The sequence below is a fragment of the Aethalodelphis obliquidens genome, unplaced genomic scaffold (genome assembly GCF_003676395.1).
Source record: "Aethalodelphis obliquidens isolate GAN/ISIS:26980383/991018 unplaced genomic scaffold, ASM367639v1 scaffold97, whole genome shotgun sequence".
Taxonomy (NCBI): Eukaryota; Metazoa; Chordata; class Mammalia; order Artiodactyla; family Delphinidae; genus Aethalodelphis; species Aethalodelphis obliquidens.
The window spans coordinates 2,485,240-2,545,791 of record NW_020838041.1 but is presented as its reverse complement, the minus strand read 5'-3'; the positions used below and the strand labels follow the sequence as shown (position 1 = coordinate 2,545,791).

The window sequence follows — 60,552 nt, the reverse complement described above, 5'->3', positions numbered from 1 at the left end:
ACGGGTTCGTGCCCCGGTCCGGGAAGATCCCACATGCCGCGGAGCGGCTGGGCCCGTGAGCCATGGCCGCTGAGCCTGCGCGTCCGGAGCCTGTGCTCCGCAACAGGAGAGGCCATAACAGTGAGAGGCCCGCGTACCGCAAAAAAAAAAATATTGACGGGGAGGGCAAATAAGGCAAAACTGTCCCATTATAGCTGTCCTGGCTTGTACAGTCCAAGCACTGAATCAACCCCAAACAACTGAAGCTAGAAAAAGGACAACTTTGGTCTTGAAAGGTCGCGATGTGCGCCTCACTCACGTGACATCCACGTGAGCGCCGGGTCTGACTGATGACCGGTCTTTCTACCGTGAGGCTGATCCGTCCTTCCGTGAATCCAACACACGTGCAGCGAGCACAGAGCCCAGCGCAGGTAGTGACTGTTGTCAGGGTCATAACTGGCCACAGGGCAGGAGCTCCAGGTCTTCACAGACCAGGGAGAGAGAAAGTAAACACATTAGGCCCATGAATAGATAGATGCTGATATGCAGATAGAGGTACGCACATGTACACACTTAGACACACACATGTGGAATGTGGGAGCCGTGGCTGGGTTGGCGCCCAGAGTGAGCGCCAACTCTGAGGGGTCCACAGAGGAGGAGAGCGGAGCTGTCGGGGGGCAGAGGGAATGCAGGGCAGGGAGGTTGGTGTGATCCGGGGCCTGAAAGAGTCAGGCAAGAGGAGGTGGGAGAGGAGTCAGGGAGGCCGGCAGGGTCCTGGGGGCTGGGGAAGGGGGTCGATCTTCCTCGGTGTGATGGGAAGTTGCCGAGGGTTTCAGGCAGGAGGACACATTTTGGTTTACGTTTCAAAAAAGATCACTTTGGCTGTGATGCTGCCAGAAGGCATGTGGGGAGACCAGGTGGGAGGCTGTTACCGTGGCGATGGTGGGGCAGCAGGTGGGGCAGCTGAGGTCCTGGATGGGGGTGGAGGAGGTGAAGCGATGGGGTTCTGAGATCATTGGTGTAGAATCTTGTGGCGTGAGTGCCCTGCGGGTTGCGCAGGTTCTGATCCGCTCCCCAGGCCCGCCTCACCTGGTCCCTCCAGCATCACCCCAGACCCGGGAGGGCCTGGTGGGAAGAGCCGTCTGCCGCCCGAGGGACGTGCCCCCAGACCCAGCTGCTCCGAACCAGAGCTGCTCAGAGACGCACCGCAGCGAGATGGGCATTTGCCCCAGAAGTTGAGCCTGTGCGGGTTCCTTCACCAGGACAGTCTTGCTACAGGAGAAACACACACACAGTTGGGCTCAGCCGTGGGCTTTGGGATGCAGCCATCCTGCGTTCTGCCATGAGGGCTCCTGTGGTCCAGGACTGGAAAGAGTGCCCGCACTCCCACCACTGCTGCTCTAGCCACAGGCTTCCTGCCATGATCCAGGGCCCGCGAGGCCTCTACCCTGGGCGCGGCCTCCGTGGGGCAGACCACACCACCTGTGTGTGCCCCGGACACCCCCAGACCCGGGAGGGGGCCCAGGGGTGACTGCGTGTGGCTGGTGGGGCTTGTGGGAGCTTGGACGGGGGGCTGTGATGGGGCTCAAGGTCCTCCCAGAGTCAGAAGAGACGGGGTGGACGAAACAGGTTGGGCCGCTGGCCAGGGCCTCGGCTACCACGGCTGGGGAGGCCTGGCCTTTCCAGGGTTTCTCCCATCCACGGAGGCCGAGGTGCGTGTAGGGCACTGTGGGACCAGCTGCAGGGGACAGGATGGGGACGGGTCACCGTAAGCTCTAGAAAGGCTCAAAGTAGCTACCCCTCCCCCAGGGCAAGAGAAGGCGGTTTGGGGGGCTTGACTGTGGAAAGCTGGGGGGCTGGGAGCGTGGGGTCCCAGGGCGTGGTTTAGTGTCCCTGAAGAGAAGTGGGCGCATCACAGTGTGGCCCAGAGCTGCAGTCCGGTGAGTCTGCTGCTTGGACTGTCCCCTCCACGACCCACCTCTCGGGCGCCCTCCGGCCCCTCTGAGCCTGCGGACGATGAAGCAGAGGACCCGATGGAGCCTTTACGTGGAGGGGAGGGGAATGGCCTGACACCCATGGGACCAGGTAAGAGCCGCTGCCTCCTTCCCCTGGCCCACCCCCACGAGTGGGGTCCGCGTGGAAAGAGGCATGGGGGGTGGCGGAGCGCAGGCCCTGTCCCCCCAGGTCTATGCGTGCTGGCGGCGGGGAAGGCGGGGAGCTGTGAGTTGAATATGAAGCAGGCGTTTGAGGTGGGTTAGGGTGGAGTCTTCATGACTAAGACGTGACGGTTGAAAGAACTGAAACGGCTAAGTCCGGCACCTCGACCCACCACCCTGCAGGGCAGGGGCTTCCCTGGGGCTCGGTTGTGGCCGTTACTGAGATAAAAATGAGACTTTCATAAGGAAACCTCGCCTCTTGGAGTTGGGCATCCCTGGCACAAAGGCTAACCCTGCTGTGCCCTCCCCTCCCCGTGGTGCTTCCGGCCCCTTTCCTGTTTTATTATTCATTGTCTGCATACTGTGTGTTTTCACTGTTTATCTTGTTTTTCTTCTGTCTCTCTCTCCATTCACTGTAAGCTCTAAGAGACCCAGGATTTGTCTTTTTTGCTGAATTCCCATCTGAATCCCCAGCATCAAGACTGTGGCTGGGGCTTCCCTGGTGGCGCAGTGGTTGAGAGTCCGCCTGCCGATGCAGCGGACACGGGTTCGTGCCCTGGTCCGGGAAGATCCCACATGCCGCGGAGTGGCTGGGCCCGTGAGCCATGGCTGCTGGGCCTGCGCGTCTGGAGCCTGTGCTCCGTCCGCAACGGGAGAGGCCACAACAGTGAGAGGCCCGCGTACCGCTAAAAAAAAAAAAAAAAAAAGACTGTGGCTGGCGCACAAAGCGTGCAGTAACTGTTTGTTGAGTGAATGAATGAACGAACGACCATTTATCCCCAGGGAGTTGAGGCTTGGCGCTGGACGGGTCGCCCATCCCCAGTGCTCTAAAAAGGTCAGAGAGAATCTTGCTGCTGGGAAAGGAACAGAGAGATTCGTGGCCCTGGGGCCGGGGCAGTTGGATATTCGACACTCAGAAGAATTTATCACTGGAAGGGAATTCACAGAGTTTTCAGCTGCTGGCAATGGAGAGGCCAGGGCTACAGGGCCCTGAGTGAGTGGTTGGGGGGACCAGTAGGAAAGGCGTTTTTCCCAGGAAGGAGATTGGGCTGCCTTGCTGGCCGACAGTGGGACCGTTGTTCGGGCCATCAGACCCCATCCTGCACCTGCTGGGCCGGGGCTGGGCCGGGGTGGGGGGGCAGGTGGGGAGTGGGGAGCCCGTTGTTAAGTGCACAGCCTCTGAAGCCACCCGCCCTGGATTAGTCCCAGTTGTATCACAGACTTGCTCAGCGCCCTTCCTGTGCCTCCGTTTCTTCGTCTGTGAAACGGGGTGACGTGACCACTGGGTCATTGTGAGGAGGAAACAAGCGTATTTAGATCTGAGAGCTTGGAGCAGCAGCTGGGGGAGGCCTGGGAGTGTTTGCTGGCATCTCGGATACTGCGTGTGTCCCCTGTCCTTCTCCTTCCCGGGGGTGCCCAGCTCCCCTCTGCCTCCCCTCAGATTCCCGCAGCTTAGGCTCCCCTCACCCAGCCCAGGGCACAGGGCGGGCCTTGGCCGCCCCTCCTTCCTGCTCTCTCCCTCCTGAGTCAAGCCTGGGACCGCTGGTCATGGGAAGATGGGCCCACCCTGCCCTGCCCTGCAGCCCCCAGCCGCGGGGGGGAGCTGACGGCACACCCCTCTTCCAAGGAATTAGGGCTTACCTGGGTGGGGTCCCCAGGCCTTGCAAGTGAATTACTGTCACCCTCCCCGTGGGGTCCAGGGCAGACTTGGCCAGCTGCTCGGCCTTGGCGTCCACCTTCTGGGCCTCCCACCCCGTGCCTGCTTCAAGTCTGGGCCCCCAAAGGTCTCGCTGTCAGGCTCTCCCCACTTTCCTATAATTCTGCAGCCCCAGCTCTGCTTCCTGGTATCTTTTCCCTCCGGTCTCCCCTCTCTAGTAGGTCTGCTCTTCCAGGGAGCCCTCCTGGACTGGCTAGGACCTCGCTGCTAAGTGTGGCCCACAGCCGCGCGGCAGGAGCACCCCTCGGGGGCTGGCGGAAACGCAGAAGCTCAGAGCCTGCGTTTGAACCCGATTCCAAGGGGCCACATGCACGTTACAGCTTGAGAATTACTGAGCGAGGTCCCTCTTGCTGTTCCAACCCCGACAAGATGGAGATTCTGGGAATCTGGGTCAGCGGGTCAGGCTGACTGGGGACAGAGGAGGGGGCGTCTCAAATTCTGTAAATAATGACACAGGTCTGCTCGGGCCCCATCCTGAATCCTCCTTCGACCGCAGCCTGCCCACCAGCCTCTCCTGCTGGCTGAAACCTGGACACACCAACTCCCCTGGGAGGCTGTCCCCGTCATGGGACCCTCTCAGCTGAGGCAGAGGCCCCCTCAGGCCATGCCTGGCTGGTCTGCCACTAACGTGCTCCAGGGGGATGTCTGCCTCGGGTCCCAGAATCTCCCTTCACCTGGGCTGCGGCAGACGGGCCCAGACTGGCTCCCTGCAGGGAGACAAGGTTGGGGCGGGGGACTCACGTCACCTCCTCCCTCTTTCTTGCTCTCTCTGCTCCCACGTGTGCGAGCACTTAAAGCTTCTGGGGGTCCTGAGTGAAGGACGCTAAGTGCTTAACCTCATTTAGAGTCTCCAAAGCTTAGACCTCCTTTGTCACTTAGCACCTAAGAACGTCCTGTGGGAATAACTTAGGGAAACGCTAATCTGATTCCTTTCTATACACACGCACACATGCACACACAATGCACACATGCAACAATGCACACACACGCACACATGCACACACACGCACACACACACACATGCACACACATATAGGCACACACACGCACACACACATATGCACATACACCAGTTATGAAGGCTTTCATGTGAGGCTCTGGTGGGTGGGAGGCTGACACTGGGGGAGCTTCTCCCCACCGCCCTCTGGACAGCGGCCGTGGGGTCGAGGCGACGTCGCCTTGCCCAGGCTCTGTGGGGCAGGTTGTCCTCACCAGCCTTTGTTTTGAGTCCCAAATGCGATGGTTCTCTCAAATCCACCAGCCTGGCCTGGAGCTGGCACCCCGGCTGATTGTAAAAGGGCGGAGGGAAGCGCCCTGTCTTGCCCACCTGGAGGGCGGGTGGCACCCTGGGCTTCTGCTGACGCTGTGGTTGGACGGAGGTGGAGCTGGCAGGGCCAGTCCTCATGCCTGACTTGCCAGCTGCATCGGCTGGGCCTCCCGCCTCAGGCAGACACTGAGGCGGGAGGCTGTGGGGTCCGGGCACCAACCCTGGGTACCCCCGCTCCTGCCCGGCTGGGAGCTGGGGCAGGCGGGGGCCGAGGTTCGGGCTCACACAGTCCCCGGAGGGCAGGTGGGAGTTGGCCTGACTGTGGGCAACTGCTGCCTACATGCAGCTAAAGGGGGGAAGAGTGGGAACCTGGGCCTCAGACCACGTTCAAATTCCAAGTCTGTCACCTACTAGCTGTGTGACCTTGAACAAGTTACTCAGCCTCTCTGAACCGTAGTTTCTTTTTTTTAAAAAATAAATTTATTTTATTTAATTTTGGCTGTGTTGGGTGTTCGTTGCTGCACGCGGGCTTTCTCTAGTTGAGGTGAGCGAGGGCTACTCTTTGTTGCGGTGCAGAGGCTTCTCATCACAGTGGCTTCTCTTGTTGCGGAGCGTGGGCTCTAGGCACGCGGGCTTTAGTAGTTGTGGCATGCGAGCTCAGTAGTTGTGGCTCGCGGGCTCTAGAGCTCAGGCTCAGTAGTTGTGCATAGGCTTAGTTGCTCCGCGGCATGTGGGATCTTCCCGGACCAGGGCTCGAACCCGTGTCCCCTGCATTGGCAGGCGGATTCTCAACCACTGCGCCACCAGGGAAGCCCTGAACCGTAGTTTCTTTATCTGCGAACTGGGAGTGGTCATGCCTACCTTGTGGCATCGATATAAAGATTTAGGTGATTGTGTGGTCATTGCTCTGTACGTCTACCTGTCCCCACGGCCCAGCTGTCCTCCAGGACAACTTCAGGCCCCAGAATGCAGGGATGCGAGGCACTAGGCTCGACCAGAACGACACACTAGGCTCACCGGGGGTCCCCTTGGTCATGGAGACCCAGGTGAAGTTTTCTTTCTGACAGAGGTGCAGAGGGTGGGATTTTAATGGCCTTGTGTGGAAGGGGTGGCATTTGTGGCCCAGAGATTCAGAACCACTTGATAAATGCCAAAGTGTTTTTTATTAATTCACCAGTCATGAAACTTCCAACTGGTTGGCTGAAGGGCGTGAAGTCCTTTCTTACATGGGTCCCTGCTGATCCGCCGTCAGGCAGCTCATTGGCGTTGACATGCGTCCCCGAGAGGGCTGACATGCTGGCCAGTGACATCAGTCCTCTGCTGAGCCAGAGGATGACCAGTCAGGCTGGGGGACACTTGCTGGGGTCACTGAGGCATAGTTTGCCCCGTGGCCTCGCTCTCATTAGCCCCATAGTCTAACCAAGCCGGCCCCAGACGGGGTGACCCTCACAGTATTTCTGGGATCCGAGCTTCCATGGATCAGAACTTTCTCTTCATCAGCACGTCGGCCCAGCAGCCCTGGCACCAGACGTGAGATCCTAGGAGGCATCACTGAAGCTTGAATGACACAGCGGAGCCCCCGTGTCCGGCTGTTTACGGGGTCCTCAGCTCTGACACTGGGACGTCCCCGTGGGCTGGGCCCCAGGAGGCCGGGTCCCGCCCCGCTTGTGTCGCAGCCGTGCCGTGTGGCTCTGGGCCAGCGTCCCTGGGCCTGTTTCCTCTTCTATGAAGGGGACGTTAGTCCCCTGAGCTCTGCCTGCCTCACCAGGGGAAGCAAGCGAACACCCTAAGGCTTTGCAAGGTAACAGGGTTATTTTGTGGTCCTTCAGGTAAAAAGCCTGTTGTCAGGATGAGTAAGTTCCGTTCATTCTTTCTCTGGGTGCGCTGGGCGGCAGAACGCCCTGCGTGCTAAGAGGTGACGAGTGAGGCCTGCAGGGTCTCCAGGGCAGCCTGGACTCCAGGAAGAAACGGCAGCACAGCTCGGGGTGGACTGGCTGTGGGCACCCTGGACCTGGGGCCTGGGCGACTCAGGCTCAGGGCTCAGGAGACACCTCCGCACAGTCCAGGCTTGCAGCGGCTCCTGGCGCCCCCGCTCTGCGCTCCCTTTGCCCTGGGACCCCCGAGGCCTCCCACTCCCATCTGCAAATCCTGAGGGGCCAGAAGGGCCTGTGCCCCCTTGACCAGGGACGGCGACATCACGTCCCTTCAGCACCCGTACCCATTAAATGCACCACGACCACACAGATCGGAGTTCTTTACCGTCAGTTTTACTTTCTGTCATCACATCACCTGTGGGGACTCCTGGGCAGGGAGACAACGAATCCACACGTGGTTTCCACGTTTGTAAACGCTGGACATGAGGACGGTGGGGACGGAACGTTGTATTTTGCATCGTAGGGTCGTCGTGAAAGAGCTGCTTCACAGCAGTGACCGTGACCCGGAGCAGCAGCGGACGATCCCCGTGAACATGAGCTGCGGGGAGGGCCGAAGGGCGTGCCGACTCCGTTTATAAGAAGCACAGGTCGGTCAGGACAGGGGCTGCCCTGGGGAGCAGGACAGACACAAGCGAGGCCTGAGGGCCACCGGGAGCCGGTCACTTTCTGTTCCTGATCTGGGGGCTGGCGCTCTGCGCTCAGTTGGCAGAGATTCACAGAGCCGCCCGTACCGAAGCCGTGCGCTTTCCTGTGTGTACGCTTTGGTTAAGTGACAGCTCACCAGTTAAACGCTTATTGATCTTTTTTTCTAATTAAGCAGCCATTTTAAAAATAATTTATTTATTTTTGGCTGCATTGGGTCTTCGCTGCTGCGCGCGGGCTTTCTCTAGTTGCGGAGAGCCGGGGCTACCCTTCGTTGCGGTGCGCAGGCTTCTCATCACGGTGGCTTCTCTTGTTGCGGAGCTTGGGCTCTAGGTGCGCAGGCTCAGTAGTTGTGGCACGTGGGCTCAGTAGTTGTGGCTCACGGGCTTAGCTGCTCTGCAGCATGTGGGATCTTCCCGGACCAGGGCTTGAACCCATGTCCCGTGCGTTGGCAGGCGGATTCTTAACCACTGCGCCACCAGGGAAGTCCAAATGCTTATTGGTTTTGAAGCTGTAGTTTGATCTCACGTTTTGGAGGCCCCAGACCTGGTGTATCAACAATCTGGGCCCCAGACAGGCCGTCTTTCTCCCGCTAGGCTGAGGTAGAGCCCTCCTCCCTGGCCTTGCTGACCGTCACCAACTGAGGGATGACCCAGAGGTCAGGTCCATGGGCTCTACACAGAGGTCACTGCCCTCCCAGGCTGAGAAGAGTCCTCTCCAGCCTCCTCCATCCGGGAGCCCACAGCCATACGTCTGACCACCACTTGGAGCTTATGCCCCGTGACTTAGAAAGTTCCGTGCACCTGCCACGTCCCTTACGAGCCTCTTGAGGCAGGGGGCCCCAGCCCGTCCTGCAGGACCCAGGGAGAACGTGCTTTCAGTAAACGGGAGCTCCCTTTACAGCCCTGAAGCTCACGTCCCCCAGGGCCTGCCTGGACATGTTCCCCTGGGGGTGGCTTTCCCTTTACAGGCTGTGGGACACTGGGCTTGTCTATCCCCTCCCTGAGCCCCACGTGACTTATTTGTAAGGTTAGCGCAGCCACACCAGTGTCCTGGAGACGAGGACGCAATGTGGGACCCGGAGCGGGTGGTGCCCCCGCACGGTGACCCCAGTCCTTGCCTGGCGCAGGGTCAGTGAGAGGGGATCCCCTCGGCCCTCAGCAGCTCCCCCAATAATCCACTGCTCGGAAGTGTTCAAAGAAATGCCAGCAATTTATTGATTTCCTATATTTCCAAAAAAAGCAAACGCACAGTGTACCCCCCAGGGAAACGGGCCTGGCCAGCGCTAGGTTCCTCCGCAAACATGGAGCGGGGGCGGGGGCACGGGCTGCAGAGTGCCCCACCCTCCCTCCCTGCCCAGCCAGAGCCCCTTCCTCACTGTCCCAGCTGCCCCCGCCCCAGCCAGGCTCCAGGGTGGATGGGACCAGCTCTGCCTCTGCGTCCCGGGGGCGGCTGAGTCTGCGCTGCTAGGCCGGCCCCGCTGCACCGGCTGCCGGTGGCCAGTGACCAGGTCTGTCTTACGCGCAGGAGGCCCTGGGTCGGGGCAGCAACAGGGAGGACAGGGTCCTCCCCCACTCGGCGTTGGACCGTCCTGTTCTGGGTGTCGAGCCCGACAGCGCGCGGCTGACGTATGCTTCACATCCTGAGCTGTGCCTCAGCGGACCCCGTGCTCCTTCTGTAGGAAATTTATCCACAGGCCCCTCCGAGGTCTGCCTCTTCCAAAGCGACAGGCCCGGGTGGCTGGCCTCAGAAGTCATGAGAGAGGTGACCAAAGCCAGGCCTGGCCTGACGGTCCGCCTGGCCCACGGGGGTCTGGAAAGCTGCCCATCCCCAAGGCAGAAGCTGGGCCCCGGTCCCCAACCCTGCGGGGGAAGGAAAGCCGAGGGAAGGGGCACCCCCACAGGGTCATCGGCTAGTTCCCTCTCGCCCTGACTGGACTGCATGGTCCTCTCACACTGGGGATCCCTAACGCCAGGGACCCCAGGGCCCCTCCTTCCTCCAGGAGAACGTGAGACGGGGGTGTGGCCTCTCCATTCACTGACGTATCCAGAGTGCTTACAACACTGCCGGGCTCTGTACGTGTTTCTTTGAGAAACCAGTTCCTCTGGGCCCTGAGGGATGGCAGAGGGGACAGTCTACTGGCACCAGCTCCCCACGGGCCCTGAGAGAGAGGCAAGCCACCACCACGAGGGGCGGGGAGGACGCGGCACAGACCCAGCACCAGAGCACGCCTGGCTGCGTGGCCCGTCATCTCGGGTCTGTTCCCCACCCGCTCCCTAGTCCCGTCCTGCTGCCACATCTCTCATCAGGAGGGTCCTCAGTGCAGAGGCTCTGACTGCTGGGGTGAGCGGTGGGGCTGGACGGGGCGTGGGGGGAACTCCAGGCCGGGAGGAGGGAGGAGGGAGGACGAGGCAGCCAGTCCGCCTCTATCACCACCAGTGCCGCTTGGCGGGGACGCTGTGTCCTGCCCTGTCCTACAGTGCAGACCAAGGACCATTTCCACAGCCCTTCTCCGGAGGCCCCTCCTCTACTTCTCATCTGAAATGCACAGGAGTCTGGGGTCTGGGGTGGCCAGTGTCCCTGGTGGGCCTCTTATCACGTCCCCTGCGGTTTGCACAAAGTAGAGACAGAGGGCTGGGGTCGGGGAAGAAGCGAGCGGCCTCTGGCTGGGACGGGGGCGGCTCCCCTTCCTGTTCTATCCAAATTCCCTTCCTCCGAGTCTCCTGGGACCCAAAACACTCCCTCGCTTGGATCTCGGCAGGCGCACAGGGCAGGACCCTCCTGGCTGACTCCCTGCCTGGCCCAGCCTGCCCCTCCGCTGGGAACACGAGGACCAAGCTGCCAGTCCCTGAACAGCTGCTGGGCCTTGAGCACCATCCTTCCTTCCTTCTCCTGCAACAAGTGGATTCCAAGCCCCCGGAAGGCAGGGGCTTCCCAGGCTGAGCCTGCTCTGACGGGTACACAGCCTGCGAGAATGGCCAGGCCCCCTCTCTGGCACCTACCCTCGGGACAGCCTTCACACAGCAAAGCCAGCGTGCCTGTCCTGGCCCATCTTGCAGACGGCCACGTGGCACCGGGGGCTGGGCTGCACAAGCGCACAACTAGATCTTCCCAGGAGATACACCGAACCCCGCCAGCCTCCCTTCCTGCAGAGCTGCCTCTTAGCGGGGGTTGAGCCCCCGGCCTCACATATTCCCCCCCGCGCCCCGCCCCCTGCAGAGGTCCCCGTGGGCCTGGCGCTGGCGTGGCCCCTGCCCCGGCACACACAGCTCAGGACGACGGGGAAGCTACACCCAAAGCACACATTGTCCGCGCCCGTGAGGGCGAGTCCCTCCACCACCGTGAGCTGCAGCCCGGCAGCTCCCACAGCTCTTTGCAGGTTCAGGTCGTGCTTTCAGCACGTGCGTGCGCGCGCACACACACACACACACACACACACACACACACACACTATACACATGTATATGTACCGTTTCTCGGCCAAAGAAGTATTGACATCAGATGTAAGCTCCCTTAACTGAAGAAAGGCCCCCCAACCCTCCCCAACCCCCATTGCCTGTCAGTTCCCCCAAGAAAAAAAAAAAAATCTAAACGTATTCTTGTCATCCACAGCATCCCGGTTTGCTCTCAGCTGTGGTTAGACATTTCCCAATACTGTGCAGCTGGACAGAATACCCCTCCAGCAAGGCCCGAGTCTTCTCAGCTGGATCGTATCACGTCTGGAAAGGACAAGGGCTCTCGTGAGTGCCCACAGGGGGGCAGCCACGCCGCCGGTCTCGCCAGGGCTGTCCCCCCCTCACCACGTCCGCACACACGTGCCCAGGCCTGAGCCTGGGGTCAGGGTCGCCCTCGACACGTTCACAGGTTGCTCCTGTTGGGTCAGAGCTGCCCCCCGCCCCCGGTGGCCAGCGCAGCACCGAGCGCCGCGACTGCGTGCCTCAGGCATCTGCTGGTTTGGGTCTCCTCTCCTTGCCTGTCCTCATGTTGTTGGAGCCCATTTGCCAGGAGTGGGTGTCTGAGGTCTAAGGGACGTGTCTGAGGTCTAAGCCTGCCTTCCGGGGGTTTGGAATCCACTTCATCTGGACTGAAGTTCTAGCCCCTACCCCAGCCAGGACCCTCCCCGGGTGCTGGGATTGGGGTCCTGGCGACAGCCGGGGCACGAGGAAGTCCCCTTCAGCTCAGGAGACCCTGTCCCAGCCCTGGCTCTTTGCAGACGGCTCCACCCTAGGGCTGCCTGCCTCTGCTGACCCTCGAGGGTTGACGAGGTCTGGTTTGAGCACCTAAGCCTGGTCCTGGGCTTACCTGCACCAGAATCACTTTGGACGCTTGTTTAACAATGTATTTTCCTGGACCCCACTCCGGAGCCACTGAGTCAGAACTGCTGGGGCTGGGACCAGGAGTGCGCAGTTTAGCAAGCATCCCAGGTGAGTCTAACGGAGGCTAAGGCTTATTTATGAGCCTTTGTCACAGATATTGGATCTGAGGTTTAGGTCCCTAGAATCCTCAGCTGGAAACAAGCTTGTCCACACTAGGCATGGTGCAGAGACTGGAAGGTGGATTATAAAGGAGAAGGTGGTGAGCGGTAGAAGCCCAAACCCCAAACGACACATGGTGTCACTGCAGGGGCGCCATGCATACTGCAGTCCACGTGAATGGTACCACCTGGGTCGTGCAGTGTGCAACGCACACGGCTGTACCCAGCAGTTCTGCCCAGACCTCTGGCCTGTCGACGCTACCAGGACATTGCCCACCCCTAACATCCTGTGTGGGATGGTCACTGGCCAGGCAGTCTACACGGCTGTCCTCACAGACAGCCTCACCGTGTGTCAGCTGGACTGAAGGATGCTTCTGCATCCCTGGGGAGCACCGCCTGGCTCCTTTCTCTGGGTCTGGCTGACGCCGCGGTAGGGGTCCCGGGGGCGCCCCCTGCCCTGGGTGGGCCGACTCTTACCTGCAAGCTGAACTTGCTTGGGCAGCCTCTTCTTAGAATCGGGAGGAGAAGTTCCTGAGGCTGCTGGCCCCAGCTAAGGTTCCCAGCATGCTCCTATCGAAACCTTGCTGCGGAGGAGAAACGAGAGCTCTATGAAACATCACAGGACGGACCAGTGCGGGCGTCCACGCGGCCAGAGGCTGCCCCCAAGCGTCCTCGAGCTTGCGCGAAGCTCCCTGGACACACTCTGCACGTGTGTCGGGGCTAAAACTGGCCTGATTAAACGTGTGACCAAGCGTGAGGTCCCTGACACGAGTTAGTGAGATGGGCCTGGCCTTCCGCACAACGGAACACCCTACTCGCCATCACAGAAACCTGAATCCAGGCGTGAGGGTCTAGCGACTGCTTGTCACTCTAGAAACAGAGCAGCCACCGGAATCAGGTTAGAAAAATTGTTTCTTCCTCTGACTGGCCCCGCCTTTTAAAAAGATGAATCCCGACAACAGCTCTTAGCAGGGAGGTCATGCCCGGCGGGGCGGAAGGGTCACGGCTCTGTCTACCTGTGTGCTCTGCCACCTCCAGCCTTACCAGCCCCGAGAGCGTGCCGAGCAAAGGCTGAATCTCACTCCTGTGTGTCTCACAGCAGATGGCAGGTGCTCAATACATGCTCTGGAGTGACTGAGGGCGGCCCTGGAGAAGGGGCGCCTGGCTCCAGCCCTGGCCTCTGAGAGCCTCGTCAGCGCTCACTGACCGGTGGGGACACAGGGGACCAAGGCAGGCGGTTCGAAGCCCCGGTCCCACCTGGTCTGGGCATGGGAAACGTGATCATCCCCCCCACCCCCCGTCCCCCGCAGGTTTGCAGGCTCTCTCCTGCCAAGCTTGGCGGGATGTGGTGGAAGGTCCCAGGAGAGTCGAGTCCTGGGTCCCAGCCCCGCTGTCCTCCAACTGGCCGAGTCAAGGCCGACTCTGGGGCCCCGTCTCCCTGGTCTGCAGGAGGGACCAAGCCCATGGCGGCCTCACTGGGGATGCAGCAGCCCCGTGAAGGTGGATGAGCACCGAAGCACCAGCCCAGTCCCTTTGGGGCTGCGGTCAAAGCTGGCTCCAACTGCGTGGCCCAGGAGAGCCTGACCGGGGGACTCTCTGTGTGTCCTGCGCGGGTGCCACCTCTGGATCTGGGTGAGCCCAACCCTTGGGCCACCTCGGAGCAGCTGGAGGAAGCGCTCCCTGGTCCTCTCACCCGCCTCCCCTCCACGAGGCCTTCCTGGCAGCTATCACGTGGCCAAGCCCACCTGCCCAAAAGAGCAGGACAAGGGCCACCACCGGCAGTGGCTTCACACGGCCCCGGCCACCTGTCTCCCCACCACGCTGGAGGAAGAGCCGTCCTTCTCCTGCCCAGGGGGCTGTCCTCCCACCCCCTCCCCTGCCCGGTCAGGCAGTTCCTGAGCCTCCAAGACCCTGTCCCCAACCCCCGCCCCACCTTCCTTCTCCTCCTTCACTTTCCCTGCAGAAATGTCATTAAACAGGTGGCTTTTTATGCATTCTTTTGTCTCCCTGCCCTCTGGCCAAACTGAGGTGATCAGGTCCCCTCCCAGCCCCCGCCCCCCCCCCTGCAGTGGGCCCCATGGGGCTCCCCCTCCCCCCCCTTTGACAGCTGTGCCCTAGAGTCACCGGAGACTTCTGGACGCCCAGATCCAGGCCCTTCCTGTTCCCATCTCCCCTCGGCCCCCAGGGAGGGTCTTCTCCCTGCTTCCGCCTTTGTCCCCCAAGACTTTTCTGCAGACGTGCTGCCCGTGCCCGTGGCTTCTCCCACGTGGACATGCAGCCGTCTGCACGCAGCCTGGCCTCTCTCCCCAGGCCCCGCACGCGGACCCCAGACTCCACCTCTCCATCAGGGCTCCCTCAGAAGCCCCTGACCCTCCCCCGCTTCCCTGCCTGATCCGTTTCTAAACGTAACCACAGGGTCTCCAGCCGGAAGCCCAACCCGCCTGTTTCTTCTGCCCCTGCCCTTCATGGCCACCCTCACTGCTGCTGACACTTCGGTCTAAAGAGCGGCTGCCCCTGAGATGGGAAAGGAGGTCAGTCAGCATGAAGGGCTCCTACAGAACTGGACCCGACCGTGCGGCTGGGGAGGGGGGAGGTGTTGGGGACAGAGGGGCAAGGTCGCCACCGGACAAATCCAGCAGCCTGGTCTCGTGTCCACTCCACCCTGCAGTGCATGCGAGGAGCCTTCCTAGGGCTGGTTTCAGCATGTAACTCTCTCCTCCAAACCCTCAGTGGCTCCCCAGCGCCAAAAGCAAACCCTTTAGTCTAAACTTGATTGGGTCTCGCCATGCGGCCCAAACCCGCCTTCCCAGCCAGACTGCACACGTGCCCCCAAGCGCGTGATGCGCCTTTGGTCCGCCTGCTTCCCAGTTCGTTCCCAGAAGACCCCCCACCCCCAGGCCTCCGCGGCACTTCCTGGATCTCCTCTGTCCTCCACCCGCTCAGCGCCTCCGCAGGCCCTGGGTTGAGAGGTGTCAGTGCCTGGATCCCAGTCACCGAGGGGCTGGCCTCTCCCTTCCTGCGCCGCGCGGACCCGAGTCAGTGGCGGGAAGGAGCGGGAAAGCCTCGCCGGCAGGGGTGGAAGGTGTGGGCCCTTACCTGTCTGAGGACCCCCTGCAGCTCCCTGCTGGACCACATGTCAGCCAGGAGGAGTCGGGCGGCCTCTGCAGCCCTGGGGGAGGTGCTGCACGGGTAGAAGTTCATCAAGGGTGAGACTCCAGCAACTTGAGGATGAACGAACGCCCTCTTCTGCCCCCCTCACCTCCTCGTGGGGCGGCCCCTGGGTGCCCGAGAGTGCAGCCCCACGGGGGGATCCCTCTACACAGCGGGCACACCCCCAGGTCCCTGCCCACCTAGAGGTACCCGGGACTCTCTCTGGGGCCCCGGTCCCACCCCCTGGCCTTGTCCTCGGCGGAGAGGAGCCCGTGGAGCAGACGCAGCTCCCGCACGGCTGGGTCTGCCGCTCGGTGCCTCCCGCTGGCCCACGAGGACTCAGCGGCGCTCGGTCCCCTGGCCGGGAAGCGTGCTGCCCGAGGCCCGGATGCAGGAGCTCGGCTTCTGGACTTCCCTCCCGGTCAGCCTCCCCGCCGCTCCCCCGTGCACCGCACGGCCTGCTCAGGCTGCGGCACTGCTCCTCCGCGGGGCCGGGGAGGGCGCGGAGGGGCCCCCCATGCCGCCCACCTGCTGCGACACAGGTTGATGACGTTGCAGATCATGTCGCTGGAGAAGTGCTGCTTGGCCATCGCAGGCTGCGACGCCATCAGGTTCCTCACGGTGTAGCAGGTCGAGGACAGGATGTCCTCCGAGTTGCTGGTGTGGCCGGTATGGCTGCTAAGGAGTCTGGTCACCTCCGGGAACACCTGGTTCCCTGGGAGAGGAAGGAGGGCGCGGCACGGGGTCAGGAGACCGAGGGCTCCCACGGGGCCCCGGGCCTGGCGGCTCCAACTCGGGGCTTGGGACCGTATGGGACCTCGCACGCCTGCGCCCCATCCTCAGGTGACCTGCACCTTCCCATGCCCGAGCCTGTCTTGGGCCAGGCGCTCCACCCCAGGGAGCGGTCAGAGGGTAACCTTTCGGGAGGCTCTGGAAAGTGGGAGTGGGGGCTGGCCCGAGCCACACGGCACTCACCCATCACCCGGTGCAGCGCGGGGTGGCGGGACATGTTGCTCAGGAGGGACGCTCCGGACCGTACCACGTCCGAGTTGCCCGACTGCAGGAGCTTGGCGATGTGAGGCAGGCCCTTCTCCTTCAGCCCGATCAGCTGGCTCATGCCGCTGGACATCTGAGAGAAGGGACGGACGCGTGAGGCCTTGGCTGGGCTCCCCAGGCCGCCCGGCAGGCCGGAGAGGCTCCCCAGGCCAGTTACCCCGAACCGAGAGACCCCAGAACTTTCTCTCTTCCGTGCTGGAAGCAGAGACAGACACACATTTGCTCCCACCTGGGCGACTGCAGGACAAAGCCCCGGGCACACATGCACCTGCACCTCACCCGGGGCAGCCTGGAGCCCAGGGAACGAGGGAAGCCTCCGGCCCCTCATTCACGGCGGGAGGGGCCCCAGAATCAACTTCCGGATTGAGCCGGTACCAGCGGCTGCCGCTCTGCCTGCCTCACCCTTCCCAGCCCCGGCTGCTCACGTGAAGCCTCGGGTCGAGGGCACCTGGCACCTGAGGAAGTGCCCACCGTCCCGTGCCAACCTCCCTGCCTTCTGTGGAGTCAGTACATACTTGAGTCAAGGAGGGATAAGAGCGGGCCTGTGCCCCGTGGAGATGCCATCCAGGTCAGCCCATCCGGGCCGGCGTGGGCTTCTTGAAGACCCCCGGCCTATCCCCTCTCAGTGCGGGGTCCTCCTTTACCCTCAACTCACCCCTGTCCTCCTTCCGCCCGCCCCCTTCCGTCCTGAGCAAGGAGGAGGGCGGGGTAGCTGCAGACGTGCCTCCCACGGCACACGTCTCAAGTCCATCAAGTCCTCCCCCTGCCCGTGGCCTCAAAAATCTCTCCCGATCCCGCCACATCTTCCTCTGGACCCGCCCGCACCCCAAACCCTCTATTTCCACCCCTGTCAGTTCAGCAAAGAGGAGACCCCTCTCCTACCACGAACACACCCTTCGTCCTGTCCCCCATCCCAGGCAGAGCCCGAGGCCAGCCCAGGGCCGGACGCCAGGAGGCAGATTCTGTGGCACAGACAGAATCCAGGAGGGCTGGTTCCACAGCCCCTGTCCTCCACCTGGGCGTCCCAGGGGCCGAGGATGCTCCCTCCACACGTCCCCAGTGCCTGGCCCAGAGCCTACGCACGCCAGACCCTTGACTCAGGCAGGCCCCGGTACATGGGGACGCGGGGAGCTGAGCCCGGACCGTGGGTGGAGAGACGGGTGCGGGGCGCGGGCGCTCACCAGCCCCTTGCTGGCGGTCAGGTTTTGCAGGGCGCCGGCGCAGGCCTCCAGGGTGGCGTCCTTCTTGCTCTTGCCCATGAGGTTCAGGTAGGTGCGGATGGCGTTCGAGTGGTACAGCCAGCTGCTGCCCTTGGGGTTGGGCTCTTCCTCAGGAAGGGGGCAGTCGTAGTTGTCGTTCTGGGGACAAGAAGCAAGTCGAGAGGGGCCGAACCCACGCATTCTGCTCCCCCAGCCTCAGGGTCATGGTTCCCAGATGAGGAAGCGCCCGCTGCCCCCTCCTCTGTGCACCGCAGCTGCTCCCCGGCGGGTGAGGGGCAACTATGCCCTCTGCCGTCTCCACGGGGCACAGAGCATCCTCGGTGCCCCAGGCCAGCTCTGCCCCCACCCAGCTATGAGGCTGCTGTGGGTCTCACACCCTGACGCCTCCATCCCTCCCAGAGTCACAGCCTGAACTTGACCCTCCCGGGGCCAACAAGGGTGGTCCAGGGCCTGGCTCCTGCCGCCGGCACAGTGATGGCAGCCACCCTCCCTCCGCAGCATCCCTCTGCTTCTGGGGAGACCTGGGGGGCTCAGGAGGCGGTGGGAACCGGGATGCCCCCCAATCTTCAGGGGTGAGATGAAGAGGGGGAGACTTTACTGGTCACACAGCAAGAGACACAAGCCTGCAGACAGGGGCCTGGAGCTTTTGGTCTCCAGGGGTCTGAGCAGCTCCTACATCCCGAGCACACACCCCCCCAGTGTCGTAAGATGCCAAGGTCGGGCAGGGGTCCATTCCCCGGGACTGGCCTCGGGCTCCAGCAGGGCAGAGAGGCGGGGGGCACGAGGCAGTGGGATCCGGGGGACTCCGCGGGAGCAGACGGACAGACGCACGGACAGACGCACACGCTCACCATCATCCTGCCGTTCTTGCTGCTGAAGCAGCCGGTGGAGGACTTCTCGGTGTAGGCATTGCGGGCGTTGTGCTCCAGCTGGCGGTAGCGGGTGGGCACCTCGGTGTCCAGGCGGTAGCAGAGGTTGTGCAGGGTGCACATGCAGTTCTCCACAGACTGGGGGCGAGCAGAGACGGCGCTGAGCCTCTGCTCAGCCCCCGAACGCCTGGCTCAGTCCCTGCTGCCACAATCCCTCCAACGAGAGGGCGGGCCCCTCGGGCTGCCCTGGGCCAGCACAGACGCCGCCACGGTCCAAGATCTTTGCCGCTTTCCTTCCGTAAACCCTCCCGGCTCGGGGGTGAGGCAGCAGATCTGCCCTCTTAATGTCTGGCCCTGCTGGGGTTTGGGAGCCCCTGACTTCCGGGGCCCGGGGTCACCCAGGTGGAGGCGGTGTTCTATCCACAGCGGGAGATCACAGCGCTGCTGGGGCCACCCTGAGCAGTCAAGCGACAGGCTGTCTCCTGAAGCCGGCCGTCCCTTCCAGGGGAGGGAGTAGGAGGCCAAATCCCTCCCCAGGGAAACCATGTGCAGGACCCAGGGGCCGTGATGCCCGGCCAGGCCCCTGGGGACTGCTCGCCAGTCTCCGTCCTGCTGTGCGGAAGGACCTCAGCCTCCAGTATACCTTCCTGTCCCGATTTCCCCTTGCTGTCTGTCTGGGCAGGTGTCCAGAGCCCTGGGGGGTGGGAGGGTGGCTCTACCAGGGCCTCTGGGGGCGGCAGCGGACGCTCACAGAGAGCTCGCCCTGAGCCGGGAGCTCCCTGCGTGTTTTGCTTATTAACTGAGTCTCTAAAACAACCCCCAAGGTAAATACGACGTGGACTGAGGAACAGAGATGAGGGAAGCGTCACAGTCCAAAGCCTCTAAGTGCGGGAGAGGACCTGCCCCTGCAGCCACTGCTTGGGCGCCACCCACCAAGGAAGGGTCGGGCCGCTCGCCATCCGCACGTTCCCTCTGCTGGCCAGGCTCTGCGTCCCTCCCGGCCACCAGGCCACGCCTTAAAGGCTCCCAGGAGCGCAGACCTGCCCTGTGGAATCTGGGAGAGAAAAGTACCAGGACCTGGAGTCCCAGGCCGCCCTCACTGATTGGAGACAGAGAGGAGTCTAGGTTCAGGGGTGTGCCCCCTGGGGCGACGCTCACCTTGTCGTCACAGCGGCCGGCTGCCACACATTTCTGGATATAGGCCATGAGGGAGTCAATGAGACCCGTGTAGTTGCGCATGGCCTGGCGCCCCGTGTCTGCGGAGCTCAGGTTCCTGGCGGAGGACATGGGGCGGGTGGGGAGAGGGGGGGACAGGTGGGAGGGGAGGAGATGCAGCGGGGAGGGGAGGGGGGAGAAGAGGAAAGGAACGGGTGGGAGACAGAAATGAGGGCCAAGGAAGGAAAGAGAAACCGTTCAGCGAATCCTGCTCAGTCCTGGCTGAGGCTGGGAAGGGCTCTCACTGGAACCCGGCTCTTTTCGCCCTTCCTGCCCACCTGGTCCCCAGGCCCGTAACTTTGATGTGCCCAGGGCTCCGTGCCGCTGGCAGCCCAGGCACACACCCTGCCCTCGCGGCGCTTGCCGGGCAGGGGACTGGACGCCCCTCCCCGCGGAAGCTGTGCTCTGCCCCCAGCAGCGGGCTCACTCCCACCCGGGCAGTCTGGGCCCTTCCGCCTGGTGCAGGTGGGGTGTGACCTGCTACCACCCCACAAAGTCCTCGATTACCCTGGCTCTGCCTCTGCCTAGCCTCTCTGCTCCCCAGAGGCTGCCGCCAGAGGCGGGGAGGGAGGAGCCCAAGCCAACTGTACCCCTGTTCTGGGGCTCCCAGGAGTTGGGGAAGACGTGTGACCCTTAGGGGGGATCTGCTCCACAGTTCCACCTCCATGCCGCCCACCCCCCGGAAGCAGCCTCCAGGGCCTTTGCCACACCCTGGGGCAGAACTCAGGGAACCCTGGGGCAGAACTCAGGGAACTCTGGGGCAGAACTCAGGGAACTCTGGGGCAGAACTCAGGGAACTCTGGGGCAGAACTCAAGGAACCCTGGGGCAGAACTCAGGGAACTCTGGGCAGAGCAGCGCCGTCTTCATGCCGAGGAATGCAGCAGGTGCTGCTCGCACCCCAGCCGGGAGCCCACCCGCAGACCTGTGTCGAAAAATGCTCTTCAAGACAGCACAAGGAAGGCATATTTTGTGGTGTGGAAGAAGGGGAAACAGCTGTGCCAGTTTAGCTATTCGGATCCAAGCATTTCCACTCAGATCCCTAAGGAAGACCCCCTCAGCAGAGGTGGTGGGGTCCTGAGCCTCCACCAGGCCCAGGGAAGCTGGGACGCAGCCACGTCTGGGAGGCCAGGCTGGTGCCAGCCCCCTGCCCCGCTGAGCCTGGGCTGAGCCGGGCTGAGCTCCCCGCCCTCACCTCAGGCAGCCGGTGGCATTGAAGAAGACCTCAGCGTCCACGGCTTTCTGGGGCACGTTGCTGTTGCCATCGCACCAGCCGGAGAACGGGATGATGACCCGGTCAGCCAGGACGGGCAGGGCTTCCGAGATCAGCTCCTCCTTTAGCTCGTCGGTGGAGGACAGGTTCCAGAGCAGCCCTGGGGGTGGGGACCGCCAGGGTCAGGAAGACCAGGGACCCAGTGCCACCCCCGTCTGGACACCACCTCCCGGACGGGCCTCTGTCACGTGAGCATCCCGTGAGCCCACTTGCCCACGTCTCAACTAGATGGCAGGCTCTTGAGGGCAGAGCGTCTGGAGTTCTCCGTGCAGGTCAAAGTTACACACAGGGAAGCGGATCAAAACACGTGCGACTCAGCAGTGTTTTCTGATACCAATGCTAGCACTCAGCAGCTTCTCACGGTCTCTGCTTTCCACCCAAAGGTCAGCCCAGAGACTCTCACTTGCTGCGAATGTGGCCCCGTCTTCCCAATCCCACTCCAGGCCTCCTCAGTCACTTCTGTGCCCTGTGTGCCCACCCTGAGTGCTTGCTGGTACAAGCCTTGGATACAGGCGCCGATGACCTGTTGACCTGCTCGCTCCCCTTCACCTGCAAATCCCAGGGTCTGCTGAGTACAGGTCCTGCCTGGACACCAACCCTCCACTCCCTCCCTCTATCCCTCACACATAGATGGTGGATGGACGGACAGATGGACATGGACAGATGGATGGAGGGACACAATACCCAGGGTCACCAGCTGGACACAACCAACTGGCCAGCACCGGTCCCATGGGACTCCTGGGGTGTCAGCCTGAGGCCGCCCACGCCCCACCCTGTCCTGGGCTGTGGCCACCCCAGCGCCTCCCAGCCGCCCCGCTCTCTGTGGCCGGGCTCCCCACCGGTCAGCTGCTTCTGGATCTCCGTGCAGCTGGTACTCCTCAGGAGGTTGACGGCCTCGCGGATGCCGCTCTGCCTCTGAGTCTCCAGCTTGTTCGTGGTGCTGCGGAACACCAGGTTGCGCAGGGCCCCGGCCGCGGCCTGCTGCACATTCTGGTTGGAGCTGCGGAGAAGGTCCACCAGCTTGCAGATGCCGCCCAGCTGGTACACCTGCGGGATAGGGCGCCCAGCGCCGGGCAGGGCGGTGAGGCTGGGCTGACGACCCTCCACTTGCAGCAGCTTCACCCCGACCGAAACACCCAGGGCGGCCGAAATAAACAGGCAGCGCAGAGTGACAGTGACCGGCCAGACGCGGAGCCAAGGCAGGACTTCGCCGCCAGGTCTCTCGCACCCCAGCCGGAACTCCCTGAGCCCCTCCTCGGGAGCCTGGTGTGAGGACCAGACGGGAACACGCATAGAAACACACTTCAGAACCCTAAGGCGGGGAGACCCCCCTGCAAACGCCTCCTCAATACAGCAGGAACTGGATGCAGATGGACCCTGCCCACTCTAGGAAATGCCTTCACGGGACTGCACCCTTGGGCTGACAGCAGAGGACTTGAGTCCTCCCTGCCAGCCACGCTTAGAGGCACAGACAGCCCTGTTCTCCACCACAGAAGCCTGGTGAGAGACAAAGGTACCACGGAGGGACAGAGACAGAGACAGAGAGACCGAAACAGAGAAAGAGAGAGAGAAAGAAACAGAGAGAGGCAGAGACAGAGAGACCGAAACAGAGAAACAGAGACAGAGACAAAGAGACAGAAACAGAGAAAGAGAGAGAGAAAGAAACAGAGAGAGACAGAGACAGAGAGACAGAAACAGAGAAACAGAGACAGACAGAGACAGGGACAGAGAGAGACACAAAGAGACAGAAACAGACATAGAGAGACACAGGCAGAGAGAGACATAGAGACAGAGACAGAGAAAGAGACTGAAACAGAGAAAGAGAGAGAGAAAGAAACAGAGAGAGACAGAGAGACAGAGACAGAGAGAGGGGGTAGGGAGAGGAAGCTGAAGTGGAGGGAGATGTCCCTCCTTAGTGGAATCTGAGGAGGGGTCTCTTTGGAACCCGTGGCCGTCACCAAGGGTCTCTTCCACAGCCAACAGAGGAAACACGGCCGAGTGGCATCCCCTCCACCAGGGGCTCTGCTCCCACAGAGGGTTAAGATGCCCGTTCTGATCTCGGGCAGTGCCAGGCCCACTCCCGGGCCACAGGCAGCTGGGCTGGGGTAGAAGGAGCCATCGGGCAAACACCCCCACCAGCTCATGTGCAGGGTCAGGCCGCCCCGCCCAGGCCCCGCCCAGGCCCCGCCCAGGCCACTCGCCTGCTGCTTGGCGGACTCATCCTGGAAGCAGGTGTGCTGGATGTAATAGGCCCCGATGGCCTGGCACTTCTTGTCTGGGGAGGTCAGGCACCGCACGGCCTTGGGGATGGTCAGCCCGCTGCACTCAACGTCTTCGCTGCAGATCCTGTGGGGACGCGCGGCGTGGGGTGCACGAGGGTTACAGGGGCTTGGAATCCCCCTTGCGTGCCGTGCCGAGAGCCAGAATGAGGCAGCCCCAGGCCCCTGGGGCTATGGACAGCTCCTCCAGAGGAGGGGGAAGGCTCACCCCGCCGTGAACACTTGCTGGGACGAGGCCCTGTCATATGTTCGTGTCCAAGCGGCTAGTTACCTCTGCCCTGAGAAAAAACTCTGCTCTATTCCTGAGGGGAAGCTCTCCACCCACTCTGCCATCTCTCATGTCTGTGCCTGGTACTGGGAAAATGGAAGAGGATGGCTGGGGGCCTGTCCGTCTATCGATGCCCTGCCATCATCCCTCCCTCCCTCCCTCCCTCCATCATCCACCCATCTTTCCTCCATCCACACATCCATTTATCCATCCATCTATCCATGTATCCATCTTCTCTCCATCCATCCATTACCCATTTATCTATGCATCTACCCATCCCTCCATCCCTCCATCCATCCATCATCCACCTATCTTCTCTCCATCCATTCATCCATCCATCCATTCACCCACCCACCCATCTCTCTCTCCTCCCTTCATTTCTAACACAAAAATTCTCACACCTACTCCTTCTTCCATCCTCACGGCCACTGCCTTCCCTCTGACCACGGTCACCCTCACTGGGACTACAGGGAGGGCCCCGCAGCTGGTGTCTTCTCCAAGCACTCCCAGCTGAAATGTTACACCCCTTCCCCAGATGAGCAGCCTTAACACTGTTCACTGTGTTGTCCCCGTCAGCAGCTTCTCATACTGCACGTTCAAGTTCAAACTGCTTAAACTGACATCCAAGGGCATGTGTTAGGTCGAACCACACCAAATGGCTGAAAATCAGCTTTTCTGAGCCACAGAACGAGAACAATCATGTTCTAACCCCACAGTCTGGCTCTGCTGTGTCCTGTACACTCTCTAGCCCTAATGTGGGTCTGCTCCAGCAAGACTGCCCTCTGCACTGCGCCCTGATCAGGGCTCAGGGGTGCCGCTGTCCCTTCCCTTCACCATCCCCGTGACCACTGAAGACCCACTGCCTTCCCAGGGAAAGGAAACCTCTCTTCCAGGACCCACACCGGCTCCCGGGGTGCCGACTACAGGCTGCCTCCCCAGCTGCCCGTGTCCTGGGTCCCACAAGACAGCGGGGACAGCTCCTTCTTGGCACCCAGCCCTTCCCCCCTGGAAATCTTCCCAGCGTTTCTAGAGGGAGAAACACTCCTCATGTGTACCAGCCTCATGCCCTTCCAGAGCAGGTGCCCGACTCCATTTCTGGAAACATCACCCACGGGGTGGAGCTCCCCAGTCTCCCCCAGCCTCACTGAGAGACTGTCGCCCAGAATCTGCCAGTCGAACGTCACCTCCAAGTGGCCTGTCACTCACGCCCTCCATGGCTCACCTGGCCCTGTCCTCTTGGGGCCTCCGGTTTGGGGCGATGAGCCAGGGCCAGGCGCCGCCCTGGTCAGTCTCCGTGGGACAGAGGCTTCTGAGTCCTCCTGCGAGCATCCTCAATACCCCTTACGGCCTCTGAGTAGCCGTAAGGAGAGGGCCGGCTTTATAACAGCTCTGCTTATGGGCGGGACAGCACAGTGAGTAGGGGAGGGCACAGGGAGTGGCCTCGGCTGTGTGGTCTTGGGTGAGCTCCCTAATGTCTCTGTGCCTGTTTCTCCTCAGGTTCTAGCCTGGAAGGGCTCTGAGGGTTAGAGATGAAGATTGCAAGGCTCGTGGGCTCCACGGCAGGGGGTTACTCCTGCAGCTGCAGGACGGCCCTGGGCTGCCGTTCTCTTCATGGCTGTCTCCCCGCTCTGACCACAGACCACACATGCTCAGTGAATGTCAAATACATGAATAAAGGACCACCCAGTGGTGACAGAGGACAGCTCCCATGTTCACGGGGCTCTGAGCCCTGGAGGGCAGGCCTCAAGACCCTCGAGACACCGTGGCCATCCCCGAGCCACCCTGTGCCCAGGGCTCTCTAAAGGACTCCCACTTCATCTCCTGCATTCCCACTCCTGGCACTAGATCTTACCAGTTTTTATGACTTTTGTCCTGTAAGATGGACCCGCCTCTTTCCCATTGCTGACCCCAGGGCACACTCCTTTGCTCTTTCAGAACGTGGGGAGAGGTTTACACGCCCAAGCCCAGGGATTCTCAAACCCTGGCAGGGTCTCCGTCTCCTGCAGGCTGGTAACGCACACACCGCGGGCCCCTCCCAGGGTTTCTGAGCTGGAGGTCTGGGAGGGCCTGACAGGAGTGTTTCTCACAGGTTCCCCGGTGATGCTGAGGCTACTGGCCAGAGAAGCACACTCTGAGAACTGCTGGTCCAGCTAGCTTCTGATTCTCCTCCCCCTGTTCAGTACCTGTGACCCTTGAAAACTCACACACTCGACAGGTTTGCTCAGTGTCTCCACGCTGAGAACTTCCCGGGCTAACGGTCTGTCTCCCGTGCCCCGCATGCCCCCCCGCCCCGCCGAGTGACACTCACTTGGAGCTGGCCCTTGAGTGGCTGAAGGACTGGTCCTTGGTGCAGGTGATGGGCTGGACGTACACGGGGTCCTGCTTGGAGGTGCAGGAGGGCGGGCGCACCGGGTACTTCTTGGCCCCCTTCTGGCCGCTGCAGGTGCTATAGATGCTGTAGCGGTTCTGGGCGGTCTTGAAGCCCTTGCTGCCCAGCGTGCCCTTGCGCAGGGTGCCGCGGGGGTCGCAGCAGAGGTCGGGCTCGCTGCGGCTGGCCTTCATCTTCTGCATGAAGCAGATGTCGCTGCCGGTGCCGGGGGGAACGCAGCTGCTGCGGGGGTACTGCCGGCCCCAGGTCTCCATCTGGCTGTAGGAGCTGAAGCGCCTGTTGTCTGCCTCCCGCTTAAGGGTCCCATTGTAGATCTGGCCAGAGAAGGGGAGAGGGGCTCAGCCGAGGGTCCCGACCCGGGATCCAGCCCCCCGCTGCCCCCGCGAGAGGCTCAGAGAAGCCCGGGGTGTTTGGTGTGGAGGGAACCGTGGCCAGCATCTCAGACTACTTTTCAAACTGCAGGCTGTGACCCGTTATGGATTATGAAATCAGTTTAGCAGACTGTGACCATCATTCTTTTTAAATGGGATTGAATAATATACACTGGCATTAAAAATATCAGAGTGCATGCAGTGCAGGTAGAAAGGGCTGGGCTGTCATGTAAAATGTACTTCATACTGTGCATTGTAGCCAGAAAAGTTTGACAGACACTGATCCGGTCCCAGTGGGCCCGGTCTAGGAGGGGAGTCAAAGGCCCAGGGAGGAGAGGGGCCTTCCTGTAGAGGGAAGGGCAACAGTGGGACTTGAACGCAAGCCCCCAAGCCCTCGCCCCGCCGCCCCGAGCACTTCCCAGACACCAGCAGCTCCTGACCGCCTTGGCCGCCTGTACTCCGCGCAGGGAAATTTCTCCTGCTCTGGCCAGGACTTCTTTCCACTGTTATTTCTCTGCCAAACTCCCCATCTTTGCCTCCTGTCTGCCAAGCCAAGAAGCAAACGGCAAGAGGCATTCTAGGGGGACCCCTCGAAGGCCAGAGGGGGAAAATATCTTGCTCCCTGGGCCTCCTGCACCCGTGGAGGCTGGCCCGGGGCTGCAGCAGGGGTGCAGGGCGGCCTCCTAGGCTGTGCCCTCGGGCTGGCAGCAGGGGAGAGGCGGGCAGACAATAGTAAACTTATAATAATGAGGCGCCCCCAGGGCTCTGTGTGAGCCCAGCTGGGGAGTCAGGCGCCCTGGGAAGAGCCTGCAAAGCCGGAGACCTGGTGGGAGCGAAGCCGTCACAGGGCCGTCCGAGGAGCTTTCCCAGGAGCTCACGGGCGGTGGGTCTGCCTGCTCTGACTTGTCCCGAGACTAGAGGATCAACATGCAGCCTGAGAAAATGCCTCCGCACAGGTGCCGACCTGAGACTCAGCTTTGCCAGGGTGAGCTGGGGCCAGTCCAGCAGCCCGGAGCCTGCCCGCCCCACCCCGTGAGTGAGCGTGTGTGTGCATGTGTGTGCGCGCGTGTGCATATGCATGTAAGTATGTGTGTGCATGCATGTACGTACATATATGTGCGTGTGCGAGTGCATGTGCATGCGTGTGCTGTGCGCATGTGTGTAGGTATGTGTGCGCGCGTGTGCGCACGTGTGTGCACGTGTGTGTGTGTGTGAGTGCCCACACACAGGGGAGTCGCTGGGCGTCTGGGAACTCCCCTCCACTCCAGACCTAGCCACCGGCCCTTGGCTGGGCCCCGTCCCTCTCTGCAGGGAAAGCCTTTGGAACAGGAGACCGCCTGTGGGTCACCTTCTGTCAGCAGTGACACCCAGCACTCAGAAGACACCCACTGTCAACCTTGGCCAAGGCGCTCTGGTCAGTTCCGCCCACGCGGGCAGCTATGCACTCAGGCAGGCAAGGCGTTCACCCCCAAACTGGGTCAAGCCAGCCAACTCCAAAGGGAACTGGTGTGTGGGGCAGGGTAGGCACAAAGGGACAAGAAGAGGCAGAGGTCAGAGGAGCGGGCCGCCGTCTGACCATCCTCAGTGGGCAACCTGCACGGCACACAAGAAACACGCAACTAGGCCTCAGGCTGGCGGCCACACCCCACCCTCCTCTGGGGGAGGAGATGACATGGTGCCGTGGAGGGAAGGCTGGACCCCCCGGGCCCCCCTGGTCCTCAGTGATGACACTCCTGGTCGTCACCCCAGACTGTGACGCCGGAGAGGCCACACGCTTCCCCGGCCCAAACCCAGCGCATGCGCCGTCCTGCTGGCGAAGCTCAGGGCTTGCTCTCCTGCCCTGGCCAGGGGTCGGGGGGCGCTGCCCACAGGGGCCGGGGTGCCGGCTGTGCTGCGGGAGGGCAGGTATGGGGGAGGCAGCGGCCCCGCGGGGCAGCATTTCTCAGCCACAGCCGCGTCGTGCACCCCACCTGGTTCCTGTGGCAAGGGCTGCTGGCGGGCTGGCGGTGGCCAAGCCAGCCGTGGGTGAGTCTCCCGCCCTCAGGACCTCTGCTGTCACTTTGACAAGCGTGAGCAAGGGCTCCTCTCGGCCGGGCACCATCCCCTCCTAGTGCACAGGGGGCCTGGGCTCCCCTCCAAGGTGCAGACGAGCCCTCCCAGAGCAGGCGGCCCGTGGCCTAGCTGACGCCTGTGCCCTCTGCCCCTTTTCTTCTACCTGCCTGAAACGACAGGGGATTGTGGGCTCGGTGGGCTGGGACTTCTGCAGCAGAGGGAGACTCGAGGGCCAAGAACAGACCTCAGGAGCCAGACGGCCTGGGTTGAGCTCTGCCCATGTCAACTGCCCGATGGGTGGCCTTGGGCTTGTGCGTCTTGGTTTCTTCACTGGTAAAGTGGCATCACTGTGCCCAGTGTGCAGGGCCGTTGGGAGAATTCGGCGCACGGATGTTTGAGAAGTGCTTAGCACAGAGCATGACATAAGTGTCCCTCTGACACTCAGACTGGGGACAAGCTGGCTGCCTCTGGGTCTTGCCAAAGGAGCTGCCGGGTGGGCACAGGAAGGGGGAGGAACCCAGGCAGCCAGGAGGGCCTGGGGAAGGGGTGCACGCTGGCTGCTCTCACCCCATGGCCACAGAACAGCCTCCATGGGTTTCAGAAAAACAGAGGAGACTGGTCCGCCCAGATGGACGGCGTTATGATGAAACAGCCTGGTGTTTCTTTGCGTGGGCGATGTTGGCCTTCGGGCCAGACCATTCTTCACTGTATAGGATGCTGCAAGCATTGTGGGTTGTCTGGTGCCCTGGCCCCCAGGCCCTAAGTACCGGTAACACCTCACAGCCACGCTGACCCGTGAGAACACCCCACGCGCTTCCAAACGCTGCCTGGGGATCCTGAGTAACCGCCGGACCAGACCAGGAAGCGAGGCAGCGCGGGATGGCGCTGGCCGGGCCGGGGCCCGCTCCCGCGCTCAGACAGCAATCTGCTGGCAGCGTCTCTGCTGTGGTTACAAAGGTCACACGCACGCGCGCGCCCCGCGGTCTGGGCATCTCATGCTTCCCTGGGAAACTCTGGCCTCGGGGGCGATGGCCCATGGGACCACAACACGCCAGAGGCGAGATACTTGATGTCCCGAGAGCACAGCCGACCCCTCGGCCAGAGAGCAGGCTGGGCCGGGTAGCCTCAGGGACGCCTGGGCAGTGTGTCCGGAGAGACACATTTCAGCACCTGGAACCATCAGGGAGCCTCCTGGAGCCCCGCCCTGCTCTGCTAGTGACTTTGGTCTTGTAACCCATTTTCTCTCCCTCTCCCCTTCCCTCGTGGGAAAGGGGAATTTTGCCCCCCACTGAGTGCCCTCACCCCTGCCCTGGGCCCTCAATGTAACCTCTCTTTCCATCCCTCCTGAAGCCGGTCCGACAGGGCCACTGGGGCAAAGTAAAGCAACAGAAGCCCAGGACCCGGGGCCTCAGAGCACTGCGTGCGGGCGGCCCCCCGCGAGCCCCCCTCGGTCTGCAGCAGCCAGGGGCGCGCCAGGTGGGCCCGGATGAAAAGAGCCCTTTCTGAAACCAAGCTTCGCCAGGCAGGCAGGGCTGGACAAACCTGCTCTGGGCGGACACGCCCGGACCCTCCTGCCCAGGCGCGCTCAGAGCAGAGTCACGTCCGATGCCCTCCTGTGAGAGCCAGCGCGTGCGCCACTTCACGGGGTCCTCGCCCTCGTGGCCCAGGGAGGGGGCTCCTGAGAAAGGATCCGGACTACAGACGCCTCAGGGACAGACCCCATCGGCCATTTCCCTGCACGTGCCACCCCACTCAGCACCCAGCCGGGCCCCCGGGGCAGCAGGCAGACAGCAAGGCTCCCTCCCCCTGGGAGTGCGGTCGGGGTGGCACCGCAGCAGGTCACAGGCAGCAGGGCGTCTTCCCACGCTGCGTGGTGGCCCGGGGGCCTGGAGGGCACGGGTCCCCTCCCAGCAAGGGCTCCCGGGGGGACACTTAGGGCCCAGGGTGTGCGGGGCTCCCCCGGGCCTGGGGCGGCTGCTCGCTTGGCAGTTTGCATCAGCGTGGAAACCACCGGCCTGAGTCACCAAAGGTGGGACCTCGGCTGGGGGGAGTGCCGGTCCTCGCCCCCCACCCCACCCCACCGCCGGGCACCGCTCCCTCCCTGGCTAGGAGCAGGGGTTCCGCCCTGGGCCGGCCCGCCCCTCCTTCCCTGGCACGCGGCTTCGTGGGGAGCGTGGAGGACAGACGGAGCGGCCCCTCGGCTTGGAGGCCCTGCCGTGTGGGCCCGGAGGAGGCTGTGTGGGTACCCTGGCCAGGCAGTCCCTCAGGGCGGGAGGAGCTGCCCCCGAGAGTCTGTCACCCGCACCCAGTGACCAGCAGTTCCCACCCGGGGGGACCCCGGCTTGCGAACTGGACAACACTGATGGAGGCCCGGCTCCCAGGCTCAGGGGAGGCACCGCAGAAATCTGAAACTGAAATTCAGTGCCGGGGGCTGGGCATCTTGTATCACCTGGATGTTTTTAATATGAAAAAGAAGAAAGTTTTGATGTTCCTTCTGCGAGTAGATTTCACCAGAGAGCTGGTTAATAATGGCACGTCCCTTATCACCTTGTAGGGTCAGGACTGAACTCCCAGTGACCAGGGCAGGAGTAAGAACTGTTGTGGGTAATTCAGAAAAGTTTTCTGAAGTATCTGGACCATGAAGCCCAAGTAGAGAAGAGCCTATGGCGCTCGGACTGCAGCCTGTGGGTCTTTCACGGAGGTGCTGCTCTCTCCAGGGACAGAGGCCACAACTCTGGGGAAAGAAGCCACCTGACCTCCTGGGCTCCAGGCTCCAAGTCTGCCTCTCAGGCCGGGGGCAAGGGTCAGGCCCACCGTGGCTCCTGCTGCTACTGGCGACGGGGCGGGAACGGGGGGCACAAAGTGCGTTTGTGTGCCCCAGCACTTGGCCGAGAGCTGGCCTCCGTGACATGTGATGTCTGAAAATACAACGGTGCCAGCTCCAGCACCCAGCACCCAGCGCCAGCACCCAGCTCCAGCTCCCAGCTGCTCCAGCATCCATTATCCAGCACGCAGCTCCCAGCTCCCAGCTCCAGCTCCCAGCTCCAGCACCCAGCTCCCAGCTCCAGCACCCAGCTCCAGCACCCAGCTCCCAGCACCAGCACCCAGCTCCCAGCATCCAGCATCCAGCTCCCAGCTCCAGCACCCAGCATCCAGCATCCAGCTCCCAGCTCCCAGCACCCAGCATCCAGCATCCAGCTCCCAGCACCCAGCATCCAGCACCCAGCTGCTCCAGCACCCAGCACCTACCTCCAGCAACCAGCACCCAGCTCCCAGCTCCAGGACCGAGCTCCCAGCTCCAGCACCCAGCTCTCAGCTCCAGCTCCCAGCTCCCAGCTCCAGCACCCAGCACAGCTCTAGCATCCAGCTCCCAGCTCCACCATCCAGCTCCCAGCTCCAGCTCCCAGCTCCCAGCTCCAGCACCCAGCTCCCAGCTCCAGCTCCCAGCTCCCAGCTCCAGCATCCATTATCCAGCACCCAGCTCCCAGCACCCAGCTCCAGCACCCAGCTCCCAGCTCCAGCACCCAGCTCTAGGACCCCACTCCCAGCTCCAGCACCCAGCACAGCTCTAGCATCCAGCTCCCAGCTCCAGCTCTGCCTTCACATCCTGCTCCCTGTTTCATCACTAATCTGTGGGAGAAACTATTTCCTGAAACTCTGTTCTTGGACCTCTCCCCCTGCACACCTGAGACGTGGGCTTTTCTCAGCTCCTGACCCGCCAGGATGGGTTTGTGGGACAAGGACCTCAGGTTTTCTTCGTGGAAACCTTGGGCTTCACTTTGGGACGCACCCCCTGGCAGGTGTCTGCCTTTCAGAGGCAGCTGTCAACAGTCCCAAGAGGCAAAGGATCCCCGCACCTCGGCCACCCCTCTCATGGGCTCAGGAGTGTCCGAGGCACGGTCCTTCTGCCCCCCAGGAGCCCTGTGCTCTGTGGTCACTTTGGAACCCAGAGGCCGACCCCTTCTTCCCCGTGATGGTTCATCCTGGGGAGGGCAAAGTGAGGGCCCCTCCAAGGTTCCCACGTGAAAGAGCTCCTGGAACCTCGAGGGAGTGCCAGCTTCCTGAGCGTCAGGGAGATCCCACGGGGCCAGGCACCCCACCTTGTGCAGGGAGACCGGGGGTGCCCCTGAACTGCCGCCCGAGCCCTGAGCCAGGAGGCACGTGCCAGCCATAAGAAGAGGGCCAGACGCTGCAAGACGGCAACATCGTGAGGAGCAGATTCCTCCTTGGCCAACAAAGAGCTCCTTGGAGACTCCTTGGTGAAAAACCCACTCCCACTAAGGAGACAGCCAAACATTTCACAGGAAGGAAGGGACGACTGGCTGGACCCTCCAGGGCTTGGTGACGCAGCCCCGACTGGAGGACGAGCCGGTGTGCATGTGCACACACACACACTCCACGTGCACACCCGCCTGTGTGGGACACACAGCACTTGGCTGGGGGTGGACTCAGGCGGGTAGGTCTTTGGAAGCGCCTTGAGCTTATCCTAAGGACCCCATAGCAGGCCTGGTACTTCACAGTTTGTAAACAGCCCTCCCATTCAACCTCTTGCTGGAACCTCACGGCCTCCGTCCCCCGCCTGGCCGAGGAGGCGCCGGGACAGGCAGCAGCATCTGTATTCTCTCTGAGAGCACCTCTTACGCTCGGAGAACTTGAGGCTAAGACGGGGTAGACCCTGAACCAGGACCCAGGGCTCTGACCTTCCCGGTGTTCGTCCTCCAGCCTCGTGGCCACCAGACTCTGGTGACGTGAGTTAAGTAAGTCCAAATGGCCCAGAGCTCCTGCAGGACAGGCTCCACTACCACCTCGGGCTACCCGCTGGCCCCTCCCCTAGAAACCCCTCCCCAGAGCCCCAGACGTAAGAGATGCCGGCTCTTCCTCTTTGGCCGATGGTGGGCAACATTTAAGAAGAGTGCAGCTGACCGGCCGTGTGACACGTGATAAGGCTCTACTGCCCACAGAGCCTGGCTGGAAGGCCCTCTGTCCCGAGAGACGCCTACGGGCGAGGCGGCCTGTGATCACAGCAGGGCTGGCCGGGGGGGTCTCGAGAGGGAAGGCATGGAGGAGCGAGCGCGGGCCCCCATGCCCTGCACCCATGCTCGTTCCTGGTGCACACAAGCTGCCCTGAGAAATCAGGACATCACGTCAAGACCGACTGAGGCCGAGCCCGGAGTCTCTGCACTGAGACGAGTCGTCCTGAGCTTCTTGGGCTCTAGAAGCTGAGCCACCTCCCTCCCAGCCTCGGAGGCAGTCAGAGGGAGGAGGAGGGCCTGCCCCGAGCCCCCCAGCTCCCTCCACGCCTCCCCCACGGCCCCTCGCCCTTCCCCCAGCTCTGTGGGCCTCCCAGAGCTGCTTAGGGCTGCGGGGAGATCGGGAGAGCCTGGGGTCTCCTACCGACCCTCCCCAGGAGCAACTGATCCTGCAGGGCTTGGTGCCCGGCAGGCCCTGGGTTAGTACAGAGGGCCACAGACCTTGGCCGGAAACCTCATCTTTAAATGCTCCATTCAAGGGATTTCCCTGGTGGTCCAGTGAGTAAGACTGCGCTCCCAATGCAGGGGGCCCGGGTTCCATCCCTGGCTGGGAACTAGATCCCACACGCATGCCGCACCTAAGAGTTTGCATGCCACAACTAAGAAAAAAACCAAAAAACGTGCCACAACGAAGAGCCCGCATGCCACCACTAAGACCTGGCGCAGCCTAAATAAATAAATATTAAAAAAAGAAAAAGAAAAGAAAAGATCTAAATGCTCCATTCAAAAAGGCCTTCAGCTGGGCACAGGGCAGTCACCGGTGAGGGGAGGGGAGCCGAGCCACCTGGATGTGTCTTTAACGTTTGCCAACCTCCCTTCTGAGCAGAAAGATAAAAAGCCTTTTTACCCACTTGGAATTAAGCAATGATTTGTTTTCATTCTATTTACTATTACTGATTCCAAATTATGGTAAGCCTTCTTTTATGGCAAAGGATACTTTTTTCTCTCAAGTTACTGATACAAAGTTTCTTTTCAAAATGAATGCACTGAAATTTAAAAGGAAGTTTAGTAAAAATGAGTAAATAATAGTTGGTGTGATGATTTTGTAAAACCTCTGACAGCAGAGATCAGATGAAACTCTGTTGCCTGCAGTGGCCAGGGTCCCCTCCTGTGACAGTGTGACCAGGAGCACAGGGCAGGGGCCCCAGAGGTCGGGTTCTAGCCCTGGTTCTACCCTGAGTGGCTGTGCAGCCTTGGGCAGTCACCTCACCTCTCTGAGCCTCTCCGTTTCCCCAACTAGAGCCAGGGCTGTAAGGCTTCTGACTTTTAGTGTCGTTTCAGCCCCGCTGGAGTCACACTCGCCCTTCTCCCCAGCCTAGCTCAGAGCTTCGGAACAAACCCAGGAGGCTGTCTTCACCCCCACTCCGGGCCACGCCCTTGTGCAGGTGTGTGTGGGGGGTGCTCCCTGCTACAGCCCCCAAAGCTGCACCCCTCCTCAGCTGCGTCTCCACCTCCTCCGCCCACCTCCGCCCCACTGGATTTTCCTTTTCAGCTAAGTTTGCTCTCCTGCGGCTGGAAGTCTTTGGTGGCGGCATGCCAGGGCGGGGCCCTGGGCGGGGGAGGCTGAGCCCCACCCTAGGGCGGGGTGAGGTCCTCATCCACCTACGGGAAAGGCTGCTGCCTTTGTCAGCGGAGTCTGGTGACAAAAGGCAGTTGCAATCAGAAGAGGCCCTGGACGACCTGCCCAGGGCTTTGTTTTGGCGGCCTCCTTCAGGGCCCCTCCTCCCTCCCGGCTCTGGAGCGCTTGTCGCTCGCCCACCGGGCAGGAGACAAGGTCCTGACTCTTCCTCCTTCTCCTCGTGTCCCCCGACACCCCACGCAGAGCTGACTGGGCTCTGGACCCAGTTCTGCCCAGTCTACCTGTGAGGTACCTCCCGGGCAAGCCCCTGCACTTCTCCATAGCCTGACTCCCCTGCGAATAAAATCTGAACAACAGGAACCAGTTCACCCGTCCGGATCTCACAAAGGTGGAAGGATCAGGTTGGGAAGTGGAAACAGGATTACCTTGTATACGTTCAAACCGCTCCGTAATTCAAGGGGTTCTGAGGACTGGGCTTCCTCCCACTGACAGCCCACCAAACGTGAAGGTGGCGGTCCTGGCAAAGCCGGCACTTCCTGCTAACCCAGAACCCCAGGGCTCCGTCCCCAGACCTCCAGGACCCTGGGGACCAGGGCTGCTGCTAGGGAAGAAGGTTGGGTGGTCACCTGGTCCCACCCGCCGATGACAGACCAGGAGACTGAGGCCCGGAGAGGGTTAAGGAGCTCGTGCTGCAAACCCCAGCATTTCATCACACACACCCTCTCTCACGCTGGTGTCTCGTCTGTTAGTTGCTTTTGTTTTCTTTTAAATAAATTTATTTATTTATTTTTGGCTGCGTTGGGTCTTCGTTGCTGCACGCAGGCTTTCTCTAGTTGCGGCGCGCGGGGGCTACTCTTTGTTGCGGTGCGCGGGCTTCTCATTGCGGTGGCTTCTCTTGTTGTGGAGCACGGGCTCTAGGCATGCGGGCTTCCGTACTTGTGCCTCGTGGGCTCAGTCGTTGTGGCTCGCGGGCTCTAGAGCGCAGGCTCAGTAGTTGCGGCGCACGGGCTTAGTTGCTCCGTGGCATGTGGGATCTTCCCGCACCAGGGCTCGAACCCGTGTCCCCTGCATTGGCAGGCGGATTCTTAACCGTGCACCACCAGGGAAGTCCCCTGTTAGTTGTTTTTAACTAGAGTGTTAGGGCTTTCAAGTCTTGTTGGCTCAGTAGATTCGTTCTTGTCAGGAGTTAAAAAAAAAAAAAAAAGGCAAAACTAAAACTCACTAATTTTTTTCTGGAGCGAAATAAAGAAGTTTGCAATTGTCCTTGATTCTTCAAATCTTCCCTCTAAAGTTTCAGCGGCTCTACTGTGACACGTGTGTGAGAAGGAAGGTGGGAACGAAGCCAGATCACAGGGGAGCCTCCTTCTTGGGGAAAGACGCTGACCGGAAGTGACAGGTGGATTAAAGCCAAAGGAAGATGTAAAACCAGGCTCGGTCCTCTCTCAGAGGAGGGGGAACTCCTTCCCGAGCCCATCTGGGAGGGGCCCCTGCAGACTGTCCAGGGCTGGCAAAGCCCAATGCTCCCACCCACCAACCACACAGTGGCCACACTGAGTCCCCTGCACGGACGGACACGTCTCTCTGGACATTGCGACCAATTGCCTGCCTCCCTCCCCCACAAGGGTCCACCAACGGGGACAGTGACAGGTGACTGCCTTCCCCTGGGCCTGGCCTCTCTCGGAGCGATGCCTGTGCCTGTGAGCACTCACAAAGGACGGCCCAGGGGCTACGTCCCAGCTCCAAGCCTGGCAGCACCCCTCTGCCCGCTCCTGTCGGCTAAGGGCAGCCCCCAAGCCCAGCTGCCCGCCTGGAGCCGTCCTGGGACTCCGCTTGCATTGATCTGTGGGCCAGGTCCTCCCCCTTCACCGGCCTGCAGTGCCGACTCCTCTCCCCCCAGGGAGGACACACAACACGGGACGTCAGAGCCGAGGAGACAGTATGATGGTGCCCCTGGGGCCCGGCAGGGATGGAGGGCCAGCAGCGGTCGCTGGGCAGTGCTGGGGAGCCCCACGCCCAGGCCAGTGGCCTTTCCTCCACCTCACCCCTGGACTCTAAAGAGTCCCTGCCCCCCCCAAATCTGAGCCAGGAAGAGCAGCCTCTCCGAGAGGCTGGAGTCAGCCCTCGGTGAAAAGCGGCTCAGAAGGACGCTCCGGCCCGGGGCCGGCAGGATCGTCCGGCACGGAAAGCAGGACCACCCCATGCACATGGCCACTCCGAGGGACACCCCGACGTGGGCGTATGGGTTTGAACAGAGGGGATGTCTCCAGCCTCAGTGATGCCCAGCCGGGCGCTGCTCCTACAGGGAGGGAGCCTGGGCGGGGGGCCGGCCCGCGGCCCCCACTCCCTCGCCTCCTGTCTCCGACAAATTCTGTCCCTCGACAGCAGCATCCTCGTTGGGCGAGAGCCCGGGGCCCGCGGGACCGGGTGGGGGTGAGTCACTGCTGGCAGGGGGACGCCGGGCTGGCAAGCACGACGATCACCCCCTCTTCGTAGGGCAGGAGCATGCGTCCCCTCCATCCTTCTCTCCCCAGACTTTCCAAACAGAGGGCAGGCACCGCCAGAGAACCCAGCTGAGAGAGGGGAGCAGGGCCGGAGGCGGGGCGGGGTTTTTAAGCAGTGGGAGTTACCGGCCCGCCTCCCCTCTGTAGAGCTAAAGGAAATGAGGGCCTACCAGCTCTCCATCCTGCTGCAAGGGTTAATTGCCTGCTGTTTCCCCGGTGCCTGGAGGTGCCCAGATGAAAGCGGGGAGGTCATGCAGAAGCCCTCACCCACCTGCAGGCCCCAGAGACCACCGTGAGGCCCAGGCTGTGGGTCCCGCAGCTGTCCAGAGGAAGCTCTCGAGCCGCACAGAGCCCTGAAAAGTCGGGGCTGAAGGGGTCCCTGGCTAGGTCTAGTCCAACAGCCTTGCTCCGTGGATGAGAAAAGGTCTCAGGAGGTGAAGACCCCCCGGGTCCTTCCCTCCGCTTGTAGCAGCCAAGCTGAGACCAGAATCCAGGCCTCCTACCCGATCGGGTGTGTCCTATCTACAGCCCCGACTGCCCTTCGAGATAGGAATTCTCACCTATTTCAGAGATGGGCAAGCAGCTAGGGTTAAGAATTTGCCGAGGGTCATCCAGCTAGCTGAGGGCCCAGGGCTGGTCCCTCCACACCACCTGCCATGGGAGGGGTCTGTGTTTATTGGGACCTTTCTCTGCTTCAAGGGCTAGAGTCCTGCCGTTTTCTCTCCGGCAGCCCCTCGGCCTTGGGCCCTGCCACCTGCAGACCCTGCACACACGTGGCTCACCAGAGCCTGGGTTCCCACGCCCCACGGAGCTGTGCACAGCCTCAGCCCTCTCATCTACAGAAGAGGGCCACCCAGGTGTCTCTGGGTCTGGGGTGGGCAGGACCAGTCCCCCTCAGGGAGAGGGTCCCCAGCACGTGGTCCAGGAGACCCTGTCGTGATGGGATCACCAAATACTGACACATCAGTTAAGCAAGTACAGCTGAGAAGAGGCTGGGAGGAAGATTTGCTAGCGAATCCTGGATTTTGTTTTTAATAATTTTTTTTTTGGCCTCCCCGTGCGGCATGCGGGATCTCAGTTCCCCGACTAGGGATTGAACCCGTGCCCCCTGCAGTGGCAGCTCGGAGTCCTAACCACTGGACCACAGGGGAATTCCCTGAACCCTGGGTTAAGGCAGAGAAATGGGATCAGTGACCAGAATGAAGGCAGAATTTCCCCTGGCCGTCCTCCCGGGGAGTCTTGGCCTCTGCCCCCACCCCGAGCCCTGGGCTGGTGTAACAGAGCACGGTGGAGGGATTCAGCACGATGCCCCCATGGGATACCCTGGCCCAGCTGCTGCGCGCGTGGGATCGGCTCCCGGCGGGATGCTCTAGGCCCGTCCACAACCAAAGCACATGTCACTCCACGTGACGCCCAGAGGGACGTAAGCGCTCTAGGTGTGCTTCTTGATTTGTAAATAGGAAAACCATTTGGGGCTGGAGGCGGTGGAAAGGGAGACCCTCCTCTTAATCCAGAACCTTCCCTGGACGCTAAACTGTCCACCTGCCGCAACGTCATCCAGGACAAACCCATGTGCTTTCCGTGATTTCTGCTCCCTCCTCCCTCACCCTGCTGTCAGCCGACCCAGGGGACGTGTTCAAAGTGCCCCGTACAAGGACCTCAGGGGGGCCGTCAGCCTCCCTTTGCTCCCCTAAAGTAATTCTGCCTCGGTCCCCGACCTAGGACAGGGGCACTTAGGGAGTCTTGTTTTTATTACAGGGAATGGGTGGAAATACACCCCGACCTGGGGAACGCCAGATACAGCAAATGAAAATGCAGGACCCCCAGTTACATTTGACTATTGGGTAAACAAGTAACACTGTAGGATCAGTATGTCGCAAATATTGCATTTCTTTATGTTTAATTGGTAGCCCACCCTGACCCCCACAGCTGAGTGGCTCCAGCTTGAGTCTAGGAAGGAAAAAGGGGCCACTGCCCTGCGTCTTTTGTGTGAGGCTGACTCACCAAGGAAAGAGTAGGCTTGGCTGGGGGACGGAAGGGGGGAAATGAAGGGATTTGAACTCATGCGTCTGTTCCAAGTCCCCAGAACATACTATAGTTTTAAAATATTGAGACTGCAAAAAAAAAAAAAAACACACCAGAAAACATCCCATAAAATGCCCAACAAAAGAGCGCAAATGTCTGGGGCGATGAAAGGAAACTCCATCAGGTTAGGAGTTAGGAGGCCAGGGGTCTCGTCTGCTCTCCCATTAACCAGCCATGTGACCCTTGTCCTTACTGGGCCTGAGTGTCCTCAACTATGAAATGCCAACCTTGTCGGTCCCTACATAGTCCCCGAGTCTGGTTCTGAGAACTGGGACAGAAGAGTTGAGTCTGCTCATCTGAGAAACAGGGCTGGATGTGCCCCACCCTTTGCACCAGCTCACCTGCTCCTCCCTGGGCCTCTGGGCATCACTGACCAGCAGATACGGTCTCCGAGGACCAGGAGAGGATAGAGAACGACTGGCCAACGACTTTCTCGGGACCAGTTCTTCTTTTTCTTAAGCCCCTTGATGCTTTTTGTGTGTCAGACTAACTCTGTTTCATTCTATGACAAGACCGTCTATATTCCATTTTCTTATCTTGTGATATAAGTGATCATAGATTATAAATGGTAGGATGAGATATATCTCATCTGTTTTTTTAAATTAAAAGACTATTGCTGAATTAGAATATAAGGTAACATCATAAGGTACCACCACTGCTTTTTAAACATTTTTAGAACAGATCCTTTGCATACTTAAATAAAATACGTCGTCAGTGGTGACCAATCTTTGTTATTTGAAGTTGATCTGATATTCGAAACAAGACAAGTCTGAGGAGTGAGGCTCTCAGAGGGCTTAATATCATTTCCGCTCAAACACAGGTCCTGACAACACACAAATGGGGCTGGTTTTCTTAGATGGCCGCTAAAATGGCACTAACAACAATTATATTTTATAAAAAAAATTTTTTTAGAGGTTCCAGAAACACTTCCGGCAATGGCAGCACAGCTGGACTCTTCCAGCTTAGCAACGATCTGTCTGCGGTCCTCCCAGGGCAGATGGAGGCTACTCTGAGGAGGGTCCGTGGGCCCTGTTCCCTCCCCCTGCCCTCTGCGCTCGTTTCTTGGCGGGGGGGGGGGGGGGGGGGCCCCCCCCCCCCCCCGCGGCCCCTCCCGCGGGGGGGGGGGGGGGGGGGGGGGGGGACTGAACTCCCCTGGCTCAGCTGTGCCAATCCCTGGGAAAATCCCATGGCTCCCCTATTGACTTGCCCCCTGCCCCCCTTCCCCTAAGTCCTGACTAGCGGTTCTGCCATCGTGGCTGACGTGCTCGGCTCCAGCAGCAATCCTTCCACCCATCCGCCTCCCTCCACCAAAGCCCCGTGTCCCACAGCCCCTCCTGAGCTAAGCGAGCCGGGACACGTGTCCAGGCAGCTCCTGACTGAGTCACTCTGAAATCCCGCCGGCAGAGAGAAGGAGCGACGAGGGCTGGGCCTTGGGGTTCGGGAAAGGAGGGAATTCTCACCGGGTGTCAGAAAACAGTCACGGGGAGGGTGTAGGGGCAGCTGGGAGCCGGTGAGGATCGAGTTAATGGACCAGAAGCAGTGCTGAACCCAGCCGCACACAGGCTCTCCCAAGAAGGCCCTCAGAACGAGTTCCCTGCAGGTCCTGGTTACAAATCCCCACGTGTAACAGCCCCTCATCTGATGACACGTCCCGGTTAATGTAACACGTCAACCCCTGAGTGGAGGTGAAGCACGCGCAGATGAGAACACTGATACCCAGAGAAATCAGAGCTCGATCTAAAGTCACAGAGTCAGAGAGCAGCCAGAGGCCCAGGGCGGGAACCCAAGCGCCAAGTTCTGGTTGGGCAACGCAACATTGTGAAGACACAGAACATCTGCGCGGTCAGCACGATTACTCATCTGACTGCTGGTCCCGTCCAGGGACCTGCCCCTCCTTGGGTCTCTCCTAATCCTTTTCACGGGCATTACGAAGTCATCTTCTCAGATTCTGCCTGGTCATCAGTCTCTCCGTCAAAGCCCTTTACTCACATCTATGCCTGGTCTGCCCGCCTACTGGGCTCAGTCAACTGTATTTATCAGTTATCGGCGCTGAGGGTATCAACTGACATGAAGAATAGGGAAAAACGGAGGGAACTAAATTCACAGCAAACCTAGTTAAAGCTGCGACGGAACACAAATCCTCCCAAATCAGCCCCAGTGAGACCTTATGTAGGAAGGAATCGAGTGGATGGCAAGGAACACCTAACTCATAAACCTCCCACCTCTCTCCTGCCCGGGACCCCGACATCTGTGAGCAATGTGGACTCAAAGCGAAAGCTGCTAAAACCTGAGGCCCAAGCGGACGGAGCCCAGAGTCCCACGGAGAAGCGGCCTTTATCCCCAGCTGCACAGGCCTGAAGGGCCTCACAGAAGGATTTCCAGAACAATACAGGCTAATGTTGGAATTAGCAAAATGAAAGGGAAGTCACAGGATTTGCAGACTGGGAGGAAACCTGGGTGTCACCTAGCCCGACACCCCGATTGTGGAGCAGAAGAAAACTCCTGCGTGGGCTTGTATGGTTGAAACAGGGCATCTGCCCTGGTGCTTGATGGAGAGCTAGGGCTAAAGAAATATTTGTTCAGTAATGGGCGGACGGGCATAGCGGGATGAGATCACACAGAAAGACAGTGACAGGGCCAGGATTAAAGGATCTAGGATAATGTCTACTCATGCTAATTTAAAAAAAAAATTCTTAAGAATGATTATAATCAGGTTGGTTTTTTTTTTTCTTTTGTTTTGCGGTACGTGGGCCTCTCACTGTTGTGGCCTCTCCCGTTGCGGAGCACAGGCTCCGGACGCGCAGGCTCAGCGACCATGGCTCACGGGCCCAGCTGCTCCGCGGCATGTGGGATCTTCCCGGACCGGGGCACGAACCCGTGTCCCCTGCATCGGCAGGCGGACTCTCAACCACCGCGCCACCAGGGAAGCCCAATCAGGTTTTTTTTTAATGCACATTATTTCGTTTAGTCCTGACAACAATCCCCAGAGGTAGACTTTGTTATATCCATTTTACATGTGGGGGAACTGAGACCCAGAGGTAGAAGAATCTTGCCCAAGGTCACATGCTCAGCAGTAAGTAACACAGCGAGAATCTGAACGCGGGTTTGTCCAACTTACAAACTCAAGCCACGTTCCCCCCTGGGCACACATCCTTGGTCATCAGCACATACTGAGGAGAGGGTTCCTTCGGGATTTTTCTAGAAACATCTAACCTATACATGACTGGACCATGAGAATTCAAACATCTTTCAAATCTATGATCAAATCAGATATATTGGGAAATGGACTTTTCTTTTGAATATGATGTTTTCTTTATGCTTTTTCTAAAATGTTCTCATCTGAGACATTCAGAAATATCCAGTCAGACAGGAGGCTGCAGTGAGAGCCACGTGTGAAATGATGGCCAAGCAAACGGACCCAGTCAGAGCTGGGGGCCCTCCCCTCGGGGACCCTTCCCACCCCGCACCGCTGTCTCGGCGACCAGGACGCGCCTTCTCCTCCACGAAGCCTGAGCCCACACCCTGCGGGAAGCCGCTCCTTACCGGATAGCCCCACGCGCCGTTCCCCGCCTGGAACTTCGAGTAGTAGCTGCTTCGGCCGGTGGTCCCGCAGCTGTTGTAATTGTCGGCCAGGCCGTCATACATGGAACCTTGAGGACAGGGGCAAGGGTTAGGCCATTCGCTCCCCACAGCCCTCCTGCCCACGGCGTCCCCTCCGCATCTGGGGCCCTGCGGCCCTCGGAGACCAGGGCTGAGGCCTTGGAGGAGGAGAACGGGGAAGCAGCCGTCTGCTCACCTTCTCCCTCTCTCCACCCGGCCCTCCACAGCCAGATGGCTGCAGGGTCAGCTCCGAGGGCCTCGGCCGACCCCTTCCTGGGGCTCTACCCCTGTGGCCGGGGGTGGGCAGACACCTACAGGTCAGGAGTTGGCCTGGAGGGCTTCAGGCCCCCGTCATCCCGGTCCAGGGAATCACAACTCCGAGTTCCACAAGGATGGCCTTCCCACTCAAGGACGACAGCCCGGAGCTCCACATGGCAGCTCCAGAGCCTCAGGGCCGCAGGGCAGCTCCGCAGGGTCCGGGGCCGACGCCATGCGGGACTCTGGTCCCCGAACCCAGCTTTCCGCCCCCTCCTGCATCTCCCAGGTGCCCCAGCTGCTGCAGGGGGAGCGGCCACCAACCTCAAAGGCCCGCTGAGGATTAATGAACTGTCTTCCGAGTGCTTGGGGGCCCACAGATGACAGGCTCCGGGGAGGACAGAGTGTCATTACTCTTATTAAGGGTAAAGTGGCTTTGGTTTTCAGAAGGCAGCCTGGACGCTAGGCTCCTTCACCGGATGGCTGAGGAACCCGAAAGGACAGCCCAATTCTTCCCGCTGTCCTGCTGCCCTTGAAGCGAGGCTGACAGTGACCTGCCTGGGGCTTTGCTCACACCGTGTCCCGTGCCGAGTCTGCCTTCCTTCCTCGGCCACAGCCACTGAATCACAACCGTCTGTAAACCCACGTTCAAAACCTGCAGCCGGGCCCCGCCCAAGAGGCTGTCCTGCCGTCCGTACCCCAGGTCATATCCTGCCTGGTGCCCCATTTCCTAGACTAGGAACCATGGCCCCACGGCCTGGGCGTCCGGAGCAAGGGTGGTCCTACACTCTTACTAAGCGATGGCCCCTGGGGAAAGTCGATCCAGGGAGAGCGGGTAGACCCAGCATCAGGGGAAGGGTCCGGCCGGGATCCCACCTGGCTCAATTCACCCCTCCCCATCGGCTGTGCTCCCTCAGACTCCCAAGCCTTTGGGGGTGAGCGCTGGAGCATCTGAGCTGGGGGGAGAAGACAGAGCAGAGGGGCAGCTTTGGGTTGTGGCAGATGTCCCTGCCTGGTGCCACCTCCTCTGTCCAGAGCCAGGTGACCCCCAACAGCTCACAGGAGGGGCAGTGTCCCTGATTCTCCATGCCCCCCATCACGGAGGATCAACTGGCCACTGGGGCTGCCGGCAGTGGCGCAGACCCCCTGTCCTGGGCGCCTAGCGGTGCTGGAATTGGTTCTGGCTCCGGCATTTGGGCAAAACACTTGCCTTCTCTCGGCCTTGGCTTCCTCTTCTACAGAAAGAGGGGTTTGGCCTCTCTGGACCTCAAGGTCCCGTGGTTGTGTGATTACAGTGACTTGTGTCTGGGCATTCAGAGAAGCCTGACCTCTCTTCTCTAGAGACAGGGCTCAGCAAGGAAGAAGTTTGGGCATCAAAGGCTACATCACCACCTCCTTTGCTGCCTGCCTCAGGGTCCCCCAGAGGTGTCCCCACCCCAGAAAGCCCCAGGCCCAGGCCTGGCTCCAGAAGGGACGCCCCTGAGGCTCTGAATTGCTCCAAGCTCCCTGCTGAATGCAGGCAGCTCATGCCTCTTCCTTTCTCCAGAAGCTCTGGAAAAGCTGCCTTTGTCAGGAGGAGTCTGGAGGCAATCTCATGGGCGTGGACGCCCAGAACTCGCTCTCACCGAGAAAAGGGGCTGCAGCCAGGAACCCCGGTGGCCGACAGCCAGCGTCCCGTCTATCTCCCCTCCTGACACCCCTTCCAGGGCAGGCCAAGGCAGGGTTCACCTGGGCAGGGATTTCTCACCCAAGGGCAAGCGTGGGTCAGCCAGCTGCTTTGGATGAAAAATCTGGGGTGGTGACAGACACACAGAGTTATGGGAGAGGCGTCTCCAGGAGGCTCCGTGGAGGGCATGCTCCCACAGAGCCTCCGCCCTGCTGGGGAGGGAGTCTGTCAGCAGTGATGTCACTCGCCCTCTTGGTCATCAGGTGAAGCATATCCTCCCCGACACCCTGCACCTGCCCGCCTCCCTCTCATTCTCCTCTGTGTGACAGGCGGGGAGTTCTCTGCCGTGGAGGCAGATGACCTCTGGAGTACCTTATCATTTCAAGGCCAGTCCCTGTGACCCAGGGGGGACTGTGGTGATGACAGGTGTGGGTTGTAACTCTCACTTCTGGTTGGGCCAAGGCCTCCAGGCCCTTCCAGGCAGCTCCTGAAGGCATCTCCCCAAGATCACCTGCAACTGGGGGTCAAACTGCCTGACTCCCACCGTGAGCTGCCTGGCTTGGCCTCCTTGTGAGAACGTGGCTGCCATCACACCAGCCAGCACTGCTTCTCTGGCGGGAGGCAGCTGTCTTGGGCCGAGGTTTCGAGGGTGGGGAGTCCAGACACCTCACACACTTGCAGTCACACCTTGCAGTGTACCAGATACCCGAAGGGGTGCAGGCGGGAGGCGAGCCGTTTGTGAGACTGTTACTCCCACAGCAGAAGCGAGCGCTCCCTCTCCTGACCCTGGGGGGTCTGGTTGGGAAGTACCACCCTCTGAAAGTCAAGTTCAGCAGGAAGAACATGGAGCTTCTCACTGAGAGTGATGGGACAGCTCTGATGGCCTGCACTTCTCCACTGGCCCCTTGACCTCACTGGACGTCACTTCTAGGAAGCCTTTCCTGATGACCCCCACCTGGTCCCCGTGCCCCAGGCTGCCTGTCCTCTCAGTGCAGGGTACGGTGAGGTACGGTCCCCCTGCCCAGCTCTGGTGCCTTGAGGCTCAGTGTTCCCATAACCGCAGCAGGGGACTGGGGTCCTTGCCTCCACTCAACCAGGCCCCCCTCCCACCCAAAGAGGTCCCTGGTGGGTCGGTGAACCGGGGAGAGGCTGGGGCCAGAACGCCCAAGGCTATATTCTCAGGGAGGTGGGAAGGGAGGGGGTCCCAGCACCAGTTTGCCCCACAGTCACCCCACCTCCCGGGAAGCACTACACTCGCTGTTGTCGCTGGAAGGGCCCAGGGGCCTCTCCGCGTGGCCCAACTGTGTGTCTGCCTCGAGGCATCTGCCCTCCCACAGGAGCCCGGGGTCAGAGAGCAGAGGTCTGCCTTACCTGTGGACCAGCACGGCCGGCCGCTCCCTACGCTGCAAGCCTCACTGTGGGTCACTGCTCTGGGTGACAAGCCATCTCAGAAAAGCCACCCCGCACACGGCAGCACCCCGGAGCCCCTTCCCTGTGGCCTTGCACGGGCGGCCTGACTCTCCCGGTGTCACTGGGCAGCCCTCTGTCAGGACCCCCAGGATTCCTTCCCCACTGGGACGGGTGAACCTTCGCAGGGATGACTCACCCTTCCACCCCCAAGCATTCCATGGGTCACGCCCGCCACGCCTGAAACATTCCTGCTCTCCTTCTCAGGCAGGCCTCTCCCTGGAGCCCAAACCCTGCACAAAACCAGCTCCTCCTGGAGAAGACCCACCCCCCACCCCGGCGCCCCAACTCGCCCTGGGAGCCGTGTCAGCACCCGGGCTACCTGCTCGACGCACTCTGTGCTGTACATTCTCTGTGTGTGTCTGCTGGGGGCGCTCTCCACCCACCCCGACCCAGGACCAGACTCCACCTGGAGAAGGCCCTCGGGACACCGGCCAGCCTGGCCAAAGGGCTGCCCCAGGGGCAGAGGTTGCCCGAAACGCCTCTCCTCCACCCCAGTCTCCCCACACCCCCGTCCCTGCTAGCCACAGGCCCTCCCAGAGAGGGATGTCTGTGAATCTGCCTCTCACAAGGTTCCTGCCTCTTCTAGCTGCTTCTGCACTTACATCTGTTCCTTAGCACAGAAAGCTTCAGAAGGGAAGCCCACTGTCTCTCGGCCTCAGAAACGCCTTTACTTCACCCCCGAAATCCGTCCCATCCAGGGTGCCCAGCAGGGTGAGGCCCACAGCAAGAGGAATTTAAGTTAGACAATAAGGAGAACTGTCAGAAGAGGGCACGGAGATGTCTGGGACCCCGGACTGTCCCGCAGCCCAGCTCCTGCCCCTCGAACATCGCAGGGGATGTTCTGCCCTCCACCCAGGCCAGTGGGGCGCTCGTGGACACGCCGCTGGAAACCTGCTTCTCCTCCTCACGACCTGTGTGTGGCCACCACTAAGCCTAAGTGCTGAACTGAGGGCAGAAGCGTGCTGGGGCCTGGGCTCAGCCCCCCGAGGGGGGTCCAGGGTAAAGCATCGTCACCAGTAACTGCCACACTAGATGCCCGTCCCTGTGTGTGTGTAGAGGTGTGTGCCTGTGATGGGGTGGTCCCCACAGGGGGTCTCTGTGTGAGGGCGGGTGAGGGCCAGAACTTTGCTGCATCTCAGAACCGCCTGGGAGCCTTTAACAGTCCACATGCCCGCGCTGTCCCCATACTAACTGAACCAGAACCTCTGGGGGCCGGAAATTCCCAGACTCTTCCGACGTGTAACCATGCTTAAGACAGTGCTTTGGGGGATAGTTTTGGGGGATCTGATGCTTCCTGGAAGGAAACCGTGAGGGCCGTGTCTTGAGGGGAGGAGCTTTTTTTGCAGCTGCAGATGGTCTGGGGAAACGGTCTGGAGAGGCCATGAGTTATACATCTATTTCCAGTGAAATATCTGGAGATGATCTCACCCCACCTCTTACGATTGCACAGACCCAGAGAGGGGCAGCCACTTGCCCGAGATCACACAGCAGCTGGCAACAGATCAGAGAGAACTCAAGCCTCCTGACACCAGTGGGACTCCTGCTGCTGTACAAGCTGCCGCGAGGCGGGCCGCGTGTGAATGCGCGTGTGCGTGAGGACACGTGTGTGTGTGTGTACAGCGGTGGGTATACGTGTGCATACACGCGTGCCTGTGTGGCGTGTGCCTACAAAGAGCCTCACAGGAGGCTACCTTCCATGGAAAACAGTCCTCCATTTTGTTTTGTTCAAACATCACATAACTTCTACGGGTCACACCCTATCGCAGAAGTAGCTCCCAGAGTTTCAAACCTAGAACAAGTGGCTTATTGATATTTACAATTCCGTGTGTGGGGAGAGGAATTTCTTTTGTTTTGTTTATTTGTTTTCTAATCTCTGTCAATGAGCTTAGCAAAGGAGCAGGATGGGGGGGGAACACCCCGGAATACTCGGCATTTCTGCATGTGTTGTAACAGGCCGGTGGAAATCCTGGCTAAGCCCTCAGCTCCTAGAGGAGGCATTGTGAAGAAATGAGAACTGGTCTGCTTGAAGTTTAACTAAGATGTTTCCCTGCTGGGGCAGGCCTAAGCACAGACACCACGTACCTCCTCCCGTCTCAGCTTTGGTCCCGAGGAAATAACCCCAGAAGAGACACCTGTGCCCAGCCTGTGGTCAGGGCAGGACACCTTCCAGGACAGTAGAGACAGCAGAACCTCCCCGGGTGGAGGGTCACGCCGAGACACAGCCCCCCATGAATCCAGGGAGCCGGCCAGCGGGGCCCTAAGACAGGGTCTTGGCTCCCCTGGGCACAAGCCTGCCCCCAGGAGGGCCCTGGGGAGCAGGACACCTGCCCAGCGCACCCCACCCCCACCTCTGACCATCACAGGTGGGAAATGGTGCTTCTGAGAAGAATGGAGACAGAACCTTCGGGCCCAAGGCTGACGATGGCTCCCGGGGCAGTGCGCAGGGCGCGTGGGTTAGGACTCCCTGGAATGCTGTGTGGAAGGCAGCTGGTTCCACCGAGCTGTGTGTGTGTGTGTGTGTGAGTGTATGTGTGTGTGTGTGTATGTATGTGTGAGTGTGTGTGCGCGCGTGTGTGAGAGAGTGTATGTGTGTGAGTGTATGTGTGCGTGTGTGTGTGCGCGCGCGCGTGTCTGTGTGAGTGTGTATGTATGTGTGAGTGTGAGTGTGTGTGCGCGCGTGTGAGTGTGTGTGCGTGTGTGTGTGTGGCAGCGGCGGCTTCGGACTTGGATCAGAGGAGATTTGGGTTCAGCTTTAGGAAGAGATTCCAAGCGGAGCATTAAGGGCATGAAAATGGCAGTGTCTCCGCTCGGGCCAGACGACAGCGCACCAGTCCCTCTCCCCACGGTCCACCCCGCAGCGGCTCCCCGCCCGCCGCAAGGAGGTCATGTTTCCCAGCCCTGATCTCCGGCTGGGCAGCCACGTTCCCGGGTTCCTCCCGCTGCCCACGGGGACCCTCGGGAAGCGTGGGCAGCAGTGCTCAGAGGCCCCATTCAGGAGAAGATGGGTGGGCGGGTCCCGAGCAGCCTCCTCCTGCAGGGCCTCCAGGCCCCAGAGAACCCCTCCCTAACGGGGGACTGCCCAACAGGGTGGGCCGTGCGTCTGGGCCCGTGTTTGGGGAGGGCACGGCAGAGATGGGCGTTCACGCCAGGCTTCTCCCACGCGGTCCCACACCCAGCCCTCGGCGGCTCAAGGCCCCTCCCTGACAGGATGGAAGGCAGCCCTACGGGCTGGCTCCGGACAAAAGACACTCCTACTGCCAGGATCGTGGGTGGCTGACCCCTGACTGTCCTACAGGGCTACAGGGAGAGGCAGCTCCTCTGCGGTCAGTGGGGCGCACCTGGCCTTCTTCAGGGCGGGGGCCCGGGAGAATCAAAGACCCCAGAGAAACCTGCTCTTCTGTCTCGGGCAACTGAAAGAGAATTCGAGTCTGTGCAGGGGGCGAGGGGGATGGCCTGGGGCGTGGTCCTTTCACAGTCGCCAATCACCCCTCCGGGGACCAGAGCAGACACATGGAGTGAAACCAACGGGACAGAGAAGGACCAAAGCGGGGAGAGGCAGTCACAGAGCAAACGGGGGACGCCTGGGCGGTGCTGGCGAAGAGACAAAGCCGGATAAACCAGAAACGCCAGCTGCAGGTGGCCTGACGGCCTCTCCCAGCTACAGTGCCGCTGGGGAAACTGGTCAGAGCCAGGGGTAGAGGGGACATGCCTCCAGGGTCAGCCCTCAGAGAGGGACGCACTAGCCATCAGAGTCCGCCCCTGCCTGCTGACGCCCCCGGAGGACCTTGGGATGGAGAAGTGGAGAGAAGAGGGATGGATGTGTCACCCACAAAGAGAGAGGCCAGGGGCACAGTGCCCAGCCAGCGCCCCATGGGGGGATCAGAGGGGGTGTCTGGGGCACCGGGGCTGGTCTGAGACTTTTCTGGAGCTGCGAGCCTCCAGCTCAGGCCAGGGACGGAGTGGGAGCGGGACGGGGACAGGTGAGTCTGCAGCAAGGGAGAGAGGAGGTTGGCTTGAGCTGCGACTGGGCTGTGGCCAGGAAGGGCACTTTGTTTCCCAAACCTACTTCCAAATAAGGCTGGAAGCAGCTACCAAACAAAAGGGAAGGGGGCAGGCGCTCTGGAGGCTGTGACCTCGAGTGGGGGTCTGGGAGGAGAGGAGTAGGGGGCACAGCCGCACAGACCTTTGGGTTTGCGGTGCAGGGGAGTCCTCTGCCAGCCACTTTCTCCCCCTCAGCTCTACACGGGGGCCACTTGGGCGGGGGCACAGAGGTTGAAATTGTGAGCTGGTGTGTGTGTGTGTGCGCGCACGTATGCACGCGTGTGTGGGAGAATCGGTGAGGATTCATCTCCTTTGTCCCCCCCTCTTTACTACCCTCATTCTCCCCGCTCTCTCATGAACACCTGACTTGATCACTGTATCTCTTTTTTTCAATAAGTAAATCTTGGATGACCTGTACTGTTTGCAGTCTGCAGCGACTTTATTAGCATTTAAATAAGTAAATAGAAGGTACCCTGATCCGTGTGTAATTCTCACTGGGAATTGTTTGTATGAAAGCGTTTGGTCTAAAAATCCTCCGCAAAGGGCCCTGTCAGGTATCATACCTTCCTCCTTGCGTTTCAGGGGTCCTACCCCTTTCTCCTGGCCGCCCCCAGGTGGGGGAGCTTACCGTGGAGGGGAGAGGGCTGGCCGGGCCGGCACCTAGATGGACAGGTGCCCACCACGAGGGCCCAGCAAGGCGGGGGGTCGAGGGCGGGGCATTCCCAACCTTGGCCACCGAATTCCCTAGCTGCCCCTAAGACACTTGTTTCTAGGCAAGCTGAGTGGGTCAGGGCGAATCCCGTAGGAAAGTGGGTTTGTCTCAGCCACGGGAAAGAGGGCATCCTGGTCCCCTTCCCGGCCTCAGTCCCCAGGGTCCGCACTGGCCCGGGGCGACCTTGGAACCACACATGCCTCTTCCAGGTGCGAGGCTCCCGCTACCACGCCGCGCAGTCACAAGGGCTTGTCTGCTCCCTGAGCCACCTCCCCGGCCGCCCGCCCCTCCTGGGCCTCCACTCGGGTCTCCGTGATTCCCTGCCCGTCGGGCAGCCACGCACCGCCCTCCCCCCGGACCCCCCCCAGCCACTGAGATCCCGCAGCTAAGTCCGGGCAAGATGGGGCGGGGTGAGGGAGGCGCACGACCCCGGGCGACCGGGTAAGACAGGACGCGGAGACAGCTCCCCGGAGCAGGCCGGGGAAGAGAAAGCCCTGGGCCCCGAGAACGGCCCTGACTGCGTCTCCCACCGCGCCCCCACCCCCCAACACCGTGAGCGCGCCGCCGAGCGGCGGCTGCACAGTAGACCCGGCGGCGGAGGGGAGCGCTGCTGGGGTCTGCGCGCGCCCCGCGCCCCGCCGCCCGGCCACGCGCGCATCCGGCCTTTACCTCGGATGGAGTGGCTCGGGGTGGACGACTGGGAAGTCTTGGACTTCTGCCGCTTGACGGTCATCATCACCTGCTCCTGCACGCGCTGCTGGCCCGACGTGCCGGTCTTTATCTTCAGGTCCGACGGCAGGGCCAGCGTCGAGTTGTCCTGGTCCTGGAAGCATTCGTAGGCCAGGGCGGTCTTGAGCGGCGAGTGGTTCATGGCGGCGCGGGGCGCGGGCCCGGAAAGCGAGCGGCAAGGTGCGAGGTGCGGGGCTCGCGACGTGCGGGTAGGCAGCGGGGTCTTCTCGTGCTCAGAGGCTCCCTGTGCCCATAGAGCGACGACCACGCGCGTGACAGCTCCCGGCTGCTGCTCCCGGCACTTCCACCCGGCGCGTCCTGGCCCAAGCACTGGCGGGCCCGCCCTTCGCCGCGCTGGATATACCGCCCCGCCCGGCGCCGCCCCCTCCCCGCCGCGGCCGCTCCAGCGGAGCCCCGGGCGCTGAGCTGCGGGCCGGGCGCTCTGGGGGCAGGGCTTCAAGTCCCGAGCCTGGACCGTGCTCTCTCTTGCTTTGTCCCCCTTCCCTCTCCCCGCGACCTGCCGAGGTGAGGCCTCCGCCGGGGAGCCGCCCTCTGTCCCGGCGGTCCTGCGCGCTCAGGGATAGAGTGCGTGCTCAGCTCGGGACTGAGGGAGACTTCTCTCTAGGAAAAAGGAGTCTTTCTCGACTGCGCCCCCTGCACAGCCAGATGCCCATCTGCCTCCGTGCAGAGGTCACTGCGGAGACCGGCCCTGTGGATGGGGGTGAGGGCCTGAAGCCCACAGCAGGATGAGACTTGAGATGGAAAACCACAAAGTAGTGCCCACCCCCCAGGGCATGGGCATGCCAGGGGAAACACCAGGTGAACAGTGGGTGTCTCTGAAACTCCAGACTTAGCCCCTGAAATGGGTGCCTGGTACATCTTCGGGGCTCAATAAAAAATATGTTTTAACGGACGAGTAAATGAAGACTAGCTAATTTAAGGTAAATTAAGTCTGATTTGAATCCTACCCAGATCCTTACTGAAAAACCATAAGGTAGCCTACCCCTTAAAACTACCTGGCTGTGGACTTATTATCCTAGGACGTCGTGTGCATTCTCCCATACTCCCTGGGGCGTGTGTAGCGATGTTTCATTCTTGTAGCTTTGTCCGCAGGCCCCGAGGTAGCCGGCGCCAGGGAACCTGGTGTGTAACAGGAACTGAATATTTCAAACCTATGTTGATGGAAATCTTTCTAAGGGCAGCACACCCCTGCCTTTCCCCCTTTGGCAAAAGACCCTGAGCACATTTATGCACTTCTTGACAACTCAGGGTTCCCGTGCTGGACACCCAGTGCTGAACGGACAGTGCAGTCCGGTCAGCTTCTGTGTGTTCCGGGCTCCTCCAGCCATCACCTCTGCTGTCCTTTGTAGCTGGCACTCGCAGCTCACACCCTTCACTTTCAGCTTGCCCTTCTGCTCTGCAGAGGAAGGGACCCTCAGAATCTATGCTCGTGGGGAATTCTGTGAGCTGGACTTGAGAAGCCCAGGGATGGTCTCAGGGACCACATGATGGTCACTCGCTCGCTTCCTGAGACGTGGGTGTTCCAGGCAGGAGCCCAGCTATTCTCCGTAATGCATTCCTGGGAGCCACGTGCAGAGAAGAAAATCGTAAAGCACATCGTGGATTCAATAGAAATAGTTTTCTGATTGAGGGTTATGTCCCTAAGAACTTAGAGTCAAATAAACCGGAGATGTGACCAACAGTACGTCATGGATACCAAAGCCCAACCCCTGTAGACCTTGACTATCACTTCAGATTGTAAGATTCTGCGTTGAGCCATAGTCTGCCAGGGCTGGACCGAGCCTTGGACGTCATCCAGCCCAGCCTCTGCAGTTTTCTGACTCGAAGAGGAGGTAGCTTGCCAGTGGTCACCAGTTAATACGTGGCAAACCTACCTTTCAGTCGGGCCTGGTGACTCCAGGGCCAGTGTGCTTCCCTCCACGCTATCTGGCCTCCGTTATAAAAGTCCTACAAAATGGGCCTTAAAGTACAGTGCACACCGATGACGGAAGGGGCCCAACATCCTATAAAGTATACATGACAGCACAGAAAAACACAAGTCCATTGTATCATGCATTTGGCCCATCTACAACCTAATATGCTAGCCATAATAAATGTTCATTTCATCTTTAAATAATGATAATTTTGCCACCTTTAGGATGTAGAAGGGCCCTGAGGGAGGTGACAGGAGTGGCCCATATTGCTGTAATAGCCCATACTTAGCCCCTGGGGGTTGAAAGTGATTATCTTTAAAATGGTTTCCAGATATGAAGCTTTTCTAGATGCTTCTCTATTATTTTGATATTAACATTTTCATCTATTGATAGCCACAGCAAGTATCTGCTGTGCTCCTACATATCAGGCACAGTCTGGGCCCTTTACATAGACCATCTCATTTGAATGCAATCATCCTATGGGGTGGGTACCAGCATCCGCATCTTTCTTTTTCGGGTGAGGAAACAGGCTCACCAAGGTCACAAGGCTGGTAAGCGGCACAGGCAGCCTGGATCCAGCACCTGGGCACTTGGTGACGGTGCCAGGCTACCTCCTTGAGGTTCCCCTGTGACGAGCAGTGGCTAAAATCCTTCCAAGGACCAACCTTTTAACAGCATCTGTTTCCATCACAAGGCACGAAAGCCAGGCCACCTGGGATCCAGTTCCCGCGGTATCCCTAACTCGATTCATGATGCTGGACAGGTGGATGGAGGAGGATGCCCTCCTCCATCCTCCCCTCCAAATCTGTAAAGCAAGGAGGTAGATTTGATAGCTCCCCAAGTCCACCGTAGCCCAAACACTCTCTAATTCAGCTGTCAGTTATGGGGGTGTTTAGAGCAGGAGAATCTTGAATCAGGTCTTCTGGACTTTGCCTCTCCTACCCCAATAACAAGGTGAAGCAAAGTCTGGATGTGGACGTGGATGGAGGGAGGGCCGGCACCACCAGTCCGTCCACTCTGCAGACACTATTTTATCTCCCAGTAACCCCCCAGGAGGTATTGTTTTGCAGATGAGAAAACACACTCAGAAACAGGAAGTCAGTGGTGCAGCCGGGATCCGAACCAAGTCTGACCCCCGACCTGGGAGAAAGAAAGGAAGGTGACTCAAGCCACAGGTCTGGGGCCACAGGGAGGTTCGTTCTGGCTGGGAAGATGGGTCTGGGCCACAGCTTTTCCTGTCACCTCTCTCTCCTGCCTGCCCAAGCCCCGCCCCTTAGGGGCCCTGCCCCTGAAACAGACCAGAGGAGAGGGTCACAGTCCCCAAGTGAGGAACAGAGGCCACAGAGGCCCCGGAGATGAGCGCGCTCTGAATGGCACGTCTTTAGATGGTGAAAACACCCGAGTGGGTGTGGGTGGATTTGAGTTGAGAGGGTGTGGGGTGGTCTAGGGAAAGCGTCTTGGAAGAAGTTAATTTTGACTTGATTCGGAAACAAGATGAGTCAATTTCACCTTCAAAGACACTGGGATGATGAGTGTGGATGGGGGTCTTATCCTCTGCTGCCTGCCCTGCAGACTGCCTGGGACCCAGATTCCACTCTCAACACTCAGGGCTCTCCGAGAGGGGGAATATGGATTCGTTCATTCAATGAGTACTTCGTGAGGACCTCCCACGAGGCAGGGCCCGTGCTAGGACATGAGGCCGAAAGAGACAAAGTTCCCGTCTTTATCCAGCTCACCTCCTAGAGGGGAGGGAGGCACCGCTGGGCCAGGTCGGAGCACTGGCTCAGGTGGAGGCTGAGACGATGCCTCTGGGGCTCCTGCTGCTTCTAAGGGTTGAAGCTACTCCTTGCTGTTTCCAGGCCCTCAGGTGAGGGGGCCACCTCCACCTGAACCCCAAACGGAGCTGGAAGCGGTAGCTTCCCGGGTGGACCCCTTGCGAAGCCCAGTCCTTCCTCACCTGCCCCCTCCCTGTCCCGGGTAGCTCTGGGCTTTCCGGCTGCCTGGTCTCTTCCAGCTGAGTCCCCGGTCAGCTAGTGGGATCCCCGGTGGCAGCCCAAGTCAGGAGCTGTAGCGCCTTCCCTGGGGGACCCCGCTGCCCCTCCCCCCCCACTAGCCTCCCTCCTCATTTTGTTTCCTGCCAGCCCTGTCTGACTCGCCCGGCGCCGATGCCTCCCCGGCGCCTTTGCACATACGTTCCTCTGCGTGCGGCTCACTCAGGCTGTCTCGTAAGTCTGTCCCGAGTGCTAACCGGCTACGCGGCAGGCCAGTCCCCACGGACAAAACTGTGATGGATGGCCGGGTCCGCTCTCATTCGCCCTCTGAGCGGTGGTCAGGGAGGGGTCAGACAGGGGCGCGCAGGCCACCCATCTCAGCAGTGGGGGAAGGTGCCACAGGCAGAGGGAACCATGGGGTAAAGGCCATGAGCCTGGCACGTCCTCGGGGCCCACAGACCAGCGCGGCCTCGGTGTGGGGAGGAGAAGGCGCGCACAGGTGGACACAGGCGGGCAGGGTGTGCTGTCCTGCGCAGCTCTGGGTGATGATGGCAATGTTCTGTGTCTGTGCTGATCGAACCAGTTACAGCTAAATGAAGTAAGGGGGGTGGGCAGGATAAACTAGGAGTGTGGGATTAGCAGATACAAACCACTATACGTAAAAGAGATCAACAATGAGGACCTACTGTCTAGCACAGGGAACTCTACTCAGTATCTTGTGATAACCTATAAGGAAAAAGAATCTGAAAAAGAATAGATATATGTAACTGAATCACTTTGCTGAACACCTGAAACACATTATAAATTAACTGTACTTCAATTTAAAAATTTTTTTAAATAAATTTTAAAATGTCAGCTCCTCAGACACACCAGCCACATTTCAGATACTTCCACGTGTGAACACAGTGGCCACCAGCACAGCGTCATGCCGGACCCTCTAGACCTCTGTCCGGGGTTTGAATCTTATTCTAAGAGGATTGAGAGGCCTGAAACGAGGGGGACAAGACCCCCCAGCCCTGCCTCCTGCCACCCGTCAGCTCATCAACCCGGTTTATCCCTGCTGAGGAATTCCCCGACAGTGAATGAATTCAGTGCCCTCTCCTGGGACACTTTGTAGCAGGTGCTGTACCTGTGTTACAGTCCCCGTCACCTTCTTAGCCTGAGGCAGGGGCTGTGTGCTGCTCGTTTCTCCTTCCCCACCGTCCACACCGCTGGTACACACTGGGCGCTCAATAAATGCTTACTGGGTCCAACCGAGTCCACCCCCTTGCTCCAGAGCCAGGTCTCTGGGATAATGGACACTGAGTGCAGCCTGGTCAAGCCTTTGCCTTTCTAAACACTGATTTCTCTCACGACCTTTGTCTCACCACCTACTGTCAGGGATACCCCGGGGCTGCACCCGCAGCCCCAGCCCATCCTCCCACGCCTCCTCGCACTTCCTGAGGGAGACCCGCATCAGGAAGTCAGAATTCCCTCCCCGCCTGCCCTGGCCTGGTCATCCTGGGAGAAACCAATCTGGGAAGTCATCTTCCCAAGGATCGGAACGAATGGACTTTGTGCTGACCCCTCGCAGAATCCTGGACCCTCGCTGCCCTCAGGGGAACAGGGTAGGAATGGACAGACCCTGGGTCTGACTCCTGGTGTTAACTCACGCCACCCTAGGTGTGGGTGCCCGCAGCCCTGTCGCCCAGGGTCATTTTCTCCGGAGGGTCCAGAGGGGCCGCAGAGAGGCTCCCGGCCCCCCCTGGGGATACGGAGAACGGAGGGGTGGGAACCACAGGGGCCATGCCCCAAGCCCGTCTCAAGGACCTTGATTGGACGATGAGAGCACGTGACCGGGCCCCCCGTGCCCGAGGCTGGGACAAGAGGGGCGCCTGTGCCCGTTCATCCGCCCCTGCTGTGCTCAGCCCAGATGAGGGGGCAGGGCCGGCAGTGGAGGGAGAACAAGCAGAAGACTGGGTGCCGAGGCCTGGAGAGCAGGGGGAGCCTGGGTGAGTCCTAGGCGGCTGGGCCGGGGGGCCAAGGGGCAAGGCCAGGGTGTGCGCTCCGTCTCCCAAAGCTCAGAACCTTTCAGAGCTGCAGTTCTGGTCTCCCTGGGTGCGGTGGGTGGGGCAGCGGCCCGGGAGGCTGGGAAGGTGATGAATAACCCAGCTGTGGTCCAGCCCGGCCCAACTGACTGCTGTCAGCACTAGATCTGCTTGGGCCCGGCGCCTCTGCCAACCCAAAATTCCAGTTCTGTGCTCCCCACGCTGGCAAACCCAGCACCTGCCTTTCCAGCTGCCCTGCCCCCTGGCCAGCAGTGATGTTTTGCAAACCTGCGATAGGACTTGGGCTCGGGCGGAGCCCCAGCCTCAGGACTGGGGGGCGGGGGCGGGGAGGCACATGGCTATGCAGGACCGGAAGCCACTGGAGCACAGACTCCAGGGCCTTCCCAGGAGGCAGCTGGGAAACGAGAGCCGGGGCTTTGGGGGCCACTGCTAGCTGTGTGACCTTGAACAAGCCACTTGACCTCTCTGTGCCTCAGTTTCTTCCTTTGTAACATGTGGTTAGTCACACCTACCTCCCAGGCTTCCTGTGACCATAAATATGTATAAAATATTTATCAAACGTCTAGCCTGGTGCCTGGTATACAGCAGGAACTTAATGATAATCAGAGCGTCCTTCCCTCCCCCGGCAGCACCTCCTGTCTACCTGCGCTCCCCTCCAGACCCTCCCTCCCCTGGTTCTGCTCCCCCCTCCACCCGTCCCGTCCCGCCCCGCCCCGCCCCGCCTCTCCTCTAGCAGTCGTGACTCAGACCTTGGGGACCTCAGAGCATCAGAGGTCGAGGGGGTCTCAGAGACCATCTGGTCAACCCCTTGCTTCGTCGGAAGAGGTCCCTGAGAGCAGAGGGGCCTGGTGATCCCGCCTCCCAAAGGCCTCCCGCACCCCGGGGGCCAAGTCGCTGCTCCCTTTGGGGGACAGTGGGGCTGGGTGACAAGCCTGAGGGGAGTCTGAGAGCGTGTTCCTGTGCTGGGAGAATCGTGGCATTTGTGAGGTGGAGGTGCAGGGCTGGCAGGCCTGGCATGTGAGCAGCCCCCCCACCCGCCATGGGCCCTGCACTGCCCTGGGTCTCACAGTCACCAACTCCAGCCGCAGCCCTCGCCGCCTCCTGATAATTGGATGTGTCATCCGCTGGCGCCCGCAGATAGGCAGCCACACCCAGGGCAGCTGGCACCCCGGCAGTGTTTCCCTTCTCAGCTGCTGGGCTGCAGCCGGCCGGGCCACGGATGGGTGCCTGTGGGAGCCAGGATGCTCGGGCCTGGGGCTGGACTGAGGTCCTGCCGGGAGGCAGAGCCCGGTCTGCGTCGCCCCTCGCCTCGGCCCGGACTGCCCGTCTGGGTGCCTTCTTATCAGGAGCCCCAGTAACAAGCAAGCCGGCGCCTTGGCGTCTGTGCTCAGCAGGGCCCTGGGCTACAGGCTGCTCCCAAAGGGTCTGTCATCTCCCACTGACCCGGCCTGAGCTGGGAGCCGCGGGGGGTCACTGTGGCCCGTCTGCCTGGCGGGGCTGCTGCCCACCCTCCGCACGCAGCCCTGTCACGGCCACGCCCCCCGGCCCAGCTCACATGCTGCCCCCTCCCCACAGGTGTCCTGAGCTGGACGTACCGCTGCCCCCGCACCTCGTGCCACTCAGCACATCTTGCGTCCCCCAGCTCACTGTAAGGTCCCCGCGTCACCGGTAGGCCTGGGTATCACAATGGCTCGGCGAGCATTCGCCCATCCAGCGACATTCCATGTGTTCTCTTACGACGTCCTGCGGCCAGAGGCCTCTTTGGGCACTGTGTTGCCCCCCCACCCTCCTTCCAGGAGGTACTAAAGGCGCCTCTCCGCACACTTCGCATCTGCTGGTGTTGGCCCCCTCCTGCACCAAGGAGACCCTGGGCGGCCTGGCTTCTGTCACGGAGGACTCTGTCCCCCAGCCCAGTGTCTCGAAAACTGGTGACGTCTGAACTCTGCTTAAGCCAGATAAAACCATTCCAATTGCCCTCAGCTCAGAGCTTGGACTGGGGAGGGTGGGCAAAGTGACATAGAGACAAAACCTGAGGCCTTGTAGGACACAGGGAACGCTGGGGACCGCAGAACTGTGGAAGGCAAATGTGTGGTCCCGGATGAAGAGTTTTGCTGCTAGGTCTGCAAGGGGAAATCACAGGTGGCCCTCAGGAGTGAGTACTTTTTTTTTTTTTTTTTTTTTTCGGGACGGGGGTCTCTCACTGCTGTGGCCTCTCCCGTTGAGGAGCACAGGCTCCAGATGCGCAGGCTCAGCGGCCATGGCTCACGGGCCCAGCCGCTCCGCGGCATGTGGGATCCTCCCAGACCGGTGCACGAACCCGTGTCCCCTGCATCGGCAGGCGGACTCTCAACCACTGCGCCACCAGGGAAGCCCAGGAGTGAGTACTTTTTGGATCACTGGCTGGCTTGGACAGTTTTTGCCTCTGCTCTTGTCTTTTTGCACATGGATTCATGACCCTGTTTCATATTTACCTAGTTCTTTAGTCTACAAAATGGTTTCCTGTCCTGATCTCTTGGGATCTGCCCATCGGTTTCCCGAGTGAAGTGTCCGCCCCCGTGAACGCCCCCATTGTGAGGATGGGGCCCAGAGGGACTGCAGGACT

At 60.6% G+C, this 60,552-nt stretch overlaps 1 protein-coding gene across 1 annotated transcript; it reads right to left on the bottom strand.

Moving 5' to 3' along the window:
* Positions 1-8,888: 8,888 nt before the first annotated feature.
* Positions 8,889-52,357, bottom strand: PKP1 (plakophilin 1). Its single transcript, XM_027096060.1, has 14 exons — positions 51,918-52,357; positions 43,048-43,154; positions 25,806-26,200; positions 23,152-23,296; positions 21,790-21,997; positions 20,873-21,050; positions 19,623-19,737; positions 18,447-18,602; positions 17,557-17,733; positions 16,295-16,448; positions 15,848-16,034; positions 15,266-15,350; positions 12,647-12,753; positions 8,889-11,414 (listed from the first exon to the last, which is right to left on the bottom strand). Exons 1-13 carry the CDS (start codon positions 52,117-52,119, stop codon positions 12,679-12,681), a joined length of 2,184 nt encoding a protein of 727 aa, XP_026951861.1. The 5' UTR covers positions 52,120-52,357; the 3' UTR covers positions 8,889-11,414; positions 12,647-12,678.
* Between the last annotated feature and the right edge of the window lie 8,195 nt (positions 52,358-60,552).

What these genes read in the sequence shown, in the direction of transcription:
- PKP1 (XM_027096060.1), bottom strand. Translation starts at nt 52,119, where the DNA reads ATGAACCACTCGCCGCTCAAGACCGCCCTGGCCTACGAATGCTTCCAG. An exon ending in CACTCAAGGGCCAGCTCCAA is followed by an intron (nt 23,297 to 25,805) that starts GTGAGTGTCACT and finishes GCGTCCCCACAG; the next exon opens with GATCTGCAGCGAAGACGTTG. An exon ending in ATGAGTCCGCCAAGCAGCAG is followed by an intron (nt 21,998 to 23,151) that starts GCGAGTGGCCTG and finishes CCTATCCCGCAG; the next exon opens with GTGTACCAGCTGGGCGGCAT.